Source organism: Triticum urartu, chromosome 7A, assembly GCF_056163025.1.
Source record: "Triticum urartu cultivar PI428250 chromosome 7A, HENAU_Tu73, whole genome shotgun sequence".
NCBI lineage: Eukaryota > Viridiplantae > Streptophyta > Magnoliopsida > Poales > Poaceae > Triticum > Triticum urartu.
In genome coordinates, this window is record NC_141879.1 from 251,529,480 (window position 1) to 251,601,568 (window position 72,089).

Sequence of the window (72,089 nt, forward strand, 5' to 3'; positions counted from 1 at the left end):
GACTCAGAGAGTACATCATTTCATCTCATTGCATCATTTTCATTTGATCTCATCTTGATGCCAGAAATGCTGTTGGAAGAGAGTTATTTGAGTTAATTGTCAGATCTGCTGCACCAAATAGCTATTTGTCATTTTTTCCATGATTAATGTGTGCATGATATGCTCCTGAGCTCTACATGCGTTTTGTTATATGCTTTTCCATCTTTACAGAGGTGCTATCCATGTATTTTTGTGATATGTGTGGTGACTAGCACAAGCTTGCAAAGTGGTGCATTCGTTAATGCTGATTTCAGGGACTTAGAGATTTCACTAAGTCCTTGATTTGTTCTTATCAATATGCCATATGTTCATGTTGTTTCCTAGTGATTCGTGCCTCTTTTGAGGATGATCAGTAAGAATGTTTTGTTAATCTTGTAGTGCTCTATCCATACATGTCTTTGTTTGCATTTATGGAGCACCCTAGCTTGAGTCAATCGAGCTCTACTTTTGCTATTTCGTGAATCTGGGCAGATTGTCTACTTGTTAGCGATTTTGCCGAGGATGTTGTTGTTGATCCATGCATGCTATGTTGTTGTTCTTGCCATGTCTAGCTTATATAATATGTATTCTCGATGGGTGTACGCTTAGTTTGTCATGCCTTGCTCTGTAGTGAGTGCATCGAGCTCGTGAACATGCCTACTTGTTAACAGATTTGCATGCTCCAGTTTTTCACCAAGTCTGTAATCTGTTTATGTTTTTTGCCATGTTCACATGCTTGCAATTGTATTTTATGATCCCTTTTGGCTCAAGGTCACTAAGGGACTTTTGTTAAGCTCTTTGAGTAGCTCCATGCCAATCTTTACTTTGCCATGTTAAGTTCCTGTAGCATATAGTTTTCATGCTCCAAATGTGCTACCTGATCTGAAATTCCAGACTAGTGTTAATTTCACTAAGTCTGAAACCTGTTTACCAATTGCACTTTTGCCATGCTTGTTTGAACCTGTTAATGGATGAATTGGCCGTAGCTCAGTGTTCATCTTTTGACAAGCTTTATGAATGGATCCCTGCCATGTATTTTGTTGTCTTGTTTGAGTGCTGTAGCATAATTATCTTGATGCATTTAGATGGCTACTTGCTGTTTATCGCAGACTGGTGCCATATTTGTTTTGCTTGCCATTTCTAAACCGTGTCTCCGATTCCGGTGTTCTTTATATCGATTTCAACCGAAATCACCTCACCTTTCCAGTGGCACACTTGGATTTCCAAGTTGAGGCCAGGTTCAATCATTCCTTGTCAAATCTTGCATATGCATCACATATCGCATCCCGCATAGCATACCATGTTTGCATTATATTGTTCGAGCATTTGCACGTGGTTGATTGTGTTCCTTTTGCTTGTTTGTCTTGTTTGGGTAGAGCCGGGAGACGAGTTCGCTAACGAGGAGCCCGTTGAGTTTGATTTCAAGGATCTAGTCAACTCTGACAACTTTGCAGGCAAGATGATCATACCCTCGAAATCACTTCTATCTTTGCTTTGTTAGATGCTCGCTCTTTTGCTATGCCTATGCTACAATGCCTACCACTTGCTTATCATGCCTCCCGAATTGCCATGTCAAACCTCTAACCCACCATGTCCTAGCAAACCATTGTTTGGCTATGTTACCGCTTTGCTCAGCCCCTCTTATAGCGTTGCTAGTTGCAGGTGAAGATTGGAGATCGTTCCTTGTTGGAACATTATTTTTCTTGTTGGGATATCACTATATTATCTTGTTATCTTAATGCATCTATATAATTGGTAAAGCGTGGAAGGCTCGGCCTCTTGCCTAGTGTTTTGTTCCACTCTTGCCGCCCTAGTTTCCGTCATATCGGTGTTATGTTCCCGGATTTTGCGTTCCTTACGCGGTTGGGTAATTATGGGAACCCCTTGACAAATCGCCTTGAATAAAACTCTTCCAGCAATGCCCAACCTTGGTTTTACCATTTGCCACCTAGCCTCTTTTCCCTTGGGTTTCCGGAGCCCGAGGGTCATCTTATTTAAACCCCCCCGGGCCAGTGCTCCTCTGAGTGTTGGTCCAAACTAGAGTCCTGTGCAGCGCCCTCTCGGGGAAACTCGAGGTTTGGTTTTAGTTGTATGGAGAGCTCATCTGAGTGTGCCCTGAGAACGAGATATGTGCAGCTCCTATCGGGATTTGTCGGCACATTCGAGCGGTGTTGCTGGATTTGTTTTAACTTGTCGAAGTTGTCTTGTAGAACCGGGATACTGAGTCTGATCGGAATGTCTCGGGAGAAGGTATATCCTTCGTTGACCGTGAGAGCTTGTCATGGGCTAAGTTGTGACTCCCCTGCAGGGATTTGAACTTTCAAAAGCCGTGCCCGCAGTTATGGGAAGATGGGAATTTGTTAATGTCCGGTTGTAGATAACTTGAACCTTAACTTAATTAAAATGAATCTACTGTGTGTGTTACCGTGATGGTCTCTTCTCGGCGGAGTCCGGGAAGTGAACACGGTGTTGGAGTAATGTTTGCCGTAGGTTGTTCTCTAGTCCTTCATTCGTGCTTTGCCTTCTCTTCTCTCTCTCTTTTGCGAACAGGTTAGCCACCATATATGCTAGTCGCTTGCTGCAGCTCCACATATTACCTTGCCTTTACCTATAAGATTAAATAGTCTTGATCGCGAGGGTGCGAGATTGCTGAGTCCCCGTGGCTCACAGATTACTTCCAAACCAGATGCAGGGCCCGATGACTCCGTTCCAGATGATGCGCTTGAGCTCAAGTGGGAGTTCAACGAAGACTCACGCCGTTACTATGGTCTTTCCCTGATGATCAGTAGTGGTGCCCAGTTGGGGCGATCGGGACCATGTCGCTTGTTGGGGTTGATCTTTTATTTTGGTACCGTAGTCGGACCCTGATTGTATTGGATGATGTAATGCCATTTATGTACTTTGTGTGACGTGGCGAGTGTAAGCCAACTATGTTCCTTTCCCCTTATTATCTATTTACATGGGTTGTTGTGAAGATTACCTTACTTGCGACATTGCTTTCAATGCGGTTATGCCTCTAAGTCGTGCTTCGACACGTAGGAGATATAGCCGAATCAAGGGCGTTACAAGTTGGTATCAGAGCCTTCCCCGACCTTAGGAGCCCCATTGCTTGATCGAATTAACGGACGATTTGAGTCTAGAAAAATGTTTTGAGTCATTTAGGAATTGTATCGGAGAGTTTAGGAATTCTTTTTACTCCCTAGTCCCCTCATCGCTCTGGTAAGGCATCCTGACGTAGAGTTTTGTCTCTTCTCTTCTCAAATTTCACTAAAAAAATTTAGGATCACGCGGGTATCTTGGAATCGTTCTGATCGATTTGTGACGAGAACATTGTTCTTGGTGCCTCCTGTCATTTAGGGGTTGTGGTAGTGTCCCGGGGAGTTGAGCTCCGAGGTGTTGTCGTCACAATTTTATCGTTGCAGTTTTGGAATACCTGAGTTTAGTTCGTCGACATCGAAAATCTCTTTTATGCAGTTGTTGGTGAGATAACCTTGACGCCACCCAGTACTGGGGCGGGAGTTCGGGAGTATTGCCATAACTTGTATAACGGATACTTTTCGAAGGTTGAGGTAGACGATTTTCGAAGTTTTCTCGGTTATGTGTTGAAGGATGGATACAACTGGATGTAGGATTTGCTAGATTTGGGTGAGATATTATGCTTCCCCTGTATCCCCAACACCTGATTGCATAACCGGAAAGGTTCGGGAGTTTCATAGGTGGGAATTCTTGTAGCTCTAGTTCTTCTTCCACGGATATTTGGTTTGAGATTGGGTGATCTTTACTGAGTATTCGTTCTTGCTCCGTACCTTGTTGATTTATTCCTCTACCTAAATTCTAAGTGGCTTCTCAATTTATGGATATGTGACCATTTCAAGTGGAATGCATTCGTTCATTTTGTTCGGATGTGAAGACGAAATGTTGCAATTTCTACCCGTTGGATGCAGCTTCAATTTTTGTCTATCAATGTGCTAATGGATGTCAACCTCTTCAGGATGGCTCCTCCAACGTGCACGACTCCGAATCCTGATCCGCCACCACCTCCCCCTCCTCCGGAGGCATGGCAAGCTGTGATGGCCGCTACCAATGCAAACACACAGTTGATCATGCAAATTCTTCAAGAGCGCAACCAAGCGAACCAAGGCAACAATCAGAATCGCTTTGCTACACTCAACCAGTTCCTTGCTAACCAGCCAAAGACTTTCAGCAATTGTGTTGAGGCAACTGATGCTGACGATTGGCTCATGGACTTGTGCAAGCATTTCAAGTGCAGTAACGTCAGGCCTGAGGACTTTGTCAAGTTCGCTTCCTTCCAACTCAAAGACCAAGCTGCAGAATGGTTTCAGCAGTACAAAGATTCCAGAGGAGGCCGTGAGATTACTTGGGATGAATTCTGTCAAGACTTCAAAGCTCATCATATTCCTCAGAGCGTGGTTGAAAGCAAGCGTGAGGAATTCCGCAACCTGAAGCAAGGCTCTATGTCTGTCTATGACTACAATAAGTTGTTTCAGAAGCTCGCCCGCTTTGCTAAGCAGGACGTCCCTGACGAGAAGATCATGATATATCAGTTCAGGGGTGGTCTCAGAGAAGAAATCCAGCTAGCTCTCGTTCTCTTTGAGCCCAGGAGGTACGATGAGTTTTACAACATGGCATTGAAGCAAGAGGCCGCTCAACTGAGGTGTGATGCTTCCAAGAAGCGAGTCAGAGATGCTACTCCTTCTTCCTCTACTCAAGTGGCTAAGCAGCAGAAGTATTGGCTTCCTCCTCCTCCGTTCCGTCAGCCTTTTCAGCAGAAGAGCAAAGGTGGCAGTGGATCTTCCCACCCACCCAACCCTGGCTTTCAGAACAAGACTTCGTCTCAAGCTCCAAGATCGAGTGCTCTGTATCACCGTCCGCTTTCAGAGGTCACGTGCAACAAGTGCCAACAGAAGGGTCACTATGCCAACAAATGCTTCAACCAGAGGCGTCTCCCTCCTCCTCCTCTTGTGAGATCGGCAAGTACAGCTGTGGTCAAGCATAACCCCAAGCACGCCAAGGTCAACATGGTGAATGCAGCTCAGGCAGAGGACTCGTCAGATGTCATCATGGTAACCTTCCTGTTAACGATGTTCCTACAAGAGTTCTTTTTGACACTGGTTCATCGCATTGTTTCATTTCCAAACCTTTTGCATCAAAGGATGATTGCGATTATCAGTATCTGCAAAATTCTTTGCAAATCGTGTCACCGGGCAAGCAAATGACAGCTAATTTCTGCGTCCCGGATATTTCTATCACGTTGGGCGACTACAAATTTCTAGCTTCTCCTATTGTTCTGGGTGACTCAGATATTGATCTTATTCTCGGAATGGATTGGCTTTCTAAGCACAAGGTGCATCTTGATTGTGCTGCCAGGCAGATTCAATTGACTCATTTGTCTGAGGATGTAATTGTCTTTGCCGCTCGTGATGATACAATCCGCCTGTTTTCTCTCAATGAGAAGGGTGAACTCGATGCCATCTCTCAAATTCCAGTCATTTGCGAATATCAAGACGTCTTTCCATAAGAGCTTCCAGGAATGCCTCCGCACCGGCCAGTTGAATTCGTCATCGATCTTGAGCCTGGCATGGATCCGGTGTGCAAGCGTCCTTACAAGCTCGGACCTGAAGAGTTGAAGGAGCTGAAGAAGCAACTCGATATTCAAGAGCGAATGGGTCTCATCCGACCTAGTTCTTCTCCGTGGGGTTGTGGAGTACTTTTTGTGAAGAAGAAGGATGGAACGGACCGACTTTGTGTTGACTACCGTCCAATGAACAAGAAGACTATCAAGAACAAGTACCCACTTCCCAACATCAATGAGTTGTTTGAACAACTCAAAGGTGCCCAAGTATTCTCCAAGCTTGATCTCCGTATGGGTTATCACCAGATTCGAATCCGTGAGCAAGATATTCCCAAGACGGCTTTCATAACAAGCTATGGTTCATACGAATACACTGTCATGTCTTTTGGCCTCGTCAACGCTCCTCCGACTTTCTCTCGCATGATGAACTTCATCTTTAACGCCTACACAAATGACTTCGTTTTGGTCTATCTCGACGACATTCTAGTCTTTTCGAAGAACAAGGAAGATCATGCCAAGCACTTGCGTTTGGTGCTCGATAAGCTCGGGGAACATTAGTTCTATGCCTAAGTGCGAGTTTTGGCTCGATGAGGTTCTTTATCTTGGGCATATCATCTCTGCCAAGGGCATTGCGGTGAATCCTGAGAAGGTGTCTGCAATTGTGAATTGGGAACCACCTCAGAACGTGAAGCAACTTCGCATCTTCCTCGGTCTCGCAAGCTACTGTCGAAGGTTCGTGGAGAACTTTTCTAAGATTGCGAAGCCTCTTTCAAACCTTCTCCAGAAGCACGTCAAGTACGTTTGGTCTCCGGAATGTGACATCGCTTTCAACACTTTGAAAGATAAATTGGTCACTGCTCCAGTTCTGACTCCTCCTGATGAATCCAAACCATTCGAGGTCTTCTGCGATGCCTCTCTTCAAGGTCTTGGTGCAGTGTTGATGCAAGAGAAGAAAGTTGTGGCTTATACCTCTCGTCAGCTGAAGCCCAACGAGAAGAACTACCCCACTCATGACCTCGAGTTGGCGGCAGTTGTGCATGCTCTTTTGACTTGGAGACATCTCTTATTGGGAAGGAAAGTGGACATTTTCACTAACCACAAGAGTCTCAAGTATATATTCACTCGGCCTAATCTCAACCTCAGGCAGACTCGTTGGGTCGAAATGATTCAAGAGTATAATCCGAGTATCGAGTATACTCCAGGCAATGCCAATGTGATTGCTGACGCATTGAGCAGGAAGGCTTACTGCAATAGTCTGATTCTCAAGCCTTACCAACCCGAGCTTTGTGAAGCTTTCCGCAAACTCAATTTGCAAGTTGTTCCTCAAGGCTTCCTCGCCAACCTTCAAGTCTCTCCTACTTTGGAAGACCAGATTCGGCAGGCTTAACTTCTTGATGCTATGGTGAAGAAGGTGAAGATTGGGATTGCCAAGAGTCAACCCAAGTACAAGTGCTACCGCCTTGATGACAAGGATACTCTCTTCTTCGTGGATCGGATTGTTGTGCCCAAAGGTGACCTTCGTAAAGTGATCATGAACTAGGCTCACAATTCACTACTCTCCATCCACCCTGGGAGTACGAAGATGTATCAGGACCTCAAGCAGGCTTATTGGTGGACTCGAATGAAGCGAGAGATTGCTAAGTTCGTGAATGAATGTGATGTCTGCAGAAGAGTGAAGGCAGAACACCAAAGGCCAGCTGATCTCCTCCAACCTCTTGCCATTCCAGAATGGAAGTTTGACCACATTGAGATGGACTTCGTGATTGGGTTTCCAAAGTACAAGCGTGGCAATGATGCTATATTCGTTGTCATCGACAAACTCACTAAAGTGGCTCACTTTCTGCCTATCAAAGAGTCTATCACTGCAGCTCAATTGGCGGAGCTGTATACCTCTCGGATTGTCTCTCTGCACGGTATTCCATAGGTGATCTCTTCAGACCGTGGCAGCATCTTTACCTCCAAGTTTTGGGAGTATTTTCAGAAGGCCATGGGCACCAACATCCGCTTCAGCACAGCTTTCCATCCTCAAACTAGCGGTCAAGTCGAGCGTGTCAATCAGATTCTTGAAGATATGCTCAGGGCTTGCGTTATCTCCTTCGGTATGAAGTGGGAAGATTATCTTCCATATGCTGAATTCTCCTACAACAACGGTTTTCAAGCGAGTTCGGGCAAGGCCCCATTTGAAATTCTGTATGGCAGGAAGTGCCGTACTCCTCTCAACTGGTCTAAAACCGGTGAACATCAACTTCTCGGAAATGACTTAATCACAGAGGCAGAAGAGATGTGTAAAGTCATTCGTGATAACCTCAAAGCAGCGCAATCGCGCCAGAAGAGCTACTATGATAGTAAGCACCGTGATTTGGCTTTCGAGATCGGAGACCATGTTTACCTCCGCGTCTCTCCAATGAAAGTTACTCGTTGCTTTGGTATCAAAGGGAAGCTTTCCCTAGATACGTGGGTCCTTTCAAGATCGTCAGCAAGAGAGGCGATCTCGCCTATCAACTCGAGCTTCCTTCAAACTTTGCCAATGTGCACGACGTGTTCCATGTCTCTCAGCTCTGCAAGTGCTTCAAGACTCCTGACCATGGTGTCAACTTCGAAGATATTGATCTCCAAGAAGATCTCTCTTATCGTGAGCACCCTGTTGCTATTCTTGAAGAGACTGAACGCAAGACTCGCAATAAGTCAATCAAATTCCTCAAAGTCAAGTGGTCACACCATTCCGACCGTGAAGCCACCTGGGAACGCGAGGATCACCTCCGTTCTGAGTACCCGGCGTTCTTCCAGTCCTTGATCTCGGGACGAGATCCTTTCGTAGTGGTGGAGTGTTGTAACACCCCGGATGTAATTTACCTTTTATGTACTCCAACTCTTGCCGTTTTCGGCGCTAAGTTATTTTATTTCCTCGGGTTTGGGTTTTTGTCTCCGTGTGTTGTTGTCGGTTGTCATGCATCTCATATCATGTCATCATGTGCATTGCATTTGCATACGTGTTCATCTCATGCATCCGAGCATTTTCCCCGTTGTCCGTTTTGCATTCCGGCGCTCCTATCTCCTCCGGTGGTCCTTTATACCTTTCTTTCGTGTGTGGGGGTTAAACATTTCCGGATTGGACCGAGACTTGCCAAGCGGCCTTGGTTTACTACCGGTAGACCGCCTGTCAAGTTTCGTACCATTTGGACTTCGTTTGATACTCCAACGGTTAACCGAGGGACCGAGAAGGCCTCGTGTGTGTTGCAGCCCAACACCCTTCCAATTTGGCCCAAAACCCACCAAAACCCTCTCCATCATATAGAGTGTTCGATCACGATCGCGTGGCCGAAAACCGCACCTCTTTTGGACTCTCCTAGCTCCCTCTATGCCTATAAATAGGTCCTCCTCCGAAATCCATGGATTCTTCTCCCCCGAAACCCTAGATCCATCTACCCCGCCGCCGCCGGACGAAACCTCATCGGACGGACATGTCCGCCCCCGCCGCCGACCACTCCTGACGCGCCACGTCATCGCCCGCGCGCCCCACTTCGCCGCGAATCCCGCCGGCCCGCGGAGCCCGCCCCGGGCCCCCGAGGCCCATCGACCGCGCCCCACCGCCTGGGAGAGCCGCGCCGCCCCGCGCCTCTCTCCTCCGCCGCAGGCCACCGCGCCGGCCGCCGCGTCCCTCACCGGCGTCGACGATCACGGCCGCCTCCTCCTCAACGGCCGGCGCCGCCCCACTCCGGCTTCCCCGAGCTCCGCCGCCCTCGCCGCCGTTCTACCTCGCCGCCCGACGCCCCGGCGAGCCCCTCCTCTCCTCGGCAAGTCCGGCCGGCCTCCTTCCTCCGACGACCTCGACTCCGGCGACGTTGAACCTCAAAGTCCGCGCATGCTACAGTGTAGGCCAGATCTAGATTGAGGGGTTGACTTTTTCTCAGAAACCCTAACTATATTGCATTTTTCATCATGCTATATCTCCGCATCCGTAGCTCCGTTTTGGGCGTGTAGCATATCAAAATGTTCGTCTCAGAGAGTACATCATTTCATCTCATTGCATCATTTTCATTTGAGCTCATCTTGATGCCCGAAATGCTGTTGGAAGAGAGCTATTTGAGTTAATTGTCAGATCTGCTGCACCAAATAGCTATTTGTCATTTTTGCCATGATTAATGTGTGCATGATATGCTCCTGAGCTCTACATGTGTTCTGTTATATGCTTTTCCATCTTTACAGAGGTGCTATCCATGTATTTTTGTGATATGTGTGGTGACTAGCACAAGCTTGCAAAGTGGTGCATTCGTTAATGCTGATTTCAGGGACTTAGAGATTTCACTAAGTCCTTGATCCGTTCTTATCAATATGCCATATGTTTATGTTGTTTCCTAGTGATCCGTGCCTCTTTTGAGGATGATCAGTAAGGATGTTTTGTTAATCTTGTAGTGCTCTATCCATCCATGTATTTCTTTGCATTTATGGAGCACCCTAGCTTGAGTCAATCGAGCTCTACTTTTGCTATTTCGTGAATCTGGACAGATTGTCTACTTGTTAGCGATTTTGCCGAGGATGTTGTTGTTGATCCATGCATGCTATGTTGTTGTTCTTGCCATGTCTAGCTTATATAATATGTATTCTCGATGGGTGTACGCTTAGTTTGTCATGCCTTGCTCTGTAGTGAGTGCATCGAGCTCGTGAACATGCCTACTTGTTAACAGATTTGCATGCTCCAGTTTTTCACTAAGTCTGTAATCTGTTTATGTTTTTGCCATGTTCACATGCTTGCAATTGTATTTTATGATCCCTTTTGGCTCAAGGTCACTAAGGGAATTTTGTTAAGTTCTTTCAGTAGATCCATGCCATGCTTTACTTTGCCATGTTAAGTTCCTGTAGAATATAGTTTTCATGCTCCACAGTGTGCTACCTGATCTTAAATTCCAGACTAGTGTTAATTTCACTAAGTCTGAAACGTGTTTACCAATTGCAATTTTGCCATGCTTGTTTGAACCTGTTAATGGATGAATTGGCCGTAGCTCAGTGTTCATCTTTTGACAAACTTTATGAATGGATCCCTGCCATGTATTTTGTTGTCTTGTTTGAGTGCTGTAGCATAATTATCTTGATGCATTTAGATGGCTACTTGCTGTTTGTCGCAGACCGGTGCCATATTTGTTTTGCTTGCCATTTCTAAACAGTGTCTCCGATTCCGGTGTTCTTTATATCGATTTCAACCGAAATCACCTCACCTTTCCAGTGGCACACTTGGATTTCCAAGTTGAGGACAGGTTCAATCATTCCTTGTCAAATCTTGCATATGCATCACATATCGCATCCCGCATAGCATACCATGTTTGCACCCTCGAAATCACTTCTATCTTTGCTTTGCTAGATGCTCGCTCTTTTGCTATGCCTATGCTACGATGCCTACCACTTGCTTATCATGCCTCCCGAATTGCCATGTCAAACCTCTAACCCACCATGTCCTAGCAAACCGTTGTTTGGCTATGTTACAGCTTTGCTCAGCCCTCTTATAGCGTTGCTAGTTGCAGGTGAAGATGGGAGATCGTTCCTTGTTGGAACATTATTTTTCTTGTTGGGATATCACTATGTTATCTTGTTATCTTAATGCATCTATATAATTGGTAAAGGGTGGAAGGCTCGGCCTCTTGCCTAGTGTTTTGTTCCACTCTTGCCGCCCTAGTTTCCTTCATATCGGTGTTATGTTCCCGGATTTTGCGTTCCTTACGCGGTTGGGTAATAATGGGAACCCCTTGACAAATCGCCTTGAATAAAACTCTTCCAGCAATGCCCAACCTTGGTTTTACCATTTGCAACCTAGCCTCTTTTCCCTTGGGTTTCCGGAGCCCGAGGGTCATCTTATTTAAACCCCCCCAGACCAGTGCTCCTCTGAGTGTTGGTCCAAACTAGAGTCCTGTGCAGCGCCCCCTCAGGGAAACTAGAGGTTTGGTTTTAGTTGTATGGAGAGCTCATCTGAGTGTGCCCTGAGAACGAGATATGTGCAGCTCCTATCGGGATTTGTCGGCACATTTGGGCGGTGTTGCTGGATTTGTTTTAACTTGTCGAAGTTGTCTTGTAGAACCGGGATACCGAGTCTGATCGGAATGTCTCGGGAGAAGGTATATCCTTCATTGACCGTGAGAGCTTGTCATGGGCTAAGTTGGGACTCCCCTATAGGGATTTGAACTTTCGAAAGCCGTGCCCACGGTTATGGGCAGATGGGAATTTGTTAATGTCCGGTTGTAGATAACTTGAACCTTAACTTAATTAAAATGAATCTACTGTGTGTGTTACCGTGATGGTCTCTTCTCGACGGAGTCCGGGAAGTGAACACGGTGTTGGAGTAATGTTTGCCGTAGGTTTTCTCTAGTCCTTCATTCGTGCTTTGCCTTCTCTTCTCGCTCTCTTTTGCGAACAGGTTAGCCACCATATATGCTAGTCGCTTACTGTAGCTCCACATATTACCTTGCCTTTACCTATAAGCTTAAATAGTCTTGATCGCGAGGGTGCGAGATTGCTGAGTCCCCGTGGCTCACAGACTACTTCCAAACCAGATGCAGGGCCCGATGACTCCGTTCCAGATGATGCGCTTGAGCTCAAGTGGGAGTTCGACGAAGACTCACGCTGTTACTATGGTCTCTCCCTGATGATCAGTAGTGGTGCCCAGTTGGGGCGATCGGGACCATGTCGCTTGTTGGGGTTGATCTTTTATTTTGGTACCGTAGTCGGACCCTGATTGTATTGGATGATGTAATGCTATTTATGTACTTTGTGTGACGTGGTGAGTGTAAGGCAACTATGTTCCTTTCCCCTTATTATCTATTTACATGGGTTGTTGTGAAGATTAGCTTACTTGGGACATTGCTTTCAATGTGGTTATGCCTCTAAGTCGTGCTTCGACACGTAGGAGATATAGCCGCATTGAGGGCGTTACATTTGCTTATGTGGAGAGTAATAAAAATTCTATGCTTGTGCATCATGAAAAGAATGCCTTATGTGATGGTTATATTGTTGAATTTATTCATGATGCTACTGAAAATTATTATGAGGGAGGAATATATGCTTGTAGGAATTGCAATAATATCAAGTTTCCTCTCTATGTGCTTAAAATCTTGAAGTTATGCTTGTTTTGCTTTCCTATGCTAGTTCATTCTTATTCCCATAAATTATTTATCACAAAATCCCTATGCATAGGAAGTGGGTTAGACTTAAATGTTCTAGTCATATTCTTCATGATGCTCTCTTTATGTTTTAATTCTTATCTTTTATGTGAGCATCATTGAAATCATCATGCCTAGCTAGGGGCGATAACGCTTGTTGGGAGGCAACCCAATTTTATTTTTGTTCTTTGCTTTTTGTTCCCGTTTAGTAATAAATAATTCATCTAGCTTCTGGTATGATTGTGTTTTTTATGTTTTAATTAGTGTTTGTGCCAAGTAAAGCCTTTAGGATCTTCTTGGGTGATTATTGTTTGATCTTGCTGATAAAAACAAAAAATATGCACTCATGAAAATAATTATCATTTTTACCAGAGAGCGATAAAATACCAATTACAACTGCAGTAGATCAATATACTTTTTATCCTAGTCTTCCTAATTTTTCAGAATTTTTAGAGTTACAGAAGTATTCGAAATCTCCAGATTACTACAGATTGTTCTGTTTTTGTCAGATTCTGTTTTCATTGTGTTGTTTGCTTATTTTGATGAATCTATGAGTAGTATCGGAGGGTATGAACCATAGAGAAGTTGGAATATAGTAGATATTACACCAATATGAATTTAGAATGAGTTCATAACATTACCTAAGTGGTGATTTATTTTCTTATACTAACGGAGCTTACGAGTTTTCTGTTAAGTTTTGTGTTGTGAAGTTTTCAAGTTTTGGGTAAAGATTCGATGTACTATGGAATAAGGAGTGGCAAGATTCTAAGATTGGGGATGTCCAAGGCACCCCAAGGTAATATTCAAGGACAACCAAGAGCCTAAGCTTGGGGATGCCACGGATGGCATCCCCTCTTTCGTCTTCGTTCATCGCTAACTTTACTTGGAGCTATATTTTTATTCACCACATGATATGTGTTTTGCTTGGAGTGTTAATTTGTTTTATTAGGATTTGCTTGCTGTTTGAATAAAGTACTTAAGATCTAAAATTTATTTATGAGGAGGAGTCTTCACATAGTTATATAATTATTCAACTACTCATTGTGCTTCGCTTATATCTTTTGGAGCAATTTGTCGTTTGCTCTAGTGCTTCACTTATATCTTCTTAGAGCATGGCGGTAGTTTTATTTTGAAGAAATTGTTGAACTCTCATGCTTCACTTATATTATTTCGAGAGTCTTTAGAACAGCATGGTAATTTGCTTTGGTTATAAATCTAGTCCTAATATGATGGGCATCCAAGATGGGTATAATAAAAACTTTCATATAAAGTGCATTGAATACTATGAGAAGTTTGATTCCTTATGATTGTTCTGAGATATGAAGATGGTGATATTAGAGTCATGCTAGTGAGTAGTTGTGAATTTGAGAAATACTTGTGTTAAGGTTTGTGAGTCCCGTAGCATGCACGTATGGTGAACCGTTATGTAACAAAGTTGGAGCATGAGATATTTTTTGATTGTCTTCCTTATGAGTGGCCGTCGGGGTCGAGCGATGGTCTTTTCCTACCAATCTATCTCTCTAGGAGCATGCGTGTAGTACTTTGTTTCGATAGCTAATAGAATTTTGCAATAAGTATGTGAGTTCCAAGATGGGTATAATAAAAACTTTCATATAAAGTGCATTGAATACTATGAGAAGTGTGATTCCTTATGATTGTTTTGAGATATGAAGATGGTGATATTAGAGTCATGCTAGTGAGTAGTTGTGAATTTGAGAAATACTTGTGTTAAGGTTTGTGAGTCCCGTAGCATGCACGTATGGTGAACCGTTATGTAACGAAGTTGGAGCATGAGATATTTTTTGATTGTCTTCCTTATGAGTGGCCGTCGGGGACGAGCGATGGTCTTTTCCTACCAATCTATCTCTCTAGGAGCATGCGCGTTGTACTTTGTTTCGATAGCTAATAGACTTTTGCAATAAGTATGTGAGTTCTTTATGACTAATGTTGAGTCCATGGATTATACGCACTCTCATCCTTCCACCATTGCTAGCCTCTCTAGTACCGTGCAACTTTTGCCGGTACCATAAACCCACCATATACCTTCCTCAGAACAGCCACCATACCTACCTATTATGGCATTTCCATAGCCATTCCGAGATATATTGCCATGCAATTTTCCACCGTTCCGTTTATTATGACACGCTCCATCTTTGTCATATTGCTTTGCATGATCATGAAGTTGACATTGTATTTGTGGCAAAGCCACCTTCATAATTCTTTCATACATGTCACTCTTGATTCATTGCACATCCCGGTACACTGCCGGAGGCATTCACATAGAGTCATATTTTGTTATAATTATCGAGTTGTAATTCTTGAGTTGTAAGTAAACAAAAGTGTGATGATATTCATTATTAGAGCATTGTCCCATGTGAGGAAAGGATGATGGAGACTATGATTCCCCCACAAGCCAAAAAAAAGAGGCCATAAAAAAGAGAAAAAAGGCCCAAATAAAAAATGACGGAAAAAGAGAGAAGGGGCAATGTTACTATCCCTTTTCCACACTTGTGCTTCAAAGTAGCACCATGATCTTCATGATACAGAGTCTCTTATTTTGTCACTTTCATATACTAGTGGGAATTTTTCATTATAGAACTTGACTTGTATATTCCAATGATGGGCTTCCTCAAAATGCCCTAGGTCTTTGTGAGCAAGCAAGTTGCATGCACACCCACTTAGTTTCTTTTGTTGAGCTTTCATATATTTATAGCTCTAGTGCATCCGTTGCATGGCAATCCCTACTCCTTGCATTGACATCAATTGGTGGGCATTTCCATAGCCTGTTGATTAGCCGCGTCAATGTGAGACTTTATCCTTTTTGTCTTCTCACACAACCTCCACCATCATATTCTATTCCACCCATAGTGCTATGTCCATGGCTCGCGCTCATATATTGCGTGAAAGTTGAAAGAGTTTGAAAAGGCTAAGTATGAAACAATTGCTTGGCTTGTCATCGGGGTTGTGCATGATGGGAGCATTTTGTGTGACGAAAATGAAGCATGGCCAAACTATATGATTTTGTAGGGATAAGCTTTCTTTGGCTATGTTATTTTGATAAGACATAATTGCTTGGTTAGTATGCTTGAAGTATTATTGTTTTTATGTGAATATTAAACTTTTTTCTTGAATCTTATGGATCTGAATATTCTTGCCACATAGATAAGATTACATTAATGAATATATTAGGTAGCATTCCACATCAAAAATTCTGTTTTTATTATTTACCTACTCGAGGACGAGCAGGAATTAAGCTTGGGGATGGTTGATACATCTCCAACGTATCTATAATTTTTGATTGTTACATGCTATTATATTATCCATCTAGGATGTTTTATATGCATTTATATGGTATTTTATATGATTTTTGGGACTGGCCTATTAACCTAGAGCCCAATGCCAGTTTTTGTTTTTTCCTTGTTTTTGAGTTTTACAGAAAAGGAATATCAAACGGAGTCCAATTGACATGCCAATTTTTGATGATTTTTATGGACCGAAAGAAGCCCTCGGAGTAAAAGAGTTGCACCAGAAGAGTCCCGGGCCGTCCACGAGGGTGGGGGCGCGCCCCCTATCTCGTGGACGACTCAGAGACCCCCCTGACATGAGACCTACGCCAAAAATTCCTATAAATACAAAAACCTCCAGAAAATAACCTAGATCAGGAGTTCCGCCGTCGCAAGCCTCTGTAGCCACCGAAAACCAATCTAGACCCGTTCCGGCACCCTGCCGGAGGGGGGAATCCCTCTCCAGTGGCCATCTTCATCATCCCGGCGTTTTCCATGACGAGGAGGGAGTAGTTCACCCTCGGGGCTGAGGGGTATGTACCAGTAGCTATGTGTTTGATCTCTCTCTCTGTCTGTCTCTCTCTCTCTCTCGTGTTCTTGATTCGGCACGATCTTGATGTATTGCGAGCTTTGCTATTATAGTTGGATCTTATAATGTTTCTCCCCCTCTATCTCTTGTAATGGATTGAGTTTTCCCTTTGAAGTTATCTTATTGGATTGAGTCTTTAAGGATTTGAGAACACTCGATGTATGTCTTGCATGTGATTATCTGTGGTGACAATGGGATATTCACGTGATCCACTTGATGTATGTCTTGGTGATCAACTTGAAAGTTCCGTGACCTCGTGAACTTATGCATAGAGGTTGGCAAACATTTTCGTCTTGACTCTCCGGTGGAAACTTTGGGGCACTCTTTGAAGTTCTTTGTGTTGGTTGAATAGATGAATCTGAGATTGTGTGATGCATATCGTATAATCATACCCACGGATACTTGAGGTGACATTGGAGTATCTAGGTGACATTAGGGTTTTGGTTGATTTGTGTCTTAAGGTGTTATTATAGTACGAACTCTGGGATAGATTGAACGGAAAGAATAGCTTCGTGTTATTTTACTACGGACTCTTGAATAGATCGACCAGAAAGGATAACTTTGAGGTGGTTTCGTACCCTATAATAATCTCTTCGTTTGTTCTCCGCTATTAGTGACTTTGGAGTGACTCTTTGTTGCATGTTGAGGAATAGTTATATGATCCAATTATGTTATTATTGTTGAGAGAACTTGCACTAGTGAAAGTATGAACCCTAGGCCTTGTTTCAGCGCATTGCAATACCGTTTTCACTCACTTTTATCATTAGTTACCTTGCTGTTTTTATATTTTCAGATTACAAAAACCTATATCTACCATCCATATTGCACTTGTATCACCATCTCTTCGCCGAACTAGTGCACCTATACAATTTGCCATTGTATTGGGTGTGTTGGGGACACAAGAGACTCTTTGCTATTTGGCTGCAGGGTTGTTTGAGAGAGACCATCTTCATCCTACGCCTCCCATGGATTGATAAACCTTAGGTCATCCACTTGAGGGAAATTTTCTACTGTCCTACAAACCTATGCACTTGGAGGCCCAACTACGTCAACAAGAAGAAGGTTGTGTAGTAGATGAAGGAAATATGCCCTAGAGGCAATAATAAAGTTGTTATTTATATTTCCTTATATCATGATAAATGTTTATTATTCATGCTAGAATTGTATTAACCAGAAACTTAGTACATGTGTGAATACATAGACAAACAGAGTGTCACTAGTTTGCCTCTACTTGACTAGCTCGTTGAATCAATGATGGTTATGTTTCCTAACCATAGACATGAGTTGTCATTTGATTAACGGGATCACATCATTACAGAATGATGTGATTGACTTGACCCATCCGTTAGCTTAGCACGATGATCGTTTAGTTTGTTGCTATTGCTTTCTCCATAACTATACATGTTCCTATGACTATGAGATCATGCAACTCCCAAATACTGGAGGAACACTTTGTGTGCTACCAAATGTCACAATGTAACTGGGTGATTATAAAGGTGCTCTACAGGTGTCTCCGATGGTGTTTGTTGAGTTGGCATGGATCAAGGTTAGGATTTGTCACTCCGATTGTCGGAGAGGTATCTCTGGGCCCTATCGGTAATGTACATCACAATAAGCCTTGCAAGCAATGTAGCTAATGAGTTAGTTACGGGATGTAGCATTATGGAACAAGTAAAGAGACTTGCCGGTAACGAGATTGAACTAGGTATTGAGATACCGACGATCGAATCTCGTTCAAGTAATGTACCACTGACAAAGGGAACAACGTATACCGTTGTGCGGTTTGACCGATAAAGATCTTCGTAGAATATGTAGGAGCCAATATGAGCATCCAGGTTCCGCTATTGGTTATTGAACAGAGACATGTCTCGGTCATGTCTACATAGTTCTCGAACCCGTAGGGCTCGCACGCTTAACATTTGGTGACGATCAGTATTATGAGTTTATGTGTTTTGATGTACCGAAGGTAGTTCGGAGTCCCAGATTTGATCACAGACATGACAAGGAGTCTCGGAATGGTCGAGACGTAAAGATCGATATATTGGAAGCCTATATTTGGACATCGGAATGGTTCCGAGTGGTTCGAGCATTTTTCTGGAGTACCGGGAGGTTACCGGAACCCTCTGGGGAGTATATGGGCCTTATTGGGCCTTAGTGGAATTGAGGAGAGGGAAGGGAAAAGAGGGAGGCGCGCCCCCCAAGCCCAATCTGAATTGGTAGGGGGCGGGCCCCCTTTCCTTCCTCCCTCTCTCCTCCCTGCTTCCTCTCCTACTCCTACTTGGAAGGGGGGATCCTACTCCCGGAGGGAGTAGGACTCCCCTAGGGCGCGCCATAGAGAGGGCCGGCCCTCCCCCTCCTCCACTCCTTTATATACGGGGGAGGGGGGCACCCCATGGACACACAAGTTGATCATTGATCTTTAGCCGTGTGCGGTGCCCCCTCCACCATAATCCACCTCGATTATATCATAGCGGTGCCTAGGCGAAGCCCTGTTCCGGTAGCAACATCATCACTGTCATCACGCCGTCGTGCTGACGAAACTCTCCCACGAAGCTCTACTGGATCGTGACTTCACGGGACGTCACCGAGCTGAACGTGTGCAGATCGCGGAGGTGCCGTGTCTTCGGTACTAGATCGGTCGATCGTGAAGATGTACGACTACATCAACCGCGTTGTCATAATGCTTCCGCTTGGTCTACAAGGGTATGTAGACGATACTCTCCCCTCTCATTGCTATGCATCACCATGATCTTGCGTGTGCGTAGGAATTATTTTGAAATTACTGCGTTCCCCAACAATAGACATCACCTATCGTCTCCCTTTATGCCTCCCAAGATCCGCCTCCACTGATGCCATGTCATTGCGCATCGTCAACTTCTGCCGACATGGGCCACGCTTAGATGCTAATCCTCTATGACTCACAGGCGTGATCATCTCCGCCATAGCCAATGTCACCGCCGGTTGGGCCATCGGCATAGATCATGACCTTGCAGGTCTCCCATTGGCCCGAGGAGGAGCAGCCCGGCGAGGCCAGCCACATCCTTGTCATCCCGCTAGTGGCGCGACAAGAGAAAGGGTACCGCATGTGGCACAACGGACCTTGGGAGTACAAGCTCCACGATCGTGACGTAGTACATAGGATGGTGCCCCACGCATGCATCACGACAATACCACGTCATCCCGCCTCATATTCCATTTCTGTGCATCTGTCGGCACCACACTGGAATATTATCCCCATACATCCAACTAGGCATCCATGATTCCAGACTTTGGATCATCGTCATGGGGTCGGAGAAGCGCGTACATGTACATCCCAGCAGCATATATTTCTACCTTCCCATCACTTATCGAAGATTTTCTTAATTTTATCCTTGTCAAAAGGTACATCTCCATTTCAATCGGGGAAGAAGTGCACATACCACTGCAAACTGATCATGCAACCACTTGTGGTGATCAAGTCGAGTAGTTGTTGTTTCGGACGCCGGCGCAACGGCAGCCGCAACATCACTCATCAAAGGCACCCAGGAGGAGATGTGCTGGGAGGAGACCTAGCTCGTGGATGCCAACTCTGGCAGAACTGCGGGAGGAAGGAAATGGAGGATGGCTGGAGGAGAAGAGGTAGACGTTTAGCCATATGACTTGGAACTCAAGGTTGGGTCTTAAGTCTTACATTCAAGGACGTCAATCGAAAGGTGCATGGAAACTCACTTCTTAGATTAGGTGCATGTGTCAACTCTCTCATATCTGAGAGAATCGATTTTAGTTTTCAATCGTCAAACATTTTTCCAGACAACCTTTCCTTGGATAGTGCTCTTTTTGCTGGTTCTGATGATACAGTGGAGGTACGAACAAACCCAGTTAACCTAGAAAACACTACTACTAAATTCATGTAATTTGATGTTATAGATGGATTAATTATTTCAGATAGTTAATTTTGTAGGGAGAAGAGAAAATATAGTTTCTTGAACTAATAATTATTAAATAACTAGAAAACACTTGTTGGGCAATTTAATCATTTTTAATACAATTCTTTGCAACATGCTTATTTAGATTTGAACAATAGGCTTTCATAAACTGTTAATTATTGATAGCTCATTGGTCGGGCATGTCCCTTGCTTAAGAAGATTGTCTGTTCACGGAGTCTTAGGGCTCACAACCCAAGCGCCAACACTAACGCTAGGATTGATTTCCTGTTAGTTTTTCCGAGTTCCCCATCCAAGCCCGAGATATTGTGTTGTGTATGCAAAACTAATCACCGGTGCTTCATATGCCTTTTTTTTTCTGCCTGAGCCTATTTGATTAGAGTCTGACGCTAACAAGAGCACTAAAAACCTGGACTACGAAGCTTTCCCTCAACTAACTAGCAGATCCAGATGAGATTTTCCCATCTTAATAATCGAAGCCCTCAGGTTTTCTCTCATGAGGGGTACATATGAGCATGCAAAATAACCTGAGAATCAAATGGACTCATAGAACACTTTATTCTGGTAGTGTAATGTATGTGCATCCATCATCTCTAATCCTAAATTCTTAGTACGTAGGTCCCCGCTCGTTTCGTTTGTTACTGTGCACCCCATCGATCGAATGGATAAGTCTCACCGATTTATTTCTTACCTTGTTGTCTCCCTTTAATTACGCGGAGAAACAAATCAACATGCAATCGCTCCAACCATAGTTTTAGTTAACGCACGCACATCTCCCCCATTAAAATTGGGACACACTCCTTTTCTTCCCCGGACATAGAACTCTTGACAGAAGAAGATGCGATCAGCCTCCCGCCTCATTGAAGGAAATATGCCCTAGAGGCAATAATAAAGTTGTTATTTATGTTTCCTTATATCATGATAAATATTTATTATTCATGCTATAATTGTATTAACCAGAAACTTAGTACATGTGTGAATACATAGACCAACAAAGTGTCCCTAGTATGCCTCTACTAGACTAGCTCGTTAATCAAAGATGTTTAAGTTTCCTAACCATAGACATGTGTTGTCATTTGATGAACGAGATCACATCATTAGAGAATGATGTGATGGACAAGACCCATCCGTTAGCTTAGCATAATGATCGTTTAGTTTTTTCGCTATTGCTTTCTTCATGACTTATACATGTTCCTCTGACTATGAGATTATGCAACTCCCGAATACTGAAGGAACACCTTGTGTGCTATCAAACGTCACAACGTAACTGGGTGATCATAAAGATGCTCTACAGGTGTCTCCGATGGTGTTTGTTGAGTTGGCATAGATCGAGATTAGGATTTGTCACTCCGTGTATCGAAGAGGTATCTCTGGCCCTCTTGGTAATGCACATCACTATGAGCCTTGCAAGCAATGTGACTAATGAGTTAGTTACGGGATGATGCATTACGGAACGAGTAAAGAGACTTGTCGGTGATGAGATTGAACTAGGTATGATGATACCGACGATCGAATCTCGGGCAAGTAAAATACCGATGACAAAGGGAACAACGTATGTTGTTATGCAGTTTGACCGATAAAGATCTTCATAGAATATTTAGCAACCAATATGAGCATCCAGGTTCCGCTATTGGTTATTGACCGGAGATGTGTCTCGGTCATGTCTATATAGTTCTCGAACTCGCAGGGTCCGCACGCTTAACGTTCGATGACGATTTGTATTATGAGTTATGTGATTTGATGACCGAAGTTTGTTCGGAGTCCTGGATGAGATCACAGACATGACGAGGAGTCTCGAAATGGCCGAGAGGTAAAGATCGATATATTGGAAGGTCATATTCGGACACCGGAATGGTTCCGAAGTGTTTCGGGTATTTTCGGAGTACTGGGAGGTTACCAGAACCCCCGGGGAAGTGGTGGGCCTTAATGGGATTTAGTGGAAAGGAGAGAAGGGCCTCAAGGGGTGGCTGCCCCCCCCATGGCTGGTCCGAATTGGACTAGGAGGGGGCGGCGCCCCCCTCTTTCCTTCTCCCCTCTTCCTCCTTCCCTCCTTCTCCTTGTTGGCATAGGAAAGAGGGGGGGGACCGAATCCTACTTGGACCGAGAGTCCAAGTAGGACCCTCCCCCTTGGCGCGCCCCCTTGGGCCGGCCTCCTCTTCCCCCTCCTTTATATACGTGGGAGGGGGCACCCCAAAGACACACCAAGTCTTCTCTTAGGCGTGTGCAGTGCCCCCCTCCACAGTTACACACCTCGGTCATATCGTCGTAGTGCTTAGGTGAAGCCCTGCGCCGGTAACTTCATCATCACCGTCAACACTCCGTTGTGCTGACGAAACTCTCCCTCATCCTCAACTGGATCAAGAGCTCGAGGGACGTCATCATGTTGAACGTGTGCTGAACACGGAGGTGCCGTACGTTCGGTGCTAGGATCAGTTGGATCGCGAAGATGTTGTACTACATAAATCGCGTTACTAAACGCTTCCACTTTCGGTCTACAAGGGTACGTGGACACACTCTCCCCTCTCGTTTCTATGCATCTCCTAGATAGATCTTGCATGATCGTAGGAATTTTTTTGAAATACTGTGTTCCCCAACAGTGGCATCCGAGCCAGGTATATGCGTAGATGTTATATGCACGAGCAGAACACAAAGAGTTGTGGGCGATAATAGTCATACTGCTTACGACCAACGTCTTACTTTGATTCGGCGGTATTGTGGGATGAAGCGGCCCAGACCGACATTACATGACCGTGTTCATGAGACTGGTTCTACCGATGTGCTTCGCACACAGGTGGCTGGCGGGTGTCTATTTCTCCAACTTCAGTTGCAGTTTGACTACGGCCGGTCCTTGTTGAAGGTTAAAACATCACACTTGACGAAAAATCGTTGTGGTTTTGATGCGTAGGTAAGAACAGTTCTTGCTAGAAGCCCGTAGCAGGAACGTAAAACTTGCAACAACAAAGTAGAGGACGTCTAACTTGTTTTTGCGGGGCATGTTGTGATGTGATATGGTCATGACCTGATGAGATATAAATTGTTGTATGAGATGATCATGTTTTGTAAAAGTTATCGGCAACTGGCACGAGCCTTATGGTTGTCGCTTTATTGTATGAAATGCAATTGCCATGTAATTGCTTTACTTTATCACTAAGCGATAGCGATAGTCGTAGAAGCAATAGTTGGCGAGACGACAACGATGCTACGATGGAGATCAAGGTGTCAAGCCGGTGACTATGGTGATCATGACGGTGCTTTGGAGATGGAGATCAAGGTGTCAAGGTGTCAAGTCGGTGACTATTCTCTGCAAGCAGTGAAATTATCGGTAACAGATAGTTTTGTGATAAGGTAATTGGTAACGGGTAACAAGTAATAAAAGTAAATAAGGTGCAGCAAGATGGCCCAATCCTTTTTGTAGCGAAGGACAAGCCTGGACAAACTCTTATATAAAGGAAAGCGCTCCCGAGGACACATGGGAATTATTGTCAAGCTAGTTTTCATCACGCTCATATGATTCGCGTTCGGTACTTTGATAATTTGATATGTGGGTGGACCGTGCTTGGGTACTGCCCTTACTTGGACAAGCATCCCACTTATGATTAACCCCTATTGAAAGCATCCACAACTACAACAGAAGTATTAAGGTAAACCTAACTGACCGTGTCCTGGACTAGGGGGTACTCACCAAGTCATCTCCCGATCTGTTAGATTGGGCCGAGGACCCCCATGGCCGTATACTCATGGGCCAGTTCGGACAGCTGCCGCATATAAGGAAGATTCCACAAGACTTGGAGATCAAGACAAGGACTCCTCCCCACCGGCGTATTCTGCTAGGACTCTTGTTATCCTAGGCCTCTGGTGCATTATATAAACCGAGGCCAGGCTAGTCGATAGACAATATACATACAATCATACCATAGGCTAGCTTCTAGGGTTTAGCCTCTCCGATCTCGTGGTAGATAAACTCTTGTAATACCCATATCATCAAGAATAAATCGAGCAGGACGTAGGGTTTTACCTCCATCAAGAGGGCCCGAACCTGGGTAAAACATCGTGTCCCCTGCCTCCTGTTACCATCCGCCTTAGACGCACAGTTCGGGACCCCTGTCGGTGTCAAAACCGGCGGATCTCGGGTAGTGGGTCCCGAACTGTGTGTCTAGGCCGGATGGTAACAGGAGGCAGGGAACACGATGTTTTACCCAGGTTCGGGCCCTCCTGATGGAGGTAAAACCCTACGTCCTGCTTGATTAATATTGATGATATGGGTAGTACAAGAGTAGATCTACCACGAGATCAAGGAGGCTAAACCCTAGAAGCTAGCCTATGGTATGATTGTTGTGTATGGAGTTGATTGTCTATGGACTACAACCCTCCGGTTTATATAGACACCGGATAGGGTTAGGGTTACATAGAGTCGGTTACAATGGTAGGAGATCTTGAATATCCGCATCGCCAAGCTTGCCTTCCACGCCAAGGAAAGTCCCATCCAGACACGGGATGAAGTCTTCAATCTTGTATCTTCATAGTCCAGGAGTCCGGCTGAAGGTATAGTCCGGCTACCCGAACACCCCCTAATCCAGGACTCCCTCAGTAGCCCCTGAACCAGGCTTCAATGACGACGAGTCCGGCGCGCAAATTGTCTTCGGCATTGCAAGGCGGGTTCCTCCTCCAAGTTCTTCATAGAAGATTGTAAACACCAAGAGTAGTGTCCGGCTCTGCAAAATAAGTTTCCACATATTGCCATAGAGAGAATAATATTAACACAAATCAAATCTGCTGACGTATTTCGCAGTGCGTCATCACACTACAACCAAATCCTTCACTCGAATCGTTTTCATTTTTCCACCTCAGCGTGTCTTGCGAGGCGGTTTCCTTGGCATGTCTTGTCAAAGCAGAGATCGTGTGCCCCCTTTTACGGGATTCTCACCAATACGGACATGGGTAACCCAATCGTGCCCGTTAGCATGTTTTCTCGATTAAAGGCGAGTCCCAAACGGTTACGGGGAGGCTCCTGGTATTCAACCTCTTATAAAGAGACCAGGGCCTTACTCCTTTTCTCCAATCCCAAAACAAGTTCGCCCGTCGCCTCGAGTTCCAACACCCTAGGCTCCAGATTCGGGGCGCCTCAGACCTTTGACAATGTCCGGTTCCGACCTTCAAGGCCGACGGATGCCCTCCTCCGTCACGGAGGAGGACGTGCTAAAGTTGAGAGAGGCTAAGTTCTTGACCGCTGAAATTCCGCACAGGTTGCCTGCTCAAGGGCAGGCTATCCCCAGTCCCCAGTCCGGTGAGAGCGTGGTGTTCATGTCTCACTTCCTTCGGGGGCTAGGCTTCCCGACGGATCCCTTTGTGAGGGGACTGCTGTTTTATTACGGGCTGGAATTCCACGACTTAGCTCCGGAGTCCATCCTCCATATCTCCTCATTTATCGTTGTATGCGAAGCGTTCCTCCGTGTTACCCCTCACTTCAGATTATGGCTCAAGACTTTCAAAGTGGAGCCGAAGATGATCAACGGACGGCACGCAGAGTGCGGAGGCGCTGTTATAAGCAAAAATGCTGATGCTACATGGCCCGAGGGCTCTTTTCAAGAGGAGCTAGGCTTGTGGCAACGAGAGTGGTTTTATATCACCGCTCCCCGGAGCACCAAGTGGGTGGCGCTTCCTGCCTTTCGCTCGGGTCCCCCACCACGGCTAGCGTCATGGGTTAACAGAGGGTTAGATTGGGGTTTGCCCAAAGACATGCCCTTGTTACAGGGCCGCATTAAGGATCTCTTGGAAGGAGACCTCAGCCTGGTCAAGGTGACGCAGGTCATGCTGATTCGCCGAATATTGCCCGGCAAACGTCACTCCCTTCGCCTGTGGGAGTTTAATCCAGAGGGACCGCGAGCTCTCCAGAATTTCATGGGCGCAACGCCCACGGAGATGTATAAACTGTTCTTCGGATCACAAGAGATGTGTCCGGATTTAACCGAGGACGCAGGCCTAAGCTGCAATCGCCCGGATACTCAAGTAAGCAACCTTGTGCCCGGACCTTCTATCCGTATAATTGTCATAAACTTTCCCCTAAAAGAGCCATCCTTTTAAACAGGAGTGGATAGCAAAGGCAAAGCTGATCAGGTGTCCGGCTCCCCTTCCTGAAACCAGGCCGGATCCCGTGCTGGTCAGGATGCTAGAAATAATGCCTTTGGAGGGGGAGGACAAGGAAGCTATGGCCTCCTCAAAGGAGGCTGCTCCGAAGGGAGGAACCGACAATTCCTCTCCTAAGGGGAAGAAGAGAGCCGCCTCTGACGACCCGGAAACCATGGCCTCGAAGCGGGGGAAAAATCCTCGTCAGAGGGTCCGATGCCGGGGAGTTCCTCGGCCGAACTACGCCCTCAAGGGGATCAGCCCTCCAGCGAGCCGTAAGTAGAGAAAGATTTTCCTTTTGAGGGATGAGGGAAATCCTTGATTTATATCTGAGAAGATTAACCGAATTTTTACCTTGTAGCTCGGACCTCAGCCCTTCTCAGCAGAGCTCGTCTTCGGGGGATCTCCTTCCGGAGATGATGGAGAGCGGGACGCCTCCCCCTGCCGTGCCGCCTAGCGAGGCGGGCGACCCTGAGGTGTTGTTGCGGAGGGTTTCTCCGAATCCGGCAGGGGCGGAAGATAGCTTTGTGCCCCCCCCCCCCGAGGTTCTCCGCGTCCGGCCTTCGAAAGAGGTCGTGGGACAAGTCCGGCACCGTCTGGTGCTTGGCCGGAGGAGCTAAAGATTCTGCTGGGGCGAGCTTCTATCTCGGAGGAGCACCGTGCATTGATGGGCACGGTGATTGAAAGGATCTCATCCGCAGAGAGCGGATTGCATGAGGCCGTCAAAAGTCTACTGACGGGTTTTGAGGTACATTAGATAATGTACACTTTTGTCAGTTGCGCATGAATAAGATGCGCCCTGTGTAGATAGTAGCCCCTGAGACTCTGCGCGTCGTCAAGAAATGACGGCACGCGGAGGATCATAATCCCAGGTCTAAGATGTCGCCTTTGAATGTAGGCGGCAGGGTGTCCGGAATCGAGCCGAACTGAAGATTTTGCCGAACTAAAGCGGCAACTGGACGTGGCAGATGACGACATCGCGCTTGTCAACAAGCGGCTTGATGAGGCTCAAGGTATGTAATTCTTCGGGCGGCATCAGGTAAGACGAGTTTTATGCCAGTGTCTTACGATGTGTGTGCTTGACGCAGATGGTGCGGCCGCCGTGGAGAGTCTTAGGGCAGAACTTGCCCGAGCTAAAGAACAAGCCAGAGAAAGTGATGCGGCTGCCAAGAAAGCCCTTGAAGAGCTGAGAGCCGAATAGGCTGCTCATTGCCGAAGCAAGGAAGAGATGGCCGAAAAGTTAAAGAGTGCTGCAGACCGTTGCAGACTTCTTGAGAAAGAAGACCAGGCGAAACAGACAGACTTAGAGAAGGCCGTTGCCAATGCCAAGGACGCGTGCTTTGCGATGAGAGCTGCGAAGGAGGAGCTGCGCCAGGCCGAACAGATTGCGGCTGGAAAGCCCTTTATGCTACGAAGGAAATTTTGCGATCTGAAGTTTGCTCCGTTGGACCGGATGTGGAGTGTGGAGGATACCTATCTGGATTTGGCAGCGAGTGCTGCTGATGCGACCGAACACTTTCGAGATTAGAAAGATCGCGAAGTGGAAAAGCTTTTCTGGTCACAGTTTCACAATCCAGAGCGTCCACTGGCAGTGGACGATCGTTTGGCTCAATGGGCCGAACTGAATAGGTTGTCCGGACTCGCCATGAAGTACGTCATGGGTCATCTGTGGCCGGGGAGATCAGAGCCGAAGAGTTATTTCAGCTTGGTGCAACAATTCCTTGATGCGGTGCCGCGTATTAATGCAATGAAGAGGTCAGCGTGCATAGAGGGTGCAAGGATGGCTCTTGCCCGTGTCAAGACATACTGGGCAGAGATGGAGACCACCGTTGTTGCGTCCCGAGATTCAGACAAAAGCCGAGTACCCTCCGAGCACTATTTTCAGGAAGTCCTTGAAGGCGCTCGTGTAATAGAGACGCAGTGCTCGAAAGATGCTATGTTATGATAGCATATGTAATTATAAAAGTAATGTTTTGATAAACTGTAGTGGCCTTTTTATACTTGTGCCTTCAAGTATTGGGAACACCTCCTGTGCGGCCGTTTTAAGATATATACAAAATCTGAAAGATGGCAGTCGTTGGCTTCAGCCCCCACGCACATAGTGCGGGGGTGCTCGCAGAAGACGCATTTTCACACTTAACCCAATGTCTTGGTCCTACAAAGGAGGTGATAGCGCAGCGGGCCAGGCAACCGGACTATAATGCTTTAACACTTTCACTTAGCCATAGGAGCTTGACAGTGAGACTATTTAGGTAGCCCCTTGGTGGCGACTGCGCTCGCCCGAGTTTGGGGCGCGTATGTGCCTGACCGGGAAGCGGCCCTTCGTTAAAGCAGAGGAATCCGATAGATTCCGATAGGTCATCGAGTGGCTGACCAGTCTCACGCTACATCATGATAGTTAGTTTTCGGCTTTCTCTACTGAGGTGCTCGCCCGGCCGAACCGGGGCACAATCGTAGTAGTTCTCCTGGTGCTACCTTAGCCGATAGAGCGGAACGTAAGGTAGCCGAACTCAGGAGCCGGGCAACCCAACATTTGACCAAAGACATGATTCGGTGCTGATGCATATAATGCCAAAACTTGCGACGCCGAACACTCCCTAAGGTGTTCGGTCTTTATGAGTGCGGGTGAAACAACACTCTTTATTATTAAAAAAGCCCCTAGTGTCCAGTTACGTGCAAAAATTCTGACGTGGCCACATGCCAAGACGCCAGTCTCCTCCTTGGTTATATCAGAAAGAAAAAACCAGGGGATGTGTAGCAACAAGAGACAGTAAAAAAGGTTTACGCAGGGTCTTAATCTAAAAAGAATCCTTTAGGACGGGTCCCTACTGCACGTCTGCGCCTGTGTCTCCGTTGTGCCGTATCCTGGACGGGCGCCGCACGACGTTCATCTGTAAAAGAGAGGAACTGAGTTGAAAACGAGTCGTGCCGAACAAAAGTTTAAAATAAACAAAGTATAAAGTAAAATATATAAGATTGAGCTTTATTGTCTCTTATTGTATATGCGTGGAGCCCCTAGTGCGGGGGTATATGGCCTCTAGGCCTGCATCAATGATGATTTTGCACCGAACTCGTCTATCCGCGTTCGTGGTCTTGAATGACCTATTTCGAAGTTTTTTGGCCAGTGAGGCCATTTTGCTGTGGGGTTGCCAAAGCGGCCGCACAGTCCTCCGCTTGGGGAGGCACACTTTAGTGCTTCCCCTTCAAAGAGATGATGCCTCATGGACCGGGCATCTTAAGCGTGAGAGATGCATAATGCGGTATTGCGTTAAAGCGGGCGAAAGCTTCACGTCCCAGTAGTGCTTGATAGCGACTTGAGAACGGGACAATATGGAAGGTTAGCTTTTCACGGCGGAAGTTATCGGCAGAGCCAAATATAACTTCGAGCCGGAGAAAACCCATACAATGGGTGTCCGGACCAGGTGTTACCCCTTGAAAGGAGGTTTTGCTGCGGCGGATTCTTGCTGGGTTTATCCCCATGTGATGGATTGTATCCTGATATATCAGGTTTAGTCCACTGCCGCCGTCCATAAGGACATTTGAAAACCGGAGTCCGCCAATTATTGGATCGAGTATCAAGGCAGTCCAGCCTACATTCTTGATATTTCTAGAATAATCTAGCTGATCGAAGATGATCGGTTTTGACAACCAGTGGCAGGACCCTTTGGGGATGGGCCGTGTGGTGCGTACCTTTACGGGCGCCGCACGTTTTGTTATGTGAAGTGAGTTCACTGTTTTTACTTCTTGTGGGAAGTTCTTTTGTTTCCTGGTGCTCTGTTTTTGGGGTTCGTCCTCGTCTTCGCTTGGTGTGTCGAGCCCCTTGTGTTCGGCATTGAGTCCGCCGGATTGTTTGAAAACCCAACAGTCTCTGTGGGTATGGTTAGCAGCCTTCCCGGGAGTACTGTGTATCTGACATATCCTGTCCAGGATTTTATTTAGGTTGGATGGATCGTCTCTGTTATCCTGGGGGGCGATTTTTCCTGATTTTGTCGTGAGCCTTTGAATCCGGCATTGACTGCCGTGCTCTTCGGACTTTTGTCCTTAGTCCAGCGACGGTCCTTGTTGCATCGCGGTTTTCCGTTTCCATCCCTAGTTTTGGATGTGCTTGGGTCGCTAGGGCTGCACCTTGCCAACCAACCGTCCTCCCCTGCACAAAAGCGGGTCATGAGGCTTGTTAGTGCGGCCATTGTTCTTGGCTTTTCTTGGCCGAGGTGTCTGGCGAGCCATTCGTCTCGGACGTTATGCCTGAAAGCTGCTAAGGCTTCGGCGTCCAGACAGTCGGCTATCCGATTCTTTTTAGTGAGGAATCTATTCTAGAACTGCCGAGCTGATTCTCCGGGTTGTTGAGTTATGTGACTAAGATCGTCTGCATCCGGAGGGAGGACATAGGTCCCTTGAAAGTTTGCTCGGAAAGCATCCTCGAGCTCTTCCCAGCTTCCAATTGTGTTTTCGGGAAGGCTTTTAAGCCAATGCCGGGCTGGCCCTTTAAGCTTAAGGGGTAAATATTTTATGGCGTGGAGATCATCTCCTCTAGCCATGTGTATGTGGAGGATATAATCCTCGATCCAAACTCCAGGGTCTGTTGTTCCATCATATGCCTCTATGTTTACGGGTTTGAATCCCTCTGGAAATTCATAGCCCAGGACCTCATCGGTGAAACATAGGGGGTGTGCGGCGCCCCTGTATTTGGGTGTGCCGGATTCTGATGATGGCTTCATAGCGTTGCTTACGAGAGCTTGCTTTCTTGGCCCATAAATGGACCTGACTGGGCCATGAGGCGAATCCTTAAGTGGGTCGCATGCCGATTTAGGTACGGCGCCGCTTGCCGCTTTATGGGGTCGTCTATCCGACCGTGTGGCTTTCTCATTTTTTGAATGCGAGGGCTCTAGGGCCTCTTCGTCGAATTCAGGCAGTAGCTTTGTTTTCGGATAGCTTTTAGTGCGGCGACTGTCGCCGTATTTATCTGCAGTATTGATTACTTTGCTCCATCTAATCCGGAGTGCATCTTCCGCTGTTTTTAGCTTCCGCTTCTGCTTTTTTAGGCTGCGTGCAGTTGCAACGAGCCTCTCGTGGAGATTCTTCTGCTCCATAAGTTTATCCGGCGTGAGGTCGTTCGGAATGCCGTTTTCGCCGGAGGAGGGATGTTCGGTTTCTCTATCCGTGTTGCCCTGTTCGGACGGTTGCTCTAAGGCCTGCTCGTCGTCTACCGGCTCGTCCTGCTCTATGGCTGGGTTTTATCAAGGCGGGGCTTGGGTCGGCGTTTAAGCCGATGCTTTGATTGCTTTTCGGGGGGTCGATCTCCCGTTCCATCCCCTTTTTCCTCGTTGTCGCTTCCTTTAGGGGTATCCACCATGTACACATCGTGAGATGAGGTGGCTGTCCAATGCCCTATGGGCGTTGGTTCGTCGGTATCTCCTGCATCGTCATCCATGCTGTCGATGTCTCCGGAGTCGAAGTTGAGCACGTCGTTTAAATTGTCGACAGTGGCTACCAAGTGGGTGGTGGGTGGGCTTTGAATTTCTTCATCGTCCGTATCCCATCCTCGCTGACCGTAGTTCGGCCAGGGCTCTCCTGATAAGGTGAGAGACTTGAAAGAGTTCAGGATATCGCCAGAAGGCGAGTGCTGAAAGATGTCTACGGCGGTGAACTCCATTATCGGCGCCCAATTGGATTCGATCGGCAGGGGCGCGGGGGGTTCAGAGTTCGGAAAGGAGTCCGGATCCTTGGAGTCACGGGCCGTGCAGAGTGCGGGGCTAGCGTTCGGCTCGATCGCTTTTGGGATCGCAGCCCCTGAGGTGACGTCCAACCGCTCATCCTCGATTGGCGCAATAGGCTCCAAATTTGGGGTCGAACCGATGCGTGTGCGGCCTCCAGGACACTGTCCGGGGGCAGAGCTAGATCATGCCCCTCGAGATAGTGCGGCGCGCTTGGCCGTGGCTCGAACCCGTCGAAGATCAAGTCTCCGTGGATGTCAGCCGTGTAGTTTAAGCTTCCAAACCTGACTTGATGGCCAGGGGCGTAGCTTTCGATCTGCTCCAGGTGGCCGAGCGAATTGGCCCGCAGAGCGAAGCCGCCGAAGACGAAGATCTGTCCAGGGAGAAAAGTCTCACCCTGGACGGCATCGTTGTTGATGATCAAAGGAGCCATCGGGCCTAAAGGCGACGACACAGAGGAACTCTCAATGAAAGCACCAATGTCGATGTCAAAACCGGCGGATCTCGGGTAGTGGGTCCCGAACTGTGCGTCTAGGCCGGATGGTAACAGGAGGCAGGGAACACGATGTTTTACCCAGGTTCGGGCCCTCCTGATGGAGGTAAAACCCTACGTCCTGCTTGATTAATATTGATGATATGGGTAGTACAAGAGTAGATCTACCACGAGATCAAGGAGGCTAAACCCTAGAAGCTAGCCTATGGTATGATTGTTGTGTATGGAGTTGATTGTCTATGGACTACAACCCTCCGGTTTATATAGACACCGGATAGGGTTAGGGTTACATAGAGTCGCTTACAATGGTAGGAGATCTTGAATATCCGCATCGCCAAGCTTGCTTTCCACGCCAAGGAAAGTCCCATCCGGACACGGGACGAAGTCTTCAATCTTGTATCTTCATAGTCCAGGAGTCCGGCTGAAGGTATAGTCCGGCTACCCGAACACCCCCTAATCCAGGACTCCCTCAACCCCCTACCCGAGATCCGCCGGTTTTGACACCGACACTAACCGTAGCATGAAACATATGGATCCAAATCAGCCCCTTACGAAGCAACTGATAAACTAGGGTTTAAGCTTCTGTCACTCTAGCAACCCATCATCTACTTATTACTTCTCAATGCCTCCCTCTAGGCCCAAACAATGGTGAAGTGTCATGTAGTCGACGTTCACATGACACCACTAGAGGGATGACAACATACATCTCATCAAAATATCGAACGAATACCAAATTCACATGACTACTTATAGCAAGACTTCTCCCATGTCCCCAGGAACAAACGTAACTACTCACAAAGCATATTCATGTTCATAATCAGAGGGGTATTAATATGCATAATGGATCTGAACATATGATCTTCCACCAAGTAAACCAACTAGCATCAACTACAAGGAGTAATCAACACTACTAGCAACCCACAGGTACCAATCTGAGGTTTGGATACAAAGATTGGATACAAGAGATGAACTAGGGTTTGAGATGAGATGGTGCTGGTGAAGATGTTGATGGAGATTGACCCCCTCTAGATGAGAGGATCGTTGGTGATGACTTCCCCCTCCTGAAGGGAAGTTTCCTCGGCAGAACAGCTCCGCCGGAGCCCTAGATTGGTTCTGCCAAGGTTCCGCCTCGTGGCGGTGGAGTTTCGTCCCGTGAGCTAGCTTATGATTTTTTCTTCGACGAAAGACTCCATATAGCAAAAGATGGGCATCAGAGGGCCACCAGGGGGCCCACGAGGCAGGGGGCGCGCCTAGGGGGTAGGGCACGCCCCCACCTTCATGGACGGTGGGTGGCCCCCTCTGGTACTTCTTTCGCCCAGTATTTTTTATATATTCTGAAAATAATTCCCATGGAGTTTCAGGACTTTTGGAGATGTGCAGAATAGGTCTCTAATATTTGCTCCTTTTCTAGCCCAGAATTCCAGCTGCCGTCATTCCCCCTCCTCATGTAAACCTTATAAAATAAGAGAGAATAGGCATAAGTATTGTGACATAATGTGTAATAATAGCCCATAATGCAATAAATATTGATATAAAAGCATGATGCAAAATGGACGTATCAACTCCCCCAAGCTTAGACCTCGCTTGTCCTCAAGCGAAAGCCGAAATCGAAAAATATGTCCACATGTTTAGAGATAGAGGTGTCGATAAAATAAAATACGGACATTAGGGCATCATGATAATTATTATAACAACAACACACACATATATATATTGTCATATGATTTCTTATGCTAAAGTAACAATTCATTCACAGCTTCAAGTATGAATCATAAACCTCATTGAAAACTAACAAACTATAATCTCAGTCATTGAGGCAATTGCAATTTATCATAACATAGGAAAGAGTCAATAAGAGTTTTTCAGCAAGTCGACATACTCAACCATCATTTAGTCTTTCAAAATTGCTAACACTCATGCGATATTTATGGTTATGAAGTTTCAGTCGGACACAGAGAAATATAGGGGCTTATAGTGTTGCCTCCCAACCTTTTACCTCAAGGGTAATGTCAACAATAATAGTTCATGAAAACTCACATCCAATTAGCTATATATATCTGGATCTTTCCAACACATTATGCTTGCCAAAGGATAAAATGTAAAAAGGAAAGGTGAAGATCACCGTGACTCTTGCATGAAGTATAAGACAAGAATAAAAGATAGGCCCTTCGCAGAGGGAAGCAGAGGTTGTCATGTGCTTTTATGGTTGGATGCACAAAATCTTAATGCAAAAGAACGTCACTTTATATTGCCACTTGTGATATGGACCTTTATTATGCAATCCGTCACTTTTATTTCTTCCACATCACAAGATCGTATAAAGCTTCTTTTCTCCACACTAATAAATCATACATATTTAGAGAGCAATTTTTATTGCTTGCAACGATGACAACTTACTTGAGGGATCTTACTCAATCCATAGGTAGATATGGTGGACTCTCATGTCAATATTGGGTTTAAGGATATTTGGAAGCACAAGTAGTATTTCTACTTGGTGCAAAGAACTTGGCTAGCATGAGAGGGAAAGGCAAGCTCAACAAGCTGGTGTCCATCACGCCGACCTACTTCGACTCATCGGCTGACATCGAGGCTTCGACATCTCGGCTGGACCGGGGGCTTCGCCATCTCTTCATCAACCTACTCCGGGCACTTCGGTGTCACTAGCCGACCAGCTCCGTCATGTTAGCTGGGCCGAGGGCTTTGCCTTGGCGAGCCAACCTTTGCCAGCATTGCCATGCCGTCGTTTTATCGCCCATCAGGCAATGGGTGTGAGGATCGAGTCCCAATTTTGGGAATCACTTTCCTTCGGATTACTACAACAAATAAACCAGGTGCTATTAATCCCAGTATTTTTTGCTTATTTGGGTTCATCTTTCCCAAGGAATTATTACTCTGGTTTGTCCATCATATGTACACAGGTCCATCAAATGGTGGCCGCATTAACGACAGTCGCATGGTGGTTCGGTCAGTTTCCGTACATAGTCCGGCGAATGCCGCATCTGGAGCTCGGACCGACCTGCGAATTCAGGCTTTGCCACGCCTTTACCGCATCACGCCGACGCCCTGCATTGACATTGACTTCGGCGCCAGACCATATTTCTTTTATTACTCACTTTGCATAAATTATTTATTATGCAATGATTTTTTTAATTATCATTATTACTATTATCTCCGGTTTGCACTATTTTTTGTGCACAGGGAAATGATCCGGGGACTTCGGTGTCACTCTGTCGGTCTGCATTGACCGTGCTATGTCACCACTTCGGCGTGTCGAGCTCTCCGCTCCGCCACCTCGGGACCGGCTTGGGGGATGGAACCTTGCCCCGCATCAAGCTCGGACCGCATCATCAATACCGAACACATTAACCAGCTAAGTCACTTTCATGCTCAAAGCTTTAATTTCTAACTTGTGTTCGGTTCGACCAAGCATTATACTTTTTTGGAAAAAAGTTGCTTGTAAAAAATTTCCTTGTCCAAACTTTGTTTGTGACGCATAAATTCAAATACCCAATTCATTTGGGGGCTTCCTTCATGAAGCTTTTCCTCTTGCATATGATTATACTTGTACGGCTTCGTTCCTTGTTCGTGTATTACGCCACAATATGCACCATATTGACTTAAGCGATTTGCAAGCTAGGTTGCCTCGCTCCTGTGTTTCCCCTACGTTCCCGATTGTTCGGCTAGGGAGTAAAGGGAGCACCTCTGCGATTGTCACGATCGGGTCATCCGGGACGGACCTCAGACTGGGTGAAGCCGAAAGCTAGCGCTCTTATAGTTTTCAATGATGGTCGGCACACAACGGAACTCATGAGTACAAAAAATCTATGGCACAAGTCTCATAATAACAATGAGCACCGAAGAAAGGTATCGGTGGGGGTACTATTTTCTTCGAAGATGCTTCTTACACTTCGCAGTAATATAGCATAAGTTCCCTGAGCGCGCTTTGTCTGTTACAGCCTTATGGCCTGATTGCCTAGTTATTGGAAACACCGTCGGTATTCTCGACAGATGGAGTACATAACACTTTTTGGTCCTTGACCGAAGAGGGAGAAGCCGATGGTCGGTTAAGACGCGTTTAAAGTTCGGTTGAACATAGATATGATATAAGTACTTCGGTACATGCAATCATTCTTTTACCCAAGTCACTTGGGGGCTCTTAAATTTATATGAGCCATTTTATGATAAGTGTTCTTCTTCTTAGTCGTTGCAAAGTTTTATTATTATTATTATTATTATTATTATTATTATTATTATTATTATTATTATCTATCACCCCTTTTTTTGACACAAGCGTGTGGTCACTAGCCGGGGAGCCTAATTTCTCTCTCAAAGCCGCTAGAGTTTAGTTTGCTAAACTGGCCTAATGAGAAGTACTCCGCCCTCGGGATATGAGGTTGAAGCCGTAGGCTGACCCGCTTGAAGTCTTGAGATAGGATGTATCATGTTAAAGCACGATAGAAGCACTTCTTTTGCTAAGGCCAATTTTCGGATTGGCACCGAACACTTGATCTTGTTCGGACGTCAAGTTTTTACTGACTTTTTTGGTTTTCCAAGCTTATGGCACTTTTAAACTATTTGTGTGTTTTCAGCACAAGTCTCGCAGTGCAACGCCGGACACCTTTAGAGATTCAACAAAAACATTCTCGGATATTGCTATATATGCATCAGTTTCGAATTGTGTCTTCGGTCAATAGTTGGGTTGCCCGGCTCCTGCGCTTGCCTCCTACGTTCTGCTTTGTTCGGCTAGGTGTGCAAAGGGAGAACCATTGCGATTGTGCTTCCAGCTCACATGGTTAAGCACCTCAGTGGAGAAAGCCGAAAACTGACTGTCACAATAAGCGTAAACTGGTCAGCAATCCGATGGTGGTGTTAAATGACGGGCCATTCATAACAATGGCCTAAGTGTTTACGGGCTGACCTCGACTATTGCCGAACAATACCGGGGGCTATTAGCTGGCCTCCCAAACTAAATCCTCGATATTTTGCTCTTACATTGGAGCTGAGGTTTCATGATCATGCTTAGCATGACAACCCAAAGAAAGGAACCGATAGCGGGACTATTTTCTTTGGAAGACATTTCATCTGTTAAACAGTAATATAACATATCTCTCTGCGTACCATTGTTTATAAAGCCGTGTGGCCAGATTGCCTTGTTTGTCGTAAATCTTTGCCCTCATAAAGGATTTATAAAGTAGGACAAACACTCCTCGGCTACTAGCCGAGGAGGTGGAAGCCGATGGTCGGTCAACAAAGTTTTGTATAATGCGGATCCGAGCATTAATGACGTAAAGTACTTGGATACATAGAGTCATTACACATAATTTGTGATTTTACTATGGATATCGATCCTTAATTCGGCCACCCGTGCTCGTATTAAGGCTCGGGGGCTACTGTGCTTCGGGCTTATTATTTACAAATATTAAAGGGGCACATCGATCCCCTGATCTGGTGTTGCCACCCGACCAATGTCTCGGGGGCTACTGCATTGCCTGTTCAATGCAGAAAATTTTATGTGCAATATAGTTTCCGAGGAGATTTTGATCCTCAGGTTGGTCGGCCGCACCCAACCTGAGTCTCGAAGACTGAGCATGCCGCTTTTAGTGTCCCAAAGTATTCTGCCGAGCTAGGACTTGATCCTCAGGCCGATTTTGCAAATCAACCTGAGTCTCAGCGGCTACTGGGATCACCGGTCTTATGTCATCCTTCATGTGCATCTCGGGTTTTAGACCGATACCCACCTTGAGGGCTACTGGCTATATATCTCGGCAGAGAATAAATTGCACCAATCAAAAATATTGACAAAAATTGGCCCACATTCGGGGTGGTGCACCACCTCGGAAGAAGTCCGGCATAAAGCTCGGGCGCTAGTGGCTGGCTCCATAGAGGGCATTTCCGGCATTAAGCTCGGCTAAACTCCTTTAAACTTCTTTGAACCAAGGTGATTTATGACACCTCGGATACAGTCCGGCGTTGGAGCTCGGATACATAGTCCGGTGTTGGAGCTCGGATACACTCTGGCGTTGGAGCTCGGATACAGTCCGGCGGAGCTCGGATACATAGTCCGGCGTTGGAGCTCGGATACAATCCGGTGTTGGAGCTCGGATACATAGTCCGGCGTTGGAGCTTGGATACATTCCGGCATTAGAGCTGGGAAGCAGTCCAACGTTGGTGCTCGGCTGCAAAAGATACCTCGAATGCAGTCCGGCGTTGGAGCTCGGACGCAAGAGGACACTGCCTCCCGGGAACAACTTCAAACCCGAGGTGTGGCATAAAAATAACAAGGCATTGATAAAGGCCGGAAACTTAAAGGGGCTCCTCGGATACCCGACGTGTAAACTCGTCGAATGCATTTCGGCGATCCTCAAGATCGAAGATGAGAAGATTTGTTGAACCAGTTTTCAAGACTGGCGACCGAAGATGAAGAACAGTTCGGAAGAATCAAGGAGCGCCCCTAACTTGAAGACCGGTTCAGGGGGCTACTCACGGTGTCTTGGACTAGGGGGTACTCACCACGTCATCTCCCGATCTGTTAGATTGTGCTGAGGACCCCCATGGCCGTATACTCATGGGCCAGTTCGGACAGCTGCCGCATACAAGGAAGATTCCACAAGACTTGGCGATCAAGACAAGGACTCCTCCCCACCGGCGTATTCGGCTAGGACTCTTGCTATCCTAGGCCTCTGGTGCATTATATAAACCGAGGCCAGGCTAGTCGATAGACAATATACATACAATCATACCATAGGCTAGCTTCTAGGGTTTAGCCTCTCCGATCTTGTGGTAGATCAACTCTTGTAATACCCATGTCATCAAGAATAAATCGAGAAGGACGTAGGGTTTTACCTCCATCAAGAGGGCCCGAACCTGGGTAAAACATCGTGTCCCCTGCCTCCTGTTACCATCCTCCTTAGACGCACAGTTCGGGACCCCCTACCCAAGATCCGCCGGTTTTGACACCGACACTAACCATAACATGAAACATATGGATCCAAATCAGCCCCTTACGAAGCAACTGATAAACTAGGGTTTAAGCTTCTGTCACTCTAGCAACCCATCATCTACTTATTACTTCTCAATGCCTCCCTCTAGGCCCAAACAATGGTGAAGTGTCATGTAGTCTACGTTCACATGACACCACTAGAGGGATGACAACATACATCTCATCAAAATATCGAACAAATACCAAATTCACATGACTACTTATAGCAAGACTTCTCCCATGTCCTCAGGAACAAACGTAACTACTCACAAAGCATATTCATGTTCATAATCAAAGGGGTATTAATATGCATAATGGATCTGAACATATGATCTTCCACCAAGTAAACCAACTAGCATCAACTACAAGGAGTAATCAACACTACTAGCAACCCACAGGTACCAATCTGAGGTTTGGATACAAAGATTGGATAAAAGAGATGAACTAGGGTTTGAGATGAGATGGTGTTGGTGAAGATGTTGATGGATATTGACCCCCTCCAGATGAGAGGATCATTGGCGATGACGATGGTGATGATTTCCCCCTCCTGAAGGGAAGTTTCCCCAGCAGAACAGCTCTGCCGGAGCCCTAGATTGGTTCCGCCTCGTGGCGGCGGAGTTTCATCCCGTGAGCTAGCTTATGATTTTTCCTCGACGAAAGACTCCATATAGCCAAAGATGGGCATCAGAGGGCCACCAGGGGGCCCACGAGGCAGGGCACGCCCCCACCCTCGTGGACGGTGGGTGGCCCCCTCTGGTACTTCTTTCGCCCAATATTTTTTATATATTCTGAAAATAATTCACATGGAGTTTCAGGACTTTTGGATATGTGCAGAATAGGTCTCTAATATTTGCTCCTTTTCCAGCCCAGAATTCCAGCTACCGTCATTCCCCCTCCTCATGTAAACCTTGTAAAATAAGAGAGAATAGGCATAAGTATTGTGACACAATGTGTAATAATAGCCCATAATGCAATAAATATTGATATAAAAGCATGATGCAAAATGGATGTATCAACTCCCCCAAGCTTAGACCTCGCTTGTCCTCAAGCGAAAGCCGAAATCGAAAAATATGTCCACATGTTTAGAGATAGAGGTGTTGATAAAATAAAATACGGACATGAGGGCATCATGATAATTATTATAACAACAACACACACACACACACATATATATATATATATATTGTCATATGATTTCTTATGCTAAAGTAACAATTCATTCGCAGCTTCAAGTATGAATCATAAACCTCATTGAAAACTAACAAACTATAATCTCAGTCATTGAGGCAATTGCAATTTATCATAACATAGGAAAGAGTCAATAAGAGCTTTTCAGCAAGTCGACATACTCAACCATAATTTAGTCTTTCACAATTGCTAACACTCATGCGATATTTATGGTTATGAAGTTTCAGTCGGACACAGAGAAATATAGGGGCTTATAGTGTTGCCTCCCAACCTTTTACCTCAAGGGTAATGTCAACAATAATAGTTCATGAAAACTCACATCCAATTAGCTATATATATCTGGATCTTTCCAACACATTATGCTTGCCAAAGGATAAAATGTAAAAAGTAAAGGTGAAGATCACCGTGACTCTTGCATGAAGTATAAGACAAGAATAAAAGATAGGCCCTTCGTAGAGGGAAGTAGAGGTTGTCATGTGCTTTTATGGTTGGATGCACAAAATCTTAATGCAAGAGAACGTCACTTTATATTGCCACTTGTGATATGGACCTTTATTATGCAATCCGTCACTTTTATTTCTTCCACATCACAAGATCGTATAAAGCTTCTTTTCTCCACACTAATAAATCATACATATTTAGAGAGCAATTTTTATTGCTTGCAACGATGACAACTTACTTGAGGGATCTTACTCAATCCATAGGTAGATATGGTGGACTCTCATGGCAATATTGGGTTTAAGGATATTTGGAAGCACAAGTAGTATTTCTACTTGGTGCAAAGAACTTGGATAGCATGAGAGGGAAAGGCAAGCTCAACATGTTGGATGATACATGACAATATAATTTATCTCAGATGTAAGAAAACATAACCCATTACGTTGTCTTCCTTGTCCAACGTCAACTCTTTAGCATGTCATATTTTAATGAGTGCTCACAATCGTAAAAGATGTCCAAGATAGTATGTTTATATGTGAAAACCTCTCTTTCTTTATTACTTCCTATTAATTGCAACGATGACCAAAACTATGTTTGTCAACTCTCAACAACTTTTATTCATCATACTCTTTATATGTGAAGTCATTACTCTCCGTAAGATCCATATTCTATCTTTATTTATTTTATTCTTTCTCTTTTATTTTATTCCCTCAAGATCATAGCAAGATAATCAAGCCCTTGACTCAATACTAATCTTTATTATATATAGCTCATGGACTCGATTACATAGAAGGATCATAAAGCAAAAATAAAAACTAGATCATACTAAAACTTTATTCTACTAGATCAAGATATTACCAAAAGGATCGAACTAAGAAAAACGGTAAAGATAAAAATGATGGTGATACGATACCGGGGCACTCCCCCAAGCTTGGCAGTTGCCAAGGGGAGTTCCCATACCCATGTGTTTATGTCTCCTTCTTCGGGGTTGGTGATGTGATATTCTTGGCGATAATGCCCCTCACGATACGATTCTCTTCCTCGAGCTTATTGACTTGCTGCTTGAGATCCATTATTTCCTTACGGAGCTTGCCCGTGACGGCTAAAGCTCCTTTCACCCAAGGATGTTGCATAGCTGCGGGAGAACAAGTAACACTCTTATTCATATTTTCATAAGAAAGAAATCTAACATTGGAAGGGATGACCGAGTTTGGAATAGCCGAGCTCTATAGTTCCCCCATAGTGAATCCAGCTCGGAAACAAGAAGTAACTTCTTCATCCTCCTCCACGGCATCTATCCTTTTCAAGTCAGCCTCCATCTCTTCCTCGGTTGATGGCCCAAAGTGGTCAGCATAGCTGTTTGCTCTTGGCCCCGGTGTTGGATGAGACACCCGACTAACTCTTGAGAAGACATCTTGCTCTATATCTGCAGCAGAAATAGCTCAAAACAAAATATAGAGGATATTTGCGTGATACAGTGGTCAAAACCTTCGGGTGATTATATAGTGAATTTTTACCGACCAAAAGAAGTATCGTGCAAGAAAACAGAGTCCGGAGGGCACACCAGGTGCTCACGAGGCAGGGGGCGCGCCCAGGGGGTAGGGCGCACCCTCCACCCTCGTGGAAGCCTCGTGTCCTTTCCGGACTACTTCTTATTTTCCTATTTTCTTAAATATTCCAAAACGGAGAAAAAATGCCATTAGAATTGTTTCGGAGTCGGTTTACTTACCGTACCACGCACCTATTCCTTTTCGGAGTCTAAAACATTCCAGAAAGTGTCCCTTATGTATTCCTCCGGGGTTACGGTTTCAATAACATTAGTTTCAACATTTATGGGATTACCTGAGATATAATGTTTGATTCTTTGACCGTTCACCACCCTCGGATTTGTGCCTTCGAAGTTGTTGATTTTTATGGCACCGGAATGATAGACCTCCTCGATGACGTAAGGACCTTTCCATTTAGAGAGGAGTTTGCCTGCAAAAAATCTTAAATGAGAGTTGTATAACAATACATAATCACCTACATTAAACTCATGTTTTTGTATCATTTTATCATGCCATCTTTTCACTTTTTCTTTAAACAGTTTGGCATTCTCATAAGCCCGGGTTCTCCATTCATCAAGTAAGCTAATGTCAAAAAGCCTCTTCTCACCGGCAAGTTTGAAGTCATAGTTGAGCTCTTTAATAGCCCAATATGCCTTATGTTCTAGTTCAAGAGGTAAGTGACATGCTTTACCATAAACCATTTTATACAAAGGCATACCCATAGGATTTTTATATGCAATTCTATAAGCCCATAATGCATCATCAAGTTTTTTGGACCAATTCTTTCTAGATCTATTAACGGTCTTTTGCAAAATTAATTTAAGTTCTCTATTACTTAATTCTACTTGACCACTAGACTGTGGATGATATGGAGATGCAATTCTATGATTAACATCGTACTTAGCAAGCATTTTACGGAAAACACCATGAATAAAATGTGAACCACCATCAGTCATTAAATATCCAGGGACTCCAAAACTTAGAAAAATAACTTCTTTAAACATTGTCGGTGTCAAAACCGGTGGATCTTGGGTAGGGGGTCCCGAACTGTGCGTCTAAGGCGGATGGTAACAGGAGGCAGGGGACACGATGTTTACCCAGGTTTGGGCCCTCTTGATGGAGGTAATACCCTACGTCCTGCTTGATTTATCTTGATGATATGAGTATTACAAGAGTTGATCTACCACGAGAACATAGAGGCTAAACCCTAGAAGCTAGCCTATGGTATGATTGTATGTTGTCCTACGGACTAAAACCCTCCGGTTTATATAGACATCGGAGGGGGCTAGGGTTACACAAAGTCGGTTACAAGGAAGCAGATCTACACATCCGTATCGCCAAGCTTGCCTTCCACGCCAAGGAGAGTCCCATCCGGACACAGGACGAAGTCTTCAATCTTGTATCTTCATAGTCCAACAGTCCGGCCAAAGGATGTAGTCCGGCTGTCCGGAGACCCCCTAATCCAGGACTCCCTCAATAGCCCCTGAACCAGGCTTCAATGATGATGAGTCTGGCGCGCAGATTTGTCTTCGGCATTGCAAGGCGGGTTCCTCCTCCGAATATTCCATAGAAGATTTTGAACACAAGGATAGTGTTCGGCTCTGCAAAACAAGTTCCGCATTCCACCGTAGAGAGAATAATATTTCCACAAATCTAATCTGCTGACATGTTTATCAACATGACATTATGCCATGGCCCGGTCTTTATTCGAACCGTTTTTCTCAACCAACATTGCACATATCGCGAGGCGGTTTTCTTGACACGTCTTGTCAAAGCAGAGATCATGTTCCCCTTATTACGGGATTCTCATCAATATGGACATGGGTAACTGCTACCTCTTGAGCACTGCGTTGGTTTTCCCCGAAGAGGAAGGGATGATGCAGCAAAGTAGCGTAAGTATTTCCCTCAGTTTTTGAGAACCAAGGTATCAATCCAGTAGGAGGCTACGCGCGAGTCCCTCGTACCTGCACAAAACAAATAAATCCTCGCAACCAACGCGAATAGGGGTTGTCAATCCCTACATGGCCACTTACGAGAGTGAGATCTGATAGATACGGTAAGATAATATTTTTGGTATTTTTATGATAAAGATGCAAAGTAAAATAAAGGCAAAGTAAAAAGCAAAGGAAATAACTAAGTAATAGGATATTAATATGATGAAGATAGACCTGGGGGCCATAGGTTTCACTAGTGGCTTCTCTCGAGAGCATAAGTATTCTACGGTGGGTGAACAAATTACTGTTGAGCAATTGATAGAATTGAGCATAGTTATGAGAATATCTAGGTATGATCATGTATATAGGCATCACGTCCGAGACAAGTAGACCGACTCCTGCCTGCATCTACTACTATTACTCCACTCACCGACTGCTATCCAGCATGCATCTAGAGTATTAAGTTAAAAACAAAGTAACGCCTTAAGCAAGATGACATGATGTAGAGGGATAAACTCATGCAATATGATGAAAACCCCATCTTGTTATCCTCGATGGCAACAATACAATACGTGCCTTGCTGCCCCTACTGTCACTGGGAAAGGACACCGCAAGATTGAACCCAAAGCTAAGCACTTCTCCCATTGCAAGAAAGATCAATCTAGTAGGCCAAACCAAACTGATAATTCGAAGAGACTTGCAAAGATAACCAATCATACATAAAAGAATTCAGAGAAGATTCAAATATTGTTCATAGATAGACTTGATCATAAACCCACAATTCATCAGTCTCAACAAACACACCGCAAAAAGAAGATTACATCAAATAGTTCTCCATAAGAGAGGGGGAGAACATTGTATTGAGATCCAAAAAGAGAGAAGAAGCCATCTAGCTACTAACTATGGACCCGCAGGTCTGAGGTAAACTACTCACACTTCATCGGAGGGGCTATGGTGTTGATGTAGAAGCCCTCCGTGATCGATGCCCCCTCCGGCGGAGCTCCGGAATAGGCCCCAAGATGGGATCTCATGGATACAGAAAGTTACAGTGGTGGAATTAGGGTTTTGGCTCCGTATCTGATCGTTTGGGGGTACGTCGGTATATATAGGAGGAAGGAGTACGTCGGCGGAGCAACAGGGGGACCACGAGGGTGGAGGGCGCGCCTGGGGGGGGGGGAGGCGCGCCCCCTACCTCATGGCCTCCTCTTTTGTGTCTTTACATAGGGTCCAAGTCTCCTGGGTCTTGTTCGTTGAGAAAATCACGTTCCCGAAGGTTTCATTCCGTTTGGACTCCCTTTCGTATTCCTTTTCTTCGAAACCCTAAAACAGGCAAAAAACAGCAATTCTGGGCTGGGCCTCCGGTTAATAGGTTAGTCCCAAAAATAATATAAAAGTGGATAATAAAGCCCAATAATGTCCAAAACAGTAGATAATATAGCATGGAGCAATCAAAAATTATAGATACGTTGGAGACGTATCAAGCATCCCCAAGCTTAATTCTGCTCGTCCTCAAGTAGGTAAATGATAAAAATAGAATTTTTGATGCGGAGTGCTACTTGGCATAATTTTAATGTAATTCTTCTTAATTGTGGTATGAATATTCAGATCTAAAAGATTCAAGATAAAAGTTCAATATTGACATAAAAATAATAATACTTCAAGCATACTAACAAAGCAATGTCTTCTCAAAATAACATGGCTAAAGAAAGTTATCCCTACAAAATCATATATTCTGGCTATGCTCCATCTTCACCACACAAAATATTTAAATCATGCACAACCCCGATGACAAGCCAAGCAATTGTTTCATACTTTTGGTGTTCTCAAACTTTTTCAATCTTCACGCAATACATGAGCGTGAGCCATGGACATAGCACTATATGTGGAATAGAATGGTGGTTGTGGAGAAGACAAAAAGGGAGAAGATAGTCTCACATCAACTAGGCATATCAGTGGGCTATGGATATGCCCATCAATAGATATCAATGTGAGTGAGTAGGGATTGCCATGCAATGGATGCACTAGAGCTATAAGTATATGAAAGCTCAACAAAAAAAACTAAGTGGGTGTGCATCCAACTTGCTTGCTCATGAAGACCTAGGGCATTTTGAGGAAGCCCATCATTGGAATATACAAGCCAAGTTCTATAATGAAAAATTCACACTAGTATATGAAAGTGATAACATAGGAGACTCTCTATCATGAATATCATGGTGCTACTTTGAAGCACAAGTGTGGTAAAAGTATAGTAACATTGTCCCTTCTCTCTTTTTCTCTCATTTTTTTATTTGGGACTTTTCCTTTTTTATGGCCTCTTTTCTTCCCCTTTTTTTTCTATTTTTCGTCCGGAGTCTCATCCCGACTTGTGGGGGAATCATAGTCTCCATCATCCTTTCCTCACTGGGACAATGCTCTAATAATGATGATCATCACACTTTTATTTTTCTTACAACTCAACAATTACAACTCGATACTTAGAACAAGATATGACTCTATATGAATGCCTCCGGTGGTGTACCGGGATATGCAATGACTCATGATTGACATGTATGAAAGAATTATGAACGGTGGCTTTGCCACAAATACAATGTCAACTACATGATCATGCAAATCAATATGACAATGATGAAGTGTGTCATAGTAAACGGAACGGTGGAAAGTTGCATGGCAATATATCTCGGAATGGCATGGAAATGCCATGATAGGTAGGTATGGTGGCTATTTTGAGGAAGGTATATGGTGGGTGTATGATACCGGCGAAAGGTATGCGGTATTAGAGAGGCTAGCAAAGGTGGAAGGGTGAGAAAAGTGCGTATAATCCATGGACTCAACACTAGTCATAAAGAACTCATATACTTATTGCAAAAATCTACAAGTTATCAAAGCAAAGTATTACGCGCATGCTCCTAGGGGGATAGATAGGTAGGAAAAGACCATCGCTCGTCCCCGACCGCCACTCATAAGGAAGACAATCAAAAAATAAACTATGCTCCGACTTCATCACATAACGGTTCACCATACGTGCATGCTACGAGAATCACAAACTTTAACACAAGTATTTCTCAAATTCACAACTACTCAACTAGCACAACTTTAATACCACCATCCTCATATCTCAAAACAATTATCAAGCATCAAACTTCTCATAGTATTCAACACACCCATAAGAAAGTTTTTACTATTCTTGAATTCCAAGCATATTAGGATTATTTAAGCAAATTACCATGCTATTTAAGACTCTCAAAATAATCTAAGTGAATCATGAGAGATCCATAGTTTCTATAAAACAAATCCACCGCCATGCTCTAAAAAGATATAAGTGAAGTACTAGAGCAAAACTATATAACTCAAATGATATAAGTGAAGCACATAGAGTATTCTAACAAATTCCAAATCATGTATGGCTCTCTCAAAAGGTATGTACAGCAAGGATGATTGTGGTAAACTAAAAAGCAAATACTCAAATCATACAAGACGCTCGAAGCAAAACACATATCATGTGGTGAATAAAAATATAGCTCAAAGTAAAGTTACCGATAGAAGTAGACGAAAGAGGGGATGCCTTTCGGGGCATCCCCAAGCTTTGGCTTTTAGGTGTCCTTAGATTATATTGGGGGTGCCATGGGCATCCCCAAGCTTAGGCTCTTGCCACTCCTTGTTCCATAATCCATCAAATCTTTACCCAAAACTTGAAAACTTCACAACACAAAACTTAAAGTAGAAAATCTCGTGAGCTCCGTTAGCGAAAGAAAACAAAAGACCACTTCAAGGTACTGTAATGAACTCATTCTTTATTTATATTGGTGTTATACCTACTGTATTCCAACTTCTCTATGGTTTATAAACTATTTTACTAGCCATAGATTCTCAAAATAAGCAAACACCACACGAAAGACAGAATCTGTCAAAAACAGAACAGTCTGTAGTAATCTGTAACTAGCACAATATCTGGAGCCCAAAAATTCTAAAATAAATTTCTGGACGTGAGGAATTTATCTATTAATCATATGCAAAAAGAATTAACTAAATATCACTTTCCAAATAAAAATGGCAGCAGTTCTCGTGAGCGCTAACGTTTCTGTTTTTTTACAGCAAGTGTAACAAGACCTTCCCCAAGTCTTCCCAACGGTTCTACTTGGTAGAAACACTAATTAAACACACAAAACACAACCAAAACAGAGGCTAGATAAATTATTTATTACTAAACAGGAGCAAAAAGCAAGGAATAAAAAAATTGGGTTGCCTCCCAACAAGCGCTATCGTTTAACACCCCTAGCTAGGCATAATAAGCAAGGATAGATCTAGGTATTGCCATCTTTGGTAGGCAATTCTTCAATGAGGCATCCACCATCTTTAGAAATTTCTTTATTTTTATTGATTATCAAACTTTTAGGCACAAGATCGAAAAATTCATTTGTAACAAATGGTTCCTTAATGATAGCAAAAGGATTGGGATGAATACTTATAGATTTGAGATCCGTCGTTTCCTTACAAGAGGATTCAGCCTTATTTTTAGGAACATACATAAGCTTGGCAATTTTAGTGGGAGGACTTGGAGTATTCTTTACGTAAGAAAAAGCGGTTCCCAAGTTGGTAATAATATCCTCAAGTTTGTCGATCCTAGTGGAATCGTGATTTACTTTCTCATTAACTATGAGTTCCTTCTCTTTAATTTTTTTCAAAGTGACTCCTACTTTAGATCCATATTGAGATATTCGATTGTGGATCTTTTTATCCAAATTTTCAGTTAACTCTATGGTAGCAACATTATTTTCAATAATTTCGAGCCTTTGCATTACATGCTCCAAAGTTAATATAGTTCCGTTAACCAAAAGAGGGGGTGAGCCAAACAAATCTATCATAGCATTATAAGAATCAAAAGTATGGCTACCCAAGAAGTTCCCTCCGGTAATAGTATCAAGGATATATCTGTGCCAGGGAGTTATGCCTACATAAAAATTGCAAAGAAGAACAAAAGTAGATTGCTTCCTGGTAGATCTATTTTGAGTATTGCAAATTCTATACCAAGCATCTTTTAGATTTTCTCCCTCCCTTTGCTTAAAATTTAGAATTTCACTCTCGGGAGACAACGAAGAAGATAAGGGACTAGCCATAACGACAAGCAAACAAACCCACACACAAGCAAACAAGCAAGCGGGCAAAAGGAGGCAAATGGAGAAAGAGAGGGAGGATAGATAGATAGAGAGAGAGGGCGAATAAAACGGCAAGGATGAAGTGGGGAGAGGAAAACGAGAGGCAAATGGCAAATAATGTAATGCGGGAGATAAGGGTATGTGATGGGTACTTGGTATATTGACTTTTGCGTAGACCTCCCCGGCAACGGCGCTAGAAATCCTTCTTGCTACCTCTTGAGCACTGCGTTGGTTTTCCCCGAAGAGGAAGAGATGATGCAGCAAAGTAGCGTAAGTATTTCCCTCAGTTTTTGAGAACCAAGGTATCAATCCAGTAGGAGGCTATGCGCGAGTCCCTCGTACCTGCACAAAACAAATAAATCCTCGCAACCAACGTGAATAGGGGTTGTCAATCCCTACACGGCCACTTACGAGAGTGAGATCTGATAGATATGATAAGATAATATTTTGGTATTTTTATGATAAAGATGCAAAGTAAAATAAAGGCAAAGTAAAAAAGCAAAGGAAATAACTAAGTAATAGGAGATTAATATGATGAAGATAGACCCAGGGGCCATAGGTTTCACTAGTGGCTTCTCTCGAGAGCATAAGTATTCTATGATGGGTGAACAAATTACTGTTGAGCAATTGACAGAATTGAGCATAGTTATGAGAATATCTAGGTATGATCATGTATATAGGCATCACGTCCGAGACAACTAGACCGACTCCTGCCTGCATCTACTACTATTACTCAACTCATCGACCGCTATCCAGCATGCATCTAGAGTATTAAGTTAAAAATAGAGTAATGCCTTAAGTAAGATGACATGATGTGGGATAAACTCATGCAATATGATGAAAACCCCATCTTGTTATCCTCGATGGCAACAATACAATACGTGCCTTGCTGCCCCTACTGTCACTGGGAAAGGACACCGCAAGATTGAACCCAAAGCCAAGCACTTCTCCCATTGCAAGAAAGATCAATCTAGTAGGCCAAACCAAACTGATAATTCGAAGAGACTTGCAAAGATAACCAATCATACATAAAAGAATTCAGAGAACATTCAAATATTGTTCATAGATAGACTTGATCATAAACCCACAATTCATCGATCTCAACAAACACACCGCAAAAAGAAGATTACATCGAATAGTTCTCCACAAGAGAGGGGGAGAACATTGTATTGAGATCCAAAAAGAGAGAAGAAGCCATCTAGCTACTAACTATGGACCCGTAGGTCTGAGGTAAACTAGTCACACTTCATCGGAGGGGCTATGGTGTTGATGTAGAAGCCCTCCGTGATCGATGCCCCCTCCGGTGGAGCTCTGGAACAGGCCCCAAGATGGGATCTCATGGATACAGAAAGTTACAGTGGTGGAATTAGGGTTTTGGCTCCATATCTGATCGTTTGGGGGTACGTAGGTATATATAGGAGGAAGGAGTACATCGGTGGAGCAACAGGGGCCCACGAGGGTGGAGGGCGCGCCTGTGGGGGGGGGGGTAGGCGCGCCCCCTACCTCGTGGCCTCCTCTTTTGTGTCTTGACGTAGGGTCCAAGTCTCCTGGGTCTTGTTCATTGAGAAAATCACGTTCCCGAAGGTTTCATTCCGTTTGGACTCCGTTTGGTATTCCTTTTCTTCGAAACCCTAAAACAGGCAAAAAACAACAATTCTGGGCTGGGTCTCAGGTTAATAGGTTAGTCCCAAAAATAATATAAAAGTGGATAATAAAGCCCAATAATGTCCAAAACAGTAGATAATATAGCATGGAGCAATCAAAAATTATAGATACGTTGGAGACGTATCAGTAACCCAATCATGCCCGTTGGTATGACTCCTCGATTTTAGGGAAGTCCCAAACGGACACGAGGAGGACGCTTGATATTCACCCTCTTTATAAAGAGGCCAAGGCCTGTCCTTTTTTCCCTCTCGCACTCAATCGAATCCTCCCCCCGCCTCGAGTTCCAACTCCCAAGGCTCAGGTCAGGCGCTTCGGACCTTCAACCATGTCCGGATCCAACCTTCAAGGTCGGTGGATGCCTTCCTCTGTCATACAGGAAGACATCAAGAAGCTAAGAGAGGCCAGGTATTTGACCGCCGAAATCTCGCACAGGCTGCCTGCCCGAGGGCAGGTCATCCCCACTCCCGAACCCAATGAGAGTGTTGTGTTCATCTCTCACTTCCTTCGAGGGCTAGGCCTCGCTCTGGACCCCTTTGTTAGGGGGCTCATGTTCTATTATGGGCTGGATTTCCATGATCTGGCCCCGGATTCCCTCCTTCACATCTCGTCGTTCATCGTCATGTGTGAGGCCTTCCTTCGCATTACCCCGCACTTCGGCCTGTGGCTCAAGAATTTCAATGTGAAGCCGAAGATGATCGAGGGGCGTCACGCAGAGTGCAGAGGTCCTGCAATAAGCAAAAGTACCGATGTTCCGTGGCCAGAGGGTTCCTTCCCAGGGGTGTCCGGTTTATGGCAACGGGAGTGGTTTTATATCACAGCTCCCCGAAGTGCCAAGTGGGTAGCCACCCCTGTCTTTCGCTCGGGCCCTCCACCACAACTGATGTCATGGATCAACAAGGGGCTGAACTGGGGGCCAGTAAATGATGTGCCGATATTGCAGAGTCACATCCGAGATCTCTTTGAGAGAGATATCAGCCTGGTCATGGTACTGCAAGTCATGCTAGTTCGTCGAGTCCAGCCTTGCAAACGTCGACCCCTCCGTATGTGGGAATTCAACCCAGAAGGACCACGAACTATTCAGCACTTCCTCGGCATGACGATCAAAGAGATGTACAAATTGTTCTTCGGACCCCAAATAGAGTGTCCGGACACCACTGAGGATGCGGGTCTGAGCTGTAATCGCCCCGATACCCAAGTAAGTAATCCCATGGCCGAACACGCTGTCTTTTTATTTATCATAACATCATTATGAAAAGTTGCTCTTTGACCAGGACTGGATAATAAAGGCGAAGATGATCAAGTGTTCGGCCCCCCTTCCCGAAGGCTCAGCCAATCCAGTACTAGACAGAATGCTCGAGCCGGCGCCTTATCAGGCGCCCTCAGAGGAAGATAAAGGGGGGGGGGGAATAAAGAGGCTGAAAGCGGGCCTAACTCACTATTTGTCCAAACCGGGGAATTAGCGCCTCCGCAAAGGAGGATAGCCAGGGAGAAGAATCTGAAATTCCCTCTCCCGAAGGAAGGAAGAGGACCACCTCGGAAGACCCGGAAACAAAGGTTTCCAAACGGGGGAAAAAATCTTCGCTAGAGGGTCCTGCCTCGGAGGGTACTCTTGCCGCACAATGTCCGCAAGGGGATCAGCCCTCTACCGAGCTGTAAGTAAACAAAAAGTACTTAATAGTAAAAATATCTTACATTACTTCTGAAGACAATAACCGAAGCATATATCTTGTAGTTCGGATCGTAGCCCTTTTTGATAGAGTTCATCTTCGGGGGATCTTCTTCCGGAGATGATGGAGAGCGAAACACCTCCCCCTGCCACCCCGCCGCATGAGGCGGGCGACCCTGAAGTGTCGTCGCGGAGGGTTTCTCCTGATCCGCCAAGGCCAGAGGGTAATCCTTTGGCCACCCGAAGTCCTCAGTATTCGGCTCCTAAAGAGAGCAACAGAAAGAGTCCGAAACCGTACAGTGTGCGGTCAGACGCACTGAAGGATCTTCTAGAGCAAGCGGCCATCTCAGAAGTGCATCGTACGCTAATGGATACGGTGATTGAAAGGATTTCATCCGCCGAAAGTGGGTTGCATGAAGCTTTTATGAGTTTGCTGAAAGGCTTTGAGGTACGTGAAATAGTGTATGTTTTTGATAGTACCGCACACGTGAGGTGTGTCCTATGCAGATAGTAGCCCCTGAGACTCTGGTTGCCGTCGAGAACGGCGGCAAATAGAGGATCATAGTCCCAGGTAATAATCAGACCGCCTTCATGTGCAGGTGGCTGAAGCTCCGGTGGCTAGCCGGACTGATGAGTTTGCCGAGCTAAAGCGACAACTTGATGCGGCAGATGCTGACATCATGCTTGTCAACAAGCGGCTTGACGAGGCACATGGTATGTGATTTCTCCGGTGATCAACACATACACTACTGGAATTAGCTACTTTTCCATCTGCCAGCTCTTTGCCGTCAGCTAGCAGACGGCAAAGAAGCTCTTTGCCATCAGCTACCAAAAAGCAGACGGCAAAGAACTGGCTGATGGCAAAGACATAATTTGCCATCAGCCAGTTCTTTGCCGTCGGCTAGCCGACGGCAAAGATTCTTTGCCATCGGCTAGCGAACGGCAAAGAGGGAGGGGGCCCCACTGACGAGCTGCAAAAAAAACCTAACGGCCCCCCCTCTTTGCCGTCCGCTAGCGGACGACAAAGAGCAAAAAGGCGGACGGCAAAGGGGGGCAGACGGCAAAGAGGGAGGGCCCCACTAACGTTAACGGCCGCCACACCCCGCCCCTCTCTCTCTTTCTCTCCCCTCGCCGCCGCCCCGTGGCCCACCACCCCGCCGCCGCCCCAGTGCCCCCCCGCCCCGTCGCCCCACCACCCCGCCGCCGCCCCGGCGCCCCCCCGCCCCGTCGCCCCCGCCGCCCTGCCGTCTGGGCGCCGCCATGCCCCGGCGCCCCGGCCCCATCGCCACTGCAGCCGCCCCAGGCCGCCCCGCCCCCTCCTCCGCCGCCCCAGGCCGCCCCGCCCCCCTCCTCCACCCAGGTGAGCTCTCCTGCCTCCTTTTTTTCCTTTTTTTTTTCTGTTTTTTTAGTTTTAGGTTTATGTTTAGTTTAGATTTAGATTTAGTTTTAGTTTTAGGATTAGTTTTAGGTTTATAGGTTTAGTTTTAGTTTAGTTTTAGTTTTAGGTTTAGATTTAGTTTTTTCCTTTTTCTGTTTTTTTAGTTTTAGGTTTAGGTTTAGTTTAGTTTTAGGAAAGAAGAAGAAGAGAAAAAGAGGAGAGGAGAAGAAGAAGAAGAGGAGGAGGAGAAGAAAAAAGAAGAAGAGGAAGAAGAAGAAGAAAAAAGAGGAGAGGAGGAGAAGAAGAAGAGGAAAAAGGAAAGGAGGAAGAAGAAGAAGAAGAAGGAAAAAAAAGGAAGAAAAGGAAGAAGAGAAAGAAGAAGAAAAGGAAAAAAAACCCGACCCGGCACCCCGACACGACACCCCGACCCCGAGATCCTGACCCCGACACCCCGACCCCGAGACCCCGAGACCCCGACCCCGACCCCGAGACCCCGACACCCCGACCCCGACCCCGACACCCCGACCCCGAGCCTGACCCGACACCCCGACCCCGACACCCCGACCCCGACCCCGACACCCCGACCCCCCGAGCTTGACCCGACACCCCGACCCCGAGCCTGACCCGACACCCCGACCCCGAGCCTGACCCGACACCCTGACCCCGAGCCTGACCCGACACCCCGACCCCGACACCCTGACCCCGAGCCTGACCCGACACCCCGACCCCGACACCCCGACCCCGACACGACACTACCCCGACATCGACACGACACCCCGACCCGACACGGTACCCAGACCCCGACCCGGCACCCCGACACGACACCCCGACCCCGAGACCCCGACCCCGACACCCCGACCCCGAGACCCCGAGATCCTGACACCGACACCCCGACCCCGACCCCGACACCCCGACCCCGAGCCTGACCCGACACCCCGACCCCGACCCCGACACCCCGACCCCGAGCCTGACCCGACACCCTGACCCCGACACCACACCCCGACCCCGAAACAACACCCCGACACCGACATGGCACTACCCCGACATCGACACGACACCCCGACCCCCCGACCCCGAAACAGCACCCCGACCCCGACACGGCACCCCGACACCGACAGGACACCCCGACCCCCGACACCTCCCGAAAAGGTGTTCTTTGGCCTTCCAGAGGCCGACGGGGTCATATATTTGTGAATTATCAGTTAGGTCATATATTTTTCGATTTTGTTATGAAAAACATCATATATAATTGTGTTGATCGTGTAGTTTTAAATGTGCAGTTGTTTCATCGCTGCGAGGTTTGGTGTTCGACGACCTCGCCGTGCGTTTGACGAGCTCTGCCCCTTCGTTCGTGGGTGAGCACAAATGACAAGTCCCCCTCCCCCATTAATTATTTGATCTATTCCGATGAAACTTGATAGCTAGCTACATATGTGTCTTGAATCATCAGTATGCGTAACCAATATGTGTCTCCCGTTCGAAAGCGTCATAGTTATAAATATGCATGCATTTGCATATTTATAACCTTGATTCTTTCGAATTGTCCAACGCTATCCATGGACAGCCCGAGTATGTGTAGATTGGGTTCGTTTTCCCATATGCTTTGCTCCGGATCCGACGCATAAATTTCGTCAGTGCCTCCCCTGTTGTTCTCCGGTACACATCCTCTCTGTTTATTGCAGAGACGTGTATCAGGAGAACAGCGGGGAGGTGCTGCCGAAATTTTGCGTTGGATCCGGGGCATAGCATGGGAAAATGAACCCAATCTACACATACACGGGTGGGATTAGGACCTATCATTACCTATTAGAGTGTAGGTTGCATGGACGTAATAAAATTGACAAAGTAGATCAATTGATGAATATATACATGGTGAATTACATATATAATTGTTGTGTGTCCAGTAGCTCTAAAAGTCAAGATGAGTGACCGTGCGTGGATGTATACCGGTCACACTGGTCAGAACAAATGGAGCGCTGAATGGTTCACAAAAACCAAGGGGTTTGTGCAAGCCGCATTTGCAAATGGCCAAAAGAAAACCTGGTGCCCCTGTTTCCGGTGCGGCAATTGGGAAAAGAAGATAGAGGCTGAAATGGGCAAACACCTGCAGAAGAGTGGTTTTACGCCCGATTATACGGTGTGGACATTTCATGGTGAGTCTGCCCAACGTGACCGAGCTGAGGTGGATCGTTGTCGCACCGATGAGCATGGTACCGGATGGAAAACATGGTGCAAGACTATGATGATGCTCGGGATTCAGACGAGGAGATGGAGGAATCTACAAAGGCCTTCAATGAAATGTTGGAGTCTTCAAAACGTCCGCTCCACGAGCACACTGAGCTTTGTTAGTTGGATGCCATCTCACAAGTAATGGCTCTGAATGCTCAGTTCAACTTGGGCAGAGAATGCTATGACGCAATTATGACAGTATTTGGACGCTTTCTACCCAAAGGCCATGTAGTGCCTGCAAACCTGTACCAGTCGGACAAAATCCTCCGTGCACTGAAGATGCCCTATGAGAAGATACATGCCTGTGAGAAAGGATGTGCCTTATTTAGGCTTGACTATGCGGACTTGAACTATTGTCCCATTTGCAAGTCTTCCAGGTATATTGTGGTAGACAACGGTATGGGTGAGAAGACACATACCAAAATCCCCGTTAGTGTTCTTCGGTATATGCCAATCGTACCACGACTTCAATGTCTTTTCATGGTCGAAGAGACGGCCAGACAGATGACATGGCACAAAACAGGCAAAAGAACCAAACTAGATGCAGATGGGAATCTGATGATGGTACACACATCGGATGGTGTTGCGTGGAACAAGTTTGATGAATTACATGCTGACAAAGCGGCAGATCCGAGGCATCCTCGAGTTGGCATCAGCACGGATGGGTTCAGTGTGTTTCGTATGACAGCAGCCAAATACAGTTGTTGGCCCGTATTTGTCTTTCCACTCAATCCCCCCGGACAGATTATGCAAAGAAAGAACATTTTCCTGACGTTGATAATTCCAGGACCCAACTATCCGGGGAAAAATATGAATGTGTACATGCAGCCGCTTAAGGACGAATTGCAAGAAGCCTGGGATAATGGGTTCAAGACATACGACGCCTTTAGCAAACGGAACTTCATAATGCGTGTCTGGTACATGTACTCGATGCATGACTTGCCGGCGTATGCGCTATTCGTTGGCTGGTGTGTGCATGGAAGGTTCCCGTGCCCCACATGCAAGGGAGCTCTTGAGTTTCATTGGCTTCAGGCCGGTCGCAAGTTTTCTTGCTTCGACATGCATAGACAGTTCCTGGATCCTCGCCATAAGTTCAGGAAAGACAAGAAGAACTTCATCAGGGGTAAAGTTGTCAAAAACTCTGCACCACCTGCATTGACAGGCCAACAGACCCTGGATCAGTTAAACGCTCTCGAGCCAGATCCACAACGTCCAGGGTACTTCAAGGGGTATAATACTAAGCACGCGTGGACTCACAAAACATGCTTATGGGATCTGCCTTACTTCAAAGACCTCCTTTGCCCACACAACATCGACGTGATGCACACTGAGAAGAATATCGCCGAGGCACTTTTTGGTACATTGTTAGGCATAGATGGGAAGTCAAAGGATAATACTAAGGCTAGAGTCGATCTGGAGGCGCTATGTGATAGGCCGTTACAAAACATGAAAGAACCAAAAGGAAAGCAGAACTGGACGAAGCCAAAGGCATGGTTCAATCTTGGAAGGCCAGCTATGAGGGAAATTCTCTTGTGGGTGCAACAACAGTTGATGTTCCCCGATGGGTATGCAGCGAATCTAAAGAGGGGAGCGAATCTTGATAAACTGAATATATTTGGTCTCAAGAGTCATGATTGGCACATATGGATTGAGCGGGTAATGCCGGTGATGTTGCGTGGCTTCATCCCTGAGGATGAATGGCTAGTACTGGCAGAGCTCAGCTATTTCTTCTGTGTTCTTTGTGCGAAAGAACTATCGCCTGGCGTGCTAGAAGAAATGGAAGAGTTGGCGCCGGAGTTGATCTGCAAGTTAGAGAAGATCTTTCCACCGGGCTTCTTTAATCCAATGCAGCATTTGATTTTTCATCTCCCGACCGAGGCAAGATTGGGGGGGCCCGTGCAAAATCGTTGGTGCTACCCAACTGAGAGGATGCAGAAGACGCTTCGAGAAAAATGTAAAAATAAACGTAGAATTGAAGCATCGATGGCTGAGGCATTCATCACAGAGGAGGCGGCAAACTTCCTAACAACGCACTACGAAGCCAAAAATCATCATTTGCATAATCCGAAGCCTCGGTACAATGCCGACGAGCCTAAAAAGGGTGGATCCAACCTCAGCCTATTCAAAGGGAATCTCGCACCAGCTAGTGTTTCACATCCAGTATCTTTGGATAACGAAGAATGGAGGACCATTTCGTTGTATATCTTCAACAACCTGATAGAAGTGCGGCCGTACATCGAGTAAGTTCTCGGTACATTGTTTCGCAACTTCTATTTCCTTTGAACTGCTCTTATTCCTGGATATGTCATACAGTCGATACGTCGCCATATTCTCGTATGGAGCAGAGATCCAAAAGGATTCCGTCGAAGAGTATGAGCTTCTCGCAAAGCAAGGAGGCGGCTATCCCGGTTTCATCTCTTGGTTCAAACAAACGGTAATTTCTATTAGACAATTTCATTTCATTCGCTAATTTGTGCATAATGCAACAATCCTTTCATATTAAACTTGTAGGCTAATTCAGAGTCTATGGACGCCGAATTGAGACAAGTCGCTAATGGTTTTGACTATAAGGTCCGTTCATTTGACAAGTACGACATCAACGGGTATCGCTTTCATACCTATGGCAAAGAGCTATCTATGGCCGACCGAAAGTCTACAAATTGTTGTTTATCTTCTAGCGGCGAAGGAGGTACCGAGTATTATGGGAGAGTTGAAGCAATTTATGAACTTCTGTTCTATGGTGAAAACCCACCGAATGTCGTAGTCTTCAAATGTTATTGGTTTCAGCCGAAGGAGACTAGAAGGACTCATGAACATATAGGGCTAGTTGAAATCAATCAAAGCACCCATTTAGATGTTCCTGATGTCTATATTACGGCTCAACAGGTGACCCAAGTATTCTATCTACCGTGGGCCTGCCAAACTAATCCATATCTGAAAGGTTGGGATGTCGTTTATGAAGTGCTGCCACGTGCTAGACTTTCTCCCCCAAAGGAAGAGGATTATGAACCTCACATTAACCCAGACACATATGACGGATAATTCTTCCAAGAGACACGTCTTTCCAAAAAGCGTTTCAAGAACCGCTATACTTCACCCCAAAACATTGAAGTAGACAGCGACAATGAATCCGACATCACCCCAGAGGAGGAACAAGAAGAGCCGGAACAAGAAGAGGTTACTGCTGCGGATGACCTGTCAATGCTTGACCGATTACGTCAAGGTGGCCTTGCACATGTTGATGCCAATGAACCCTATGAGCCCATCATTGATTATAGTGATGATGATGATTATGCATTTATTGATGATACTGATCGAGATTATTAGTAGTGTCAGGTATTCAATTTTTCTATGTTGTACTTGATGATGATACACTTAAGTGATATACATATTATTATTCATGTCGGTACTTTTTTTTATGTTGTACTAATTTCGTTTATTCTTTGTCATGGCAGGTGTTGAAAGATGGTGGGGGCTGGTCGGGAGCACGCCGAGGCCCCTTCTTCATCGGCGCATGGTGCGAGGTCTTCCATTCCACACGCACCTCTCCGCCGAGCGTTGCTGGACAGTATGGCGACACCACCGGGCCCTTCTTCGTCGACTGCGGTGCCCAGCAGGGGACGAGGTAAAAAGAAGAGAGGAGGTGGAGCACGTGGTCGCGGGAGAGGAGGTAGGGTGACTCTTACGGCGCCTTCCTCGCCGCTGCCCCCAGCTGTTTCACCCGAGCACGTGACTGCTAGGGTGGACTCGTCTGAGGAGGAGGCTGCACGGACTCCGGTCCATGAGCCTCCGGTCCATGGGTCTTCGGCCCACGAGCCTCGGGTCGATGGGCTTTCGACCCACGAGACCCCGGAGGAGCACACGTCTGGATGGGGTACCTGGCCTGAGGAGCCGAGTGGCCACGCTGATGATGGCGGGGAGCCAAGTGGCCATGCTGATGATGGCGGGGAGCCGACTAATGAGGAGGGGGAGGAGGGGGGCAACGTCTACCAGTGTGGTGCTACACGGCTCCCGTCCGTGCCGGCGACCCACGAGCAGAGGTGGTTGATTTTCCCTGATGGGGAGAGGTAAGTGCATTTAATCTTTTTGTACCTTCTGCATTCACGTTTCTTCAAATAACTTTGGCCTTGTCATGCTGCAGGGGTTGGGACCACCATGAAAGTGTCCGCCGGCCCAACTCCGTCCTTGGAGTTCTGATTCGGCAAAACTTCCCGGGGTTTGTCACGTTGCCTGGTGAGGGTCGGCTTCCAGAGGTTGGATTGACTTGGGAGCACTGGTTGGCTGCCCCGGCCCCGCCGGGTGAGATTATCGACGGTGTCTTGTGCAAGACGAGGGCAGACGTCGTGATTAGAAAGTTTTGGGTAATTGCTCCTTTACACAATTAAAAATCTTCAACTAGCTAGTTATTAATTGTACTAATCAATATTGTCTCATTTGATTGCAGACATTCTACAGGTGTGAGGAGGGATACGAGGAGGAGGCGGATCATGTTATCCACAAGGAGTGCAAGCGCCTACTTCAGAACTTATGGCATGAGGTTCGGGTGCAGGCTGTTCGAGACTACTACGTCGGGCGTGGTATCAAGAAGCCCAAGCAGGAGTGCCGCGATAAGTTCTTGAGTAAGGAGAAGTACATGAAGGTAATTCTTAAGGCCTTGTACTTACTTCCTTCATTTAGTAATTCATGGCCATAGCGCTCAAGTTTCTATTTGCTAACTTAGGCCCCTCCGAGATGGTGTGCGGATCGGATGGATTGTTGGGAGGTGTTGGTCAATGAGTGGTGCTCAAAAGAATGGCTGGCCACCCACAAAGAGGCCAAGGACAAACGTGCCCAAATGGAAGGTGTGCCACACCACCAAGGCAGCTCCAACTTATTTCAGTACGGGCGGAAGTGGGTATGTGGTTTGCTTCATGATTCATGCAATTCATTCATCATGCTAGCTTTAGCCCTTTAATTACTAATTTACTTTGTTTCTCTCTTTTAGGCACGCTACAATAAGGCGGATAAGGTGCCAGAGGTGTACGACCTGTATGCCATGGCCCACACTGGCCCTTACAAGAAAGTCAAGGCATTCTCTGCGTCTGACCTCGATGATCCAAAGAACTTCACCAACATCTCCGCCCACGACAAGCTCGTGCAATATAGAGATCAGGGGAAGGCGAGGAAAGGGGAGGACTTTAACCCGAGCCAGGGTCCCACTGATACAGAGCTGCTGATGATATCTGGTGGCGGGAGGTCCCATGGCTCCATAGCCACGGGAGATGGACTTATCCATTGTCCTAGCACTCTCCCGGAGATCAAGGTGCGCCAGTCGAGCTCCGCTCCTGAGATAAGGCCTCGTCAACAGCCAGTCGAACTCGCCTTCAAGGTTAGTTATACGTACTCAGCTATCTTTCTCCATTACATTGTGTGCGCTTCCATCAATGATTACAAATGGTCATGTGAGTGGTGTTGCAGGCTGCTATACAGAGTGAGAGAGATAGAACGGAGAAACTTCTGGCGGAGGCGGCGGAGAGGCAGCGGGAGTTGGAGGAGAGGACGACAAAGATGTTGGAGGAGGAGAGGGCACGGAATGACATGCAGGCAAGGGCCATGTACGAGCTCCTTGTGGTAAGTTTCTTCTGCAGATTTCTTGCTAGTCTTAACATTTGAGTCTCATTACTAACTAGTATGACTCTGTTGTGAAAACCAAATGTGTAGTCTATGTGCGAGAAGTCCGGTCAGACCGCTCCGCCGATGCCAGTGATTGCTCCTGGGATCACAGTGAGTTTAATTTGAATGGACATTACTTGCTAGTCTTAACATTTGAGTGTCATAATGCTAACGAGACATTGGAAATGATCTTTGGTGCAGCTTAACTCCAGAAACGCTTCACGCGATCCTTCTCCAGCTACCGGTGTGAGCCAGCCCGCTCCTTCTCCAGCTACCGGCGCGAGCCAGCCCGCTCCTACATCTCCGTGATCACGGCGTGACCCATTTCACCTAGGTTAGCTCCAAAATGACCCATTTCACCTAAGTTAGCTAAAAAAACGATCCATTTTACCTTAGTTAGCTCAAAAACGTGGCATTTCACCTTAGTTAGCTCATAAAAGACCCATTTCAACTAAGTTAGCTCCAAAATGATCAATTTCACCTAGGTTAGCTCATAAACGACCCATTTCACCTAAGTTAGCTCAAAAACGATCCATTTTACCTTAGTTAGCTCAAAAACGTGGCATTTCACCTTAGTTAGCTCATAAAAGACCCATTTCAACTAAGTTAGCTCCAAAATGATCAATTTCACCCAGGTTAGCTCATAAACGACCCATTTCACCTAAGTTAGCTCAAAAACGATCCATTTTACCTTAGTTAGCTCAAAACATGGCATTTCACCTTAGTTAGCTCATAAAAGACCCATTTCAACTAAGTTAGCTCCAAAATGATCAATTTCACCTAGGTTAGCTCATAAACGACCCATTTCACCTAAGTTAGCTCAAAAACGATCCATTTTACCTTAGTTAGCTCAAAAACGTGGCATTTCACCTTAGTTAGCTCATAAAAGACCCATTTCAACTAAGTTAGCTCCAAAATGATCAATTTCACCTAGGTTAGCTCATAAACGACCCATTTCACCTAAGTTAGCTAAAAAACGATCCATTTTACCTTAGTTAGCTAAAAAACGTGGCATTTCACCTTAGTTAGCTCATAAAAGACCCATTTTAACTAAGTTAGCTCCAAAATGATCAATTTCACCTAGGTTAGCTCATAAACGACCCATTTCACCTAAGTTAGCTCAAAAACGATCCATTTTACCTTAGTTAGCTCAAAAACGTGGCATTTCACCTTAGTTAGCTCATAAAAGACCCATTTCAACTAAGTTAGCTCCAAAATGATCGATTTCACCTAGGTTAGCTCATAAACGACCCATTTCATCTAAGTTAGCTAAAAAACGATCCATTTTACCTTAGTTAGCTCAAAAACGTGGCATTTCACCTTAGTTAGCTCATAAAAGACCCATTTCAACTAAGTTAGCTCCAAAATGATCAATTTCCCCTAGGTTAGCTCATAAACGACCCATTTCACCTAAGTTAGCTAAAAAACGATCCATTTTACCTTACTTAGCTCAAAAACGTGGCATTTCACCTTAGTTAGCTCATAAAAGACCCATTTCAACTAAGTTAGCTCCAAAATGATCAATTTCACCTAGGTTAGCTCATAAACGACCCATTTGACCTAGTTAGCTCATAAATGACCCATTTCACCTAGGTTAGCTCATAAACAACCTATTTCACCTAGGTTAGCTCATAAACTACCCATTTCACCTAGGTTAGCTCATAAACGTGGCATTTCACCTAAGTTAGCTAATATATGGCATATACTTCTTCTTCTAGTCTTCTTCTTCTATTCTTTTTCTTCTAGTCTAATTCTTCTTCTAGTCTTCTTTTTCTAACTTTCTTATTTGTCATTTTGCAGGTTTCATTCACTTCACGGAAGCCAGCTTCCTATGATGGATTGCTTGCTTTTTCCTGTTTTTTCCTTTGATGCACTTCTTGTATTCTGCTCACTTGCTATGATGAAACTTTGCATATTGTAATATGTATGGATCGATGGAACTATGTGCAACCTACTATGTATGTATGGATGGATATATATGTGCTGGATATTTATTATGTTGGATATATATGTGCTGTGAAATATTTGTTGTGATAATTGTTGGATATAAGAAAAACAGAACAAAAAAGAGGCAGTGCAGGCTCTTTGCCGTCCGCGGCAGATGGCAAAGACCCCTTTGCCGTCGGTGGCAGACGGCAAAGGGGGCACGTGGCGCCCACCTGTGCTTCCTGTGGATGGACCATTTGGCCAATTTGCCTACCGTGGCCGACGGCAAAGCCAAGCTGATGGCAAAGACTTTGCCTTTGCCGTCCGCCGGGCGGACGGCAAAAAAGAGCGGGCACTAACGTATAGCTGACGTCGTCTGGCGGACGGCAAAGAGGCGCTCAAATTTGTCATCCGCTGGCGGACGGCAAAGGCCGCCGTTAGCCGCCTAACGGAGTGACGCTGGCAGACGTGCAACATTTTGCCGTCCCCCCTCTTTGCCATCAGCCGCTGTAGGCAAAGGGCTCTATGCCGTCCGCCATAAAAAGCCAACGGCAAAGGACCTGTTTGCCGACCCTATCTTTGCCGTCACTGTTTGCCGTCTGCGGCGGACGGCAAAGTGCTTTGCCGTCAGCCGTCCCTGCCTTTGCCGTCCGCCATGGCAGACGACAAAGTACTGGATTCCTGTAGTGATAGTAAGGGGAGCATGATGCCAGTATCTTTAATATGTTGTGACTGCAGATGGAGCTTCCACCATGGAGATCCTTCGGGCAGAACTCGCCCGAGCCAAGGAACAAGCCAGAAATAGCAATGCGGCTGCTCTAAAGGCGGTCGAAGAGATGAGGGCTGAACAAGCCGCGCATTGCCAAAGCAAGGAAAGAATGGCCAAGAAGTCCTTGAAGGCGCTCGTTCGGTAGAGGCTCAGTGCTTGAAGAATATTATGTTCTAGTGACATGTATTCCCATTGTAAAAACAATGTTTTATTGAATTATAAAGGCTGTGTTTATACTTTTGCCTGAAAGTATTATGATGCCTCCTGTGCTGCCGTTTATGTATATATGAATATATCCTGAAAGTTTGCAGTCGTCGGCTTCAGCCCCCACTCATATAATGTGGGAGTGTTCGCAAAAAACGCATATTCACACTTGATCCAACGTCTTGCTCCATAAAGGAGGTGGTAGCGCAGCGAATGAGGCAATCAGACTATATTGCTTTAACACTTTCACTTAGCCATAGGAGTTTGACGGCGGGACTACTAGATAGCCCCTGGTACCTCCACGCTCGTCCGAATACGGGGCGCGTACGTACATGACCGGGGAACGGCCCTTCGTTAATGCGGAGGAATCCCGAAGATTCCGCTAAGTCATCGAGTGGTTGAACAGTCTCGCGCTTTATCATGACAGTCAGTTTTTGGCTTTCTCTACTGAGGTGCTCATCTGGATGAACCAGGGCATAATCGCAGTAATTCTGCCAGTGCTACCTTAGATGATATAGCGGAACGTAAGGTACCAAAACATGGGAGCCGGGCAAATCCAACATTTGACCAAAGACATGATTCAGAGCTGATGCATATAAGGCCAAACTCGCGACGGCGAACACTCCCTAAGGTATTCGGTCTTTATAACATATGCCGGGCTGAACAATGCCCTTAATAATAAACCCCGACTGTCCAGGTACGTGCAATATCCTGACGTGGCCACATGCCAATAACGTCAGCATCCTTCTCGGTTTGTATTGAGTATCCGGAGGATGTGAACAACAAGAGACAGTAAAAAAGGTTTACGCAGGGTCTTAATCTGAAAAGAAACCTTTGAGCGGGTCCCTGCAGCACGTCTGCGCCTGTGTCTCTGTTGTGCCGTGTCCTGGACGGGTGTAGCACGATTGTCATCTGTAAAAGAGAAGAACTTAGGTGAAAGTTGTCATGCCAGAAAATTGGTTATTATCAATAAACCATTGAAATTCAAGATAAGTCAAGTTGAGCTGAACTAGCCCTGATTACACGCGGGAAGCCTCTGGTACCGTCTATGAGGGTTTAACCATCAAACCAATCTCATGTATATGTAGTGATGCGCCAGACTCGTCTAACCGTGTCCGTGGTCTTGACGACCTATCATTTATTCTGGTTGGTGAGGCCGTCTAGTGCTCGGCTATTAAGGCCGCCGCACATTCTTCCGCGCGTAGAGAACGCTCAATATTTCCACTAACTGTGATGGTGCCACGTGGACCGAGCATTTTAAGCTTGAGAGAAGCGTAATGCGGTACTGCATTAAAACGAGTGAATGCCGCTCTTCTGAGTAGTGCTTGATAGCCACTTCGGAATGGAGCGATGTAGAAAGTTAACTTTTCGCTTCGGAAGTTGTCGGGAGAACCGAATACAGCCTCTAGTAATAGAGAGCCCGTACATCGGGCCTCTGGGCATGGTATTACTCCCTTGAAGGTAGTATTACTATGGCTTATTTTTGTCGGGTCTATCCCCATTTTGCGGACTCTGTCCTGATATATCAGATTTAGACCACTGCCGCCGTCCATAAGGACTCGTGTGAGATGGTATCTGTTTATTATTGGGTCTAACACCAACACAGCCAATCCTTCATGCTGGATGCTTGTCGGGTGATCCTTGCGATCGAAAGTGATCGGGCAGGCTGACCAGGGGGTGAACTTGGGGGTGACGGGCTCTACGGCGCGTATGTCTCGGAGTGCATGTTTGCTTCTCCTCTTCGTCACATGGATCATGTTTACTGTTTTAACCTCTGGTGGGAATTTTTTCTGTCCTCCAGTGCTTTGCTGGCAAGGTTTGTCCTCGTCTTCGCTTGGTGTCTCCCCCCTTGTGTTCGGCCTTAAGCTTACCGGCCTGCTTGAAGACCCAACATTCTCTGTGGGTGTGATTTGCAGGTTTATCGGGGGTGCCATGAATCTGACATAGTTTGTCTAGAATCTTGTTTAGGCTGGACGGTCCATCTTTGCTGCCTTTGAAAGGCTTTTTCCACTGACCTAGTTGAGAGCCCCTGAATCCGGCGTTTACTGCCGTATTATCTGGGCTGTCTTCTTTATTCTGACGCCTGCTTTTACTGCGTTGTGGTTTTCCATTGCCATCCCTGACTTCGGATGTGTTTGGGTCGCTGGTGCTACTATGGGCTAACCAGCTATCTTCACCCGTGCAAAAGCGGGTCATGAGGCTTGTCAGGGTTGCCATTGTTCTCGGTTTTTCTTGGCCGAGGTGTCTGGTGAGCCATTTGTCTCGGACGCTGTGCTTGAAAGCTGCTAAGGCTTCGGCGTCTGGACAGTCGACGATTTGGTTCTTCTTGGTGAGAAACCTATTCCAAAGCTTTCGGGCTGACTCTCCGGGCTATTGAATTATATGTCTTAAATCGTCTCCATCCGGAGGTCGGACATAGGTCCCTTGGAAATTAGCCTGGAAAGCATCCTCGAGCTCCTCCCAACTTCCAATTGAGTTTTCGGGGAGGCTTTTCAGCCAGTGCCGAGCTGGTCCTTTAAGCTTGAGGGGCAAGTACTTGATGGTGTGGAGGTCGCCTCCGCGAGCCATATGGATATGGAGGATAAAGTCCTCAATCCAGACCCCAGGGTCTCTGGTCCCGTCGTACGCCTCTATGTTCACTGGTTTGAATCCTTCTGGGAATTCATGGTCCAGCACCTCATCGGTGAAACATAGGGGGTGTGCGGCACCCCTGTATTTGGATGTATCATGGCGTTCGGACGGTTGTAGTATTCAGTTTTGATTTTGTGCTAGAGCGCGCTTCCTAGATCCATAGATGGATCTGGTCATACCGGATTTTTGGCGCAAGTCCTCACGTAGATCGTGTGTTAACTTATGTGCAGCCTTGTTAGCCGCGCTATCGCGGTCACAAGGTTGTTGATCCAGCCGCTTGGCCGTAGCATTTTTCGGCTGTGTGGGCTCTAAGGACTCATCGTCGAATTCAGGTAATAGCTTGCGCTTTGGATAGCTCTTTATGTGGTAACTTCCACCATACTTTTCTTTGTTGTCGAGCACTTTGTTCCACCTGCTATTGAGCATATTTTGTGCGGCCTTAAGCCTTTGCTTCTGCTTCTTCAGACTCCTCGCTGTGGCAATAAGCCTTCTGCGGTGGTTCTCTTGCTCCAAGTGCGTTTCCGGGATGATGTGTGCATCTTCCTCCGGACTGTTTTCCTCCCAGAGGGGGTTTGATGAGGTTTATCCTTGGCGTCGCCGTGTTCGGACATCGGATCCGTACTGTGTTCGCCGTTTGCAGTTTCGTCATGCTCTGCCGCTGGGTCGATGTGGTCGTCGTTTCCTCTGGAGTCGACTGGAGTGTTATTTTCTCTTGCGCTGTTATCGTTGTTTTTGCCGAGGCGGGATTTTGAGCGGCGCCTACGCCGACGCTTTGATTGCTTCTCGAGGGAGCTATTCATCGCTGCATCCTGCCGTTCTTCGTCATTGTTTTCTTTGGGTGTATCCACCATGTATATGTCATGTGGTGAAGTGGTTGTCCAGCGCCCCGTGGGTACTGGTTCCTGTTCCTCTCTTGCATCGTCGTCCATGCCGTCGATGTCTTCGGAGTCGAAATCGAGCATGTCGGTTAAATCGTCGACAGTGGCTACTAAGTGGGTGGTGGGTGGGCACCGAATTTCTTCGTTGTCCGCATCCCATTCTAGCCGGACATATTTCGGCCAAGGTTCTCCTGACAAGGAGAGAGACCTTAATGAATTTAGCACATCGCCGAAAGGCGAGTGCTGAAAGATATCCGCGGAGGTGAACTCCATGATCGGCACCCAATCGGATTCGATAGGCACCGATGCAGGCGGCTCGGAGTCCGTGGCCGGAGACGAATCCAGTGGTTCGGCAACACGATTCCCGTAAGGGGTGAGGTCAGTATCCGGCTCCATCGCCACTGAGAGTGCGGCCTCCATGGCGGGGTCTATCCCTTCATCCTCGGATGGCGCAATTTCTCCGGATTGAAGGCCAGAGTAGTTGTAGGTGTGATCTCCCAAACACTGTCCGACGGCAGAGTTAAATCATGCTCGTCGTGATCGTGCGGCGCACCTGACATGGGCTCGAATCCGTCGAAGATCAAGTCTCCACTGATGTCGGCAGTGTAGTTTAGGTTTCCGAACCTGACCTGATGGCCATGGGCGTAGCTCTCGATCTGCTCCAGATGGCCAAGCGAGTTGGCCCGCAGTGCGTAGCCGCCGAATATGAAGATCTGCCCGGGGAGGAAAACCTCACCCTGGACCGCATCGTTACCGATGATCGAAGGAGCCATCAAGCCTTACGGTGAAGGCACAGTGGAACTCTCAATGAAAGCACCAATGTCGGTGTCAAAACCGGCGGATCTCGGGTAGGGGGTCCCGAACTATGCGTCTAAGGCGGATTGTAATAGGAGGCAGGGGACACGATGTTTACCCAGGTTCGGGCCCTCTTGATGGAGGTAACACCCTACGTCCTGCTTGATTGATCTTGATGATATGAGTATTACAAGAGTTGATCTACCACGAGATCATAGAGGCTAAACCCTAGAAGCTAGCCTATGGTATTATTGTATGTTGTCCTACAGACTAAAACCCTCTGGTTTATATAGACACCGGAGGGGGCTAGGGTTACACAAAGTCGGTTACAAGGAAGGAGATCTACACATACGTATCGCCAAGCTTTCCTTCCATGCCAAGGAGAGTCCCATCCGGACATGGTACGAAGTCTTCAATCTTGTATCTTCATAGTCCAATAGTCCGACCAAAGGATGTAGTCCAGCTGTCCGGAGGCCCCCTAATCCAGGACTCCCTCAAGCATCTTAATAGGGGTGTTATGATCAACACTACTAGTTGGAATAGCCTCTACCCACTTAGTAACATAATCAACAACAACTAAAATATTTTCTGAAATATTCCAAAACGGAGAAAAATTGCTATTAGAACTGTTTTGGAGTCGGTTTACTTACCGTACCACGTACCTCTTCCTTTTCGGAGTCTGAAACGTTCTAGAAAGTGTCGCTTATGTATTCCTCCGGGGTTATGGTCTCAATAAGATTAGTTTCAGCATTTATGGGATTACCTGAGATATAATGTTTGATTCTTTGACCATTCACCACCCTCGGATTTGTACCTTCGAAGTTGTTGATTTTTAGGGCACCGGAATGATAGACCTCCTCGATGACGTAAGGGCCTTCCCATTTAGAGAGGAGTTTTCCTGCAAATAATCTTAAACGAGAGTTGTATAATAATACATAATCACCTATATTAAACTCATGTTTTTGTATCCTTTTATCATGCCATCTTTTAACCTTTTCTTTAAACAGTTTGGCATTATCATAAGCCTGGGTTCTCCATTCATCAAGTGAGCTAATGTCAAAAAGCCTCTTCTCACCGGCAAGTTTGAAATCATAATTGAGCTCTTTAATGGCCCAATATGCCTTATGTTCTAGTTCGAGAGGTAAGTGACATGCTTTTCCATAAACCATCTTATACGGAGACATTCCCATAGGATTTTTATATGCAGTTCTATAAGCCCATAATGCATCATCAAGTTTCTTGGACCAATTCTTTCTAGATCTATTAGCAGTCTTTTGAAAAATTAATTTAAGCTCTCTATTACTTAATTCTACTTGACCACTAGACTGTGGATGATATGGAGATGCAATTCTATGGTTAACATCATACTTAGCAAGCATTTTTACGAAAGGCACCATGAATAAAATGTGAACCACCATCAGTCATTAAATATCTAGGGACTCCAAACCTCGGAAAAATAACTTCTTTAAGCATCTTAATAGAGGTGTTATAATCATCACTACTAGTTGGAATAGCTTCTACCCACTTAGTAACGTAATCAACATCAACTAAAATATGTGTATATCCATTAGAGGAAGGAAACGGTCCCATATAGTCAAAGCCCCAAACATCAAATGGTTCAATAACAAGTGAATAATTCATAGGCATTTCTTAACATCTACTAATATTACCAATTCTTTGACATTCATCACAAGACAAAACAAACTTACAGGCATCCTTGAAGAGAGTAGGCCAATAAAAATCGGATTGCAATACCTTATGTGCAGTTTTGTCTCCCGCATGGTGTCCTCCATAAGCTTCGGAGTGCCACTTGCGTAGGATCTGTTCATGTTCATGCTCAGGTACACCACGTCTAATAACACCATCTACTCCTTCTTTATAAATATGTGAGTCATCCCAAAAGTAATGTCTTAAATCATAGAAGAACCTTTTCTTTTGCTGGTATGTGAAACTAGGTGGTATAAATTTAGCAACAATGTAATTAGCAAAATCAGCATACCATGGAGCAGTATGAGAAGCATTTATGATAGCTAATTATTCATCAGGAAAGCTACCATCAATAGGTAGTGGGTCATCAAGAACATTCTCTAACCTAGACAAGTTGTCTGCAACGGGGTTCTCATCTCCCTTTCTATCAACAGTAGGCAAATCAAATTCTTGTAGCAAGAGAACCAA